The sequence below is a fragment of the Lissotriton vulgaris genome, chromosome 8, assembly GCF_964263255.1.
Source record: "Lissotriton vulgaris chromosome 8, aLisVul1.2, whole genome shotgun sequence".
Lineage (NCBI taxonomy): Eukaryota > Metazoa > Chordata > Amphibia > Caudata > Salamandridae > Lissotriton > Lissotriton vulgaris.
The window spans coordinates 1,344,920,160-1,344,992,248 of record NC_141696.1 but is presented as its reverse complement, the minus strand read 5'-3'; positions in this window follow the sequence as shown (position 1 = coordinate 1,344,992,248).

The following is a 72,089-nucleotide window of genomic DNA, read 5'->3' as shown; positions in this document are numbered from 1 at the left end:
TTAGGATGTACAATTTGAATTTTGAGAAATGCATTTACAGGATGTTTTAGAATCGGCTAGGAGAACCTTTGTATTAGAGATGTGTTAAGGTTAGCCCAGAAACATCATAATGTGTAAATGAAATCGTACATGATATGAAACTGTTATTTTAATGTTTTAATTTTGTTTCATATTTTAATAAATACGGCCGGGAGGGTAACTCCCTCCCGCCTTCCAAAAGTTCAAGAACCGTTTCCGTCTTCCCATTCTTGGGGAGTGTGTTGGGAGGGGGTGACGGGTATCCCAACCATATTACCATATCATGCAGATTTTGGTGCTTTAAACTCCCAAATACACATTATTCCCCAGAAACTCATAATAGGTGCTATATATAAGACTTCATACATAAGGTAGCCCATGGTAACATTATTTAACACATGCAGTAGGTAGCGCAAATCCTCGTAAACAGGCCCTAAATGTTAACAATTTGCTCTAATCTCAAAATATTCCCTGTTGTAATCAACTCCTGGCTTTGGTATTACAGAATCCAAATGTTGGTTGGATGCTGCAATGCAGTGGATCAGTCTTTCTTCAGCTAACGGTTCATACTCCCACACCAGATCGAGTATCAGGTATCATAAGGAGACTGCCTTTCAGTTTATTGCAATATTCGAGAAAAACTTACACATATATGGCACACTGAAATAAAACACAATAGTTGGTCCTCGTGAGTAAACGTTGTCTCTGGGATTTTAGTGAAGGAATTTATACAGACCTTTCAGCGACTTTTGTTAAGCCCAAAGCAAAAACATTCAGCTCCTCTCTCTTGTTTTTTTTTTTTACATAGTTTTATATAGTGCAAACTTGACCTGAGGGTATCGGGTATCAGAGCGCATTACACAAGCACAAGTTGCATTACATGAGGACACAATCATTTTTGTTAGGCACGGGGAGATTAAGTGATGTGCCCAGAATCACAGGATGTTGCGCATCCTTGCCGAGACTTGAACCCGGTTCACCAGATTTGAGGTCTACCGTCCTAGCCGTTAAGTCAACTCCTCTACCCTTGATTGTAAGCCAAGGATCATCCCCACACAGAAGGACACAATATTTATTGCGGAAAGAGAAGAAACAATATTTCCTGTCACCTAATGGTGCCACTGTGTTAGCTGCATCCCGAAGAAACATATTCTACCAGTTGATTTATATTATTTAAGTGTGTTATGTAATAAAAGCCTGAAGGCTCAAAAAGTGTATGTCCCTTATGACGGTCGTCAATTGACATATCACCACTTGTAAAGTTAAACAGATCCACTTGGTAACAGCAAGTCTAGAGTGAGCACAATTTGCTCTAATCTCAAAATGTCCCCTGGTGCAAAAATATATTTTAAAAAATAACTTTTTGCACCCATTTATACCCTATGCATGGGTCTAAATAATAACATGAATGTACTGCCAAGGGGTAATAAAACGTTTATGAATGATGTATCAGGAAAATAATATACAACCCTGTGCCATAGTCTAAATGTATCAACCAAAACTTGATAGAGAGCAAAATAGTGAAATGATTCACGCCATTAACGTTCATGAAAAGCAATCAGTAAACACATGGTGGCAACAGCTTTGCCTTCACAAATGCCAGGTAAGTGAAAATTCAGCTAGACCTAATTTCAGGGTTACGTATTTTGCATTCAAGCAAACGCAGCTAAAAATATTTATATTCTTTGCATCTATGACATTTCTTTTCTCTGTGAGAATGCTGGAATCATTAATCTTTCAATGGTCGCGTGATACCACACATTAAAACCCGTACTGTAGAAATACGTCAATTACAACAGGTGAAAAGAATGGGATTTCAGTATATGCATGCTTAATGGGGTGCATTGTGGAATCCTTCTATGTGAAGTGCTAAATAAACATCTGACAGAATTTAAAGCATGTTCCGGAGAAGCTGCTGGGCTTCTCGAATTTACATATTTATTGTAATGAACAGGCACCCAGCCTTTTTCAATTTAAAGGGAATTGTTGTTTTATGCAGTTTGAGGCTGCGTAAGTGCCGCAGTATGAACTGAAAATAAACGTTGCTTTAGTGCTTACCAGGGCTGTCAGATGCTGAAAGCCTCCTCTGCTACTCTCTGCCCTGCATAATTCCTTCACTATCCTTGCAGCATCCAATTATCTATTAGAGGTAAAGTAAACTAATCTACAAATATGTCTACTCTCAATTTACGTAGAAGTAAAATTGCATTGCAGGACAAAAAGGGATTCTTAACACTTTTCTTATGATAAACATTGTCTCATTTGGGACAACTTTTTTAAAATGATGCTCTTTTTATGGTTATATTTAATTGGCATCTGGGATATTCGTATATATTTTTAATTTGCAGACAGTTAAGCTACTGTATACATTAGAGTATTCATATTTTGGAATCAATTGTTAGTCCTTGGAGGAGGTCTGTTCTCAGTTTGGGGTGCGTTCGTCATCTCGCTGTCTGTTAATGTCCTGGAGTGCACGTAGGAAACCCTGGGATCACGCCTTATATGACTAATTATCTCATTTTAGACCATGTATCAAAATATAAAAATCTGGAGAAAAAATGCGCAAACGTTGCATTTAAGCAAAGGAGGAACAATATTTTTACTCACACAAATCAGCATTGATTATAATTAGCAAAATAGCACAACCTTATGATATATTATGATGTTAATTAGCACAAGCATGGAAGTTAGTGTAATCCAAAACCAAACTGACCTTATTACAAGTATAAGGCTAAATTGAGATAGATGGGAGATGTAAAGTGGATTATTAGCAGGAATAAGTAGTGACCTACAACTAATAATAAGGCCACAAACACAATAAATGGTTTGGTTAGAGTCTCAATATGATATTCCCTTGCTCAACTCTAAAGCAGCTGGCATCGAGCAGGTAGGCTTAACTCAGGTGACAAGTGTGTAAGTAAGACAGAACACACATTAAACATCCAACTCCACATTATAAAAATGGACCCCAAAACAACATAAATCCAATGTAAGGAACCAGAGATATGAAAATTTAAAGAATAAACAGTTTCTAGTGCTTAAAAATCCAAAGCACAACTTTTGAACATCTGGTTGCTCTTGACCTGGACAAAATCAAAGTTTGAGGCTGACCGCAATGGAGCCCTGGTCAGCTACACACAAGGCAGATGATAAGCAGGACTTTATGAGGTCGTTTAAAATCTACCATAAAGCAATCCGCGCTGCTAGGAAACAACATATAGCAGTTCAATTATCAGCTGCGGGTTCTAACGCAAAAACCCTGTGTAACATTCTACAGACATTCACTAAACCCACTGCCTGTGACACTGAGGGGATCGAATCCCAAGAACTCTGTGACAATATTTCACAGTTTTTTGTCAGGAAAATCGACGCCATATATAATAAAATACTTGCGTCCAATTCCATCTCCAACTATCCAGTTGCAACTGACTGTGGAGTCCGGCTGCATACTATGACCACAGATAATGAGGCCAAAAAGCTTGCCGCTTTCCCACCCATCTCCATTGAAGAGCTGATTGCTCTTGTCATGCAAACAAAGAGTGGGTGCCCGACAGATATCATCCCAGCACGTATTATGCCACTTCTGCTTGATGATCTGGGGGCTGGAATGCGACATATAGTCAATTTATCTTTGTGTACGGGGGAAGTCCCTTCAGCCTGGAAACAGGCTCAGGTCAGACCTCTTCGTAAAAACAATTCAATCCCCTGGTCGGATTTGTCAAATCTGAGACCGATCTCTCTTCTCCCTTTTATAGGGAAGCTTGCTGAGAGATAGGTGAATCAGTATTTGTCAAAATTTATTGAACAAACGGGTGGACTCGACCCCTCTCAGTCGGGTTTCAGGCCCAGGCACAGTACGGAGACCGCCTTGCTGTCCGTCGCTGACAATCTCCAGATGCTACAGGACAAGGGTTACTCCGTCGTCCTGGTACTTCTGGATTTGTCAGCGGCGTTTGACACTGTGTCACATGAAATCATGACCTCAAGACTAGTTGACATCGGTCTGGAAGGCAAGGCTCTGGCCTGGCTAAGGAGTTTCTTCAGTGAACGCACCCAGAGAGTCATTTTGGGACCATACCAATCAGAGGAGGTGGTGATCTCAAAGGGGGTGCCACAGGGCTCGTGTTTGAGCCCTACGTTATTTAATATCTACGTGGCACCCCTAGCTAACATCATGAGATCCCACGGGTTCATTCCAGTATCATACGCAGATGATACACAACTCCTCTTCCCTTTTAAAATCATGACTCCCGAGGTGCGTGACTCCTTTGCCCGGGGGATGAAGTTGGTGGCACGCTGGATGGCAGCCAACTTTTTGCAGTGCAACGTCTCCAAGACCGAGGTGATGCTCTTCGGAGAGGCCAAACGTCTATGGACTCCTGACTGGTGGCCTCAAGATCTTGGCCCCGTCCCTGAGCCCAAAACAGTGGTTAAAGATCTGGGAGTGAAACTGGATCATGAGCTCACCCTAACACAACAAACCAATCAAGTGGTGGGTTCATGTTTTCATGTAATTGGTCTTCTCAGGAAAGTATTCCCTCTGCTACCGGATTTCACCAGGAGAACGTTGGTCCAGTCACTAGTGTTAAGTAGGCTGGACTACTGCAATGGTCTGTTGCTGGGTGCCAATGAGGGTATCTTGGATAGATTACAAGTTGTGCAAAACACTGCTGCACGACTAGTTTTAAACGCCCCGCCTCGTACTCCCTCAAAACCATTGTTGGCCAAACTGCACTGGCTTCCGGTAAGGCAGAGGGTGATGTTTAAGATCTGCTGTGTCATCCATAAATGCCTTATAGGTAAGGGTCCTGGCTACCTCACTGAAAAATTCATCCCTTATGTCCCATCTAGATCCTTGAGATCAGGAGATCAGGAATTGTTATGTGTTCCTAGGGCCATGAAAGCTAGAAAGGGGGGTAGGGCCCTTTCTGTAGCCGGCCCTAAGTTGTGGAACCAACTCCCTAAGGAAATCAGAGTATGCAGGGAACATCTCCCTTTTAGAAAGAAACTCAAAACTTTCCTTTTTAATCATTAGCTGGTTTAGGGCTTTGAATTAGATCATGACGAGTTGCTGTTCTTTAGTTGCTGCCAAAGGCGCGGAGATACTCCTTCGGGAGTCGATTCGCAGTGCCATAAAAACATGCAAATAAATAAATAAATACACTTTAAGGGAGACCTCAGTCAAAATGTTACCTTCAGACTTAGAAACGTTTGGAAGGATTCTTTTCTCAACGTTGAGCGGTCCCCCCCAGCAGACTGATTTTGATGCAATGTAATCAGACTACTTCCTTGATACTGGTGGCAACTCCCCACCTGCCACACAGCTCCACCTGTGTGCCTGTGCCTTTCCCCCTGTGCTGCCGCTCCGCCAGGAGTTTGATCCTGCTGTTGCGCAGGTGTAAAAGTGTCTTCTTTTTGTGCCTTGTAACCTTTGCTTCTGGGAATTTCTGTACTGTTCTGTTTCTGCTCTTTCCTCATTTTTATCTCGTATCCCCCCTTTTTTCCTCTGTTCCCCCTTCCGGTTTCCCGCCGTTGCTCCCATTGCATCCCGCCCCCCTCACCGTCCATTCGCCGCCCCACTCCCACCTCCCAGCTGCTCCCCCTCTCTTCCCGCCTTAAAGGGCAGCCGACACGCGCAGCAGGCGTGCCACAGGAAAGCCTTGTGCACCAGTCTGTGCCTGGACCGCACCCGGCGCCAGAACCCCTGGACCTCGCAAACGCCACAACGCCATACTCCGATACAATGCCAGCACACACCAAGCACTCAACCCCGGCAGAGACCACACCTGCTTCCAAGCTGCCCGAAACGAACCCACTGACCTTTCTCCTGCCGCACCTGCAGCTTCACCTGCGATTGAGCCATCAAACCCCCAAGGACCGGACCCAACCACCTCTGCTGCATACTCCTGAACACCCGCTCCGCACGCAAACACGGCGTCGCCCTTCTTCCACCGCAAGATCGTGGACATTCACGACAGCTTCAACACACCGACCACCCCAATAATGACAGGCCACACCCACCCGACACACACCACCCGCATCAAAGGCCTGACCTCCTGGACCAACATTACCAACGACAAGACACGCAAGGTCATGAACTCCATCCACTCAGGATCACCATCAGACCCCTGCCCACACCACGTTTTCACGAACGGGAGTGAGATACAGACGGTTGCTGTTATACTCCGCAAGTGATCGCGGCTGCGGCACTTCAAACCAAATTCTTCACCGGATGGTGATAAATTCTTTTACAAAGATACCACGCTTCAATATAGGAGAGGTTAATCACTACCCTTTGGAGTCTACGAGTAAGACGCCTCGATTTCTAACTATCAGGTTGTCCCCCCTTCTTGTCCTGATGAAGACCCGAAACGGTTGCTAATAAGTCAGCACCATACCACAGGGTCGAAACGTCGATGTTAATCCACCAATTGGTCCTCACTGCATCTCAACAGAAAAATATGATTAACTATACTGCTTGAGAGAATTGAAGTTATTGCTGGACCTGTGTTTTTAATTATATTCCATGAAACTGTATCACTATAACAGTCACCGTTAATCACTGATCACGTTTATTCACTTCTGCACTTTTATATGCTATTACATTTTTCAAACTGTATGGACAACCGAACTTTTTATGCTTGAAAAAAATGAAAAAAAGATTTGCAAAGGGATTGAATAATTACAACTTTGCTTACAGTAAAAACGTGTGGTGTGTTTTTCATGAAAGTATTTCCATGATTATCAGTGAAAAAGGTATAAATACTGAGCAATGAAATTGTGTTTAATCCGACAGAACCAATATTTACATAACACACCACGTATTCAACAAAGCAGACGCAGCCATCGCACCCCAACTATGGAAAGTCATCAACATCTCCTTTGAGACATCTACATTCCCGGAAAGCTGGAAGCACGCCTAGATCAATGCCCTTCATAAGAAGCCCAAGGCGGACCCCAAGGACCTCAAGAACTTCCGGCCCGTCTACCTGCTCCCGTTGCCGGCGAAAGACATCAAGAAAATCGTCAAGATACAACTGACCTGCCACCTCAAGGATCCATCTCAGTCTGGATTCAGAAGAAACCACAGCACTGAGACAGCCCTCATACCGCCACAAACGACATCAGGCGCCAAGTAGACAATGGCAAAACATCAGCACTAATCCTCCTGGACCTGTCAGCCACCTTCGACACGGTCTGCCACCCCACACTAAAGACACACCTCCAAGAAGCCGGAATCCAAGAGAAGGCACTCAACTGGACCACGTCCTTCCTCAACGGCAGAACCCAGAGCGTCCGCCTCCCACCTTTCGGCTCTGCAGCATTCCCCAGGGCTCGTCCCTCAGCCTGACACTATTAAATGTCTACATGGCATCCCTTGCACAAGTGGCCCTCCAGCACAATCTCAACATCATCTCCTATGCCAACAACGCCCAGCTCATCCTCTCCCTCACCAAGGGCCCGCACACTGCCAAAACAAACCTCCACAAGGGTATGAAGGCTGTCGTCAAATGGATGAGGAGCAGCCGACTGCAGCTAAACTCAGACAAGATGGAGAGCCTCATCCTCAGACCAAGCCCATCAGCCTGGGACAACTCCTGGTGGCCAACCACGCTGGGAGCAGCACCAACAGCCACTGACCATGAACGCAACCTAGGAATCATCCTCGACTCCTCCCTCTCCTTGTCAAAGCAGGTCAGCGCCATCTCCTCCTCCTGCTACAACACCCTCAGCATGCTCCACAGGATCTACAAGTGGATCCCTACCAAAACAAGAAGAACAGTGACACAGGCCCTTGCCAGCAGCAGACTAGACTACGACAACACACGCTATGAAGGAATCTCAGCCAAACACCTACGACTACAACGCATCCAAAACGCCTCCGCCAATCTGATCCTCAACATCCCTCGCCGCAGCTACATCACCCCCACAACACCGGACCAGCCTACCTCAACAGCAGACTCAGCTTCTACACCCCCGCCCGACAACTCCGCTCTGCCAGCCTCACCCTCGCCGCTGTTCCTTGCATCCTACGAGCGACCTCTGGCGGCAGATACTTCTCCTTCCTCGCCGCCAAGACCTGGAACACCTTGCCCACCCTCCTGCGGCAGACCCAAGACCTGCTCACCTTCACAAGACTCCTCAAGACCTGGTTCTTCGAGAAGTAGCAGCACCTCCACCCCCTCCCCCCCCCCCCCCCTCAGTGCCTTGAGACCCTCACGGGAGAGTAGCAAGCATTACAAGTAGATTGATTGATTGATTGATTGATCAAAGGGAGGGTGGTCGGCTGGGGTCAGAAGACCACCATGTCTGAGATTGCTTTTAAATAAAGCAATCATTTTTATAAAAATCAACTCTTCTATATAGAAAAATGGCATGCATTTGAAAAGCAAAAATGAAACGTTTAAGTTTCATTTTTTAGGAGCAGGCAGTATTTCCTTGGACCACTGCCTGCCCCCTACCTGCTCCTAAAAAATATTTTTTCAAAGATTCTCATAGCGGATGGGGGTCCCTTGGGGACGTCATGCCATTTCTGTTTAGGATTACCACCAATTTGGAGTTGGTGGTAAAGTGCAAATGTTTTGCAATCGCATTTCGGCCGTAAAACATTTATACATACCAATGTGAATCGGTAATTGGAAGGGATGCCCTAAACACGCCCCTTCCAACTACCAAAACTGTGATTCGAAAATAGGATACCAAATTGCAATTAGGGCTTTCTACATTTGAAAATGTGTTTTTGCATTTTCAAAAGGTCAGATTTTGCGAATCAGGTCGATTGCAACCACAAAAAGGCTGTGCACATTTAGCCCATAGTCACTTTGCAAAAGTTTTAGGCTCTCTTCCTAAAGTCACTAAGGGGCAGATGTATCATCTGTTTTTTTAGTCGCAAGCGCTGCGATTCGCAAAAAAACGCCTTTGCGACTTAAAAAAACGGAAAATGCGATGTATGATGAAAATCCCATCGCATAATTAAGGAAACTCAAAATTTACACAAGCATTTAAGGAATCGCAAAAAGCGATTCCTTAAATTCTATGTAAGAAGCAATCAACTTTTGCGTTTTCACCTTAAGAAATCGCAAATTACCACCAACTTCAAGTTGGTGGTAATTTGCGATTTCTTTCACAAATGCATTTTTGGGCATTTGTGAAGGTGCCATATGGCGCACATACATGCCCTTAGGGCATGTATGTGTGCCATATGCGCACACATGTTCATTTCAGGGGTGCATCAGGGTGTCCTTATGACACCCTTGCACCCTTGAAATTATTCTCAATTTGCTATTCTCAAATTGCGAGTCGCAAATTGAGAATAACTTCCCACTCATTTCTATGGGCCTCCCCGCCCATAGAAATGAATGGGAAAGAATTCCTTCATTGCGATTCGAAATTTGCAAATCGCAATTAAGGAATATTAAGAAATCGCTAAAAAATTGCGATTTTCTACATACATCCCATTTAGCAATTCTCAAATAGCAATTTCTCAAAAATCGCTATTTGAGAATCGCAAATGAGGGTGTTGATACATCTGCCTCATAGCTCTCTCAAGCTCCTTTCAAATCGGACTGCACACTTCTTTTGGCTTAATTATTGTAGGTAATGTCAAAGTCTCTTTTCAGCATATTTAACAGTGCTCTGTGTCTCTCTAGATATAGACTCTAAGGATTAGTTGGAAACCATTTTATTGAAATTATTGATTGTGCAAGCAAAATACATTGTCATAAATGTCACATCCTGGATTGATGGAGCAAGGATTCGCACGTAAAGCGACTTGCTCGCACTCATGAACCTCCTTTAAATTATAATCATATTAATCCAACTGTCCGTCTTTGTATTTAGCATTTTCCCAACACACTGGTGTCCCCAAGAGGCTTGCCTATGTGTTTTTTCATTCTCACAAAGCTTGCACTACAGAAAATGGCCGCTTCGCAAAAATTCAGTCTGCGCATGCGTCGGTCATACCCATGTGATGTGACGCACTCGCATTCTGGAGGGAATCTGTGCTCATGCGCACTGTCGCAAACATGGCCGCTTGTCTCTCACCACGCTCTTCGCTTGCAACTGCTGCTTTAGCCTATCCGTCTTTTCGCACTAAACTTTAATACTATTGCTGTTATAAAATAAGGGGTGTGTAGAATTTTATCACGGTATACAGTGTGATCATTTTATGTGTGTTTTTAATTTGTTCTCGCTTACTTTTCATGTATCACGTCTCTGGGGGCTGGAAAATTCATAACCGGCGCCATGATGAGGCTCCTCTGAGTACTTCCATGTGACCTGGGAGAAACTCTACTGCGCAGAAGCTGAAATCAGCCAGCTGGCTCCTGAAGCCCAATGCGCCTGAGAACCCAGCACAAGATGATGAAACTCACCTTGAAACCAAGTGACTTTGTTACTATGCCTTGTACACTCGTATTTTCTATTGTATTCTATGGATGGGAACGTGAACCCAGGGGGGGGATAAGGAAAATTCAAATTCATGATGGGAACGTTGAATTCTAGGAGGTGACAATGTCCGAGCCACCTCTCCTGACCAATCATAATGTGAGAAACTGTCATTTGCAACATTGATGGGTGGTCTAAGGGTCCCCAAACTGTATAATTACCCTCGTATAGCTTAGGAAAATTGTCCGACTTGTCCGAGTAGCAGACCTGTCACTGACCCTACGAACTCTATAGGTGCTCAATCTAGAGTGCTGCGGAGCACTCTGTCAATATTTTCCACAATCTCCTATGGGTGGAAATAGTCTTAAGTGTTGGCGAAGCACTTTGCTATGGGGAATTCGAAAACCCAATCGGGGTTACTGGCGGATTACTTGCAGAGAGGGGCAACGCAGGCGTTGCATCTGAAGCTGTGGGTGTTGGTCGTACCTTGGTGAGCCCAGTCCTGTCCCAAAATCCTGAGGGGTATCCTGTCCTGACTGTCCGTGAGCTGTACCTGCTCACATTCCGGCATTCCTTTTCTGAGGGTCCTTGTCCCCGTCCTTCCAAACTGACCCGTGGCCAGGGTTAGTCCTCACTCCTAATTAGGTAAATATTATATAGTGGGTTTGCGATTCTCTCTTTCTTTCTTTCTCCTTCTCCTTATTAAAGTGCTCTTGCCGGTATATTGCTCTATCATCTTGAAGTGCAAGTTATATGAAATTGATTATTAGACTTGTTCCTTTTTCTCTCCCCTCCCTGTAGGAAAATACTGACTGTTATATTTTAGTATGTTCCTGTTTTTCCCTTCCCTTTAGCATGGTTGCAGTGAATCTAATAAGTATATCTTGAGAAGCCTAGCTTAAATTTATTCATTCTAGATTCTAGTTATGTCCTTCGCCCTAGTTTAAACTTGTGTTGAATAACGTGCTCCTTAGATGCTCAGATCCTATAGTGTTCCCATAGGCTCAAATGATCCTTGCTCTAATTCACAGTTATATTTTGATCGTGATTCTAATGCTTGATGTGTTGTTTTGTATTTTGCTTATTCTGACATATTCACTTTGAAATCACTAGATAAAACCTTTAACCCCATCAGGTGTCTGTGGTTATTTTAAAGTTACAGGGTGGAGAAATGTGTTTTGGTTTATAAAGTGTATTCTTTGCTAGAGGACCTGTCACTTGTCCACTGCTAGCTCCTGATCCGTCGGGAGTAATGTGCCTGTGGTAAGTCAGGTACATGAATAGTAAGTGGTGTAAGAGTCACCCCCCGAATTACTCATAGTGGTGTGCAAGAAATCACCCGGTTCACTGAAAACTTAGTCTTGATCACTCGCGTCAGGGCCCAGTGCGCGGGGTGAGAATTGGTCAACTTGTGTCTCTGGTGACCTGCGCGCTCTATCAGTAATTTTCTGGTAGCAGAGGTAATGGTTAGGACTAGTTAAGATAGGTAGACAGGATAGTTTATAGACAAACCGTGGAAATAAAATGTGCTGCTGATTTTCTACTGTATTGGTTCAAATTTTGCAATGTTTTAAGGATTTATGAGTAAATGTATATGATTTTGCATTGCTTCTATAAGTGTTACATGTTGCATTAACCAGAAACTGTTTGTAAGCGTTCAGTGTAGTCCGAATCCCCGGGGAAGTATATAGCTAACGGTGAGTAGAATCCGTTTGGCTGGAAAAAGTCACTTGTTTAGAGTCATTAGTGTAGGGTTAAGAATACCTGGAAGCACTAATTAGGATCTTTTGGGTTGCATCTGTGTAAATGATAGCTACGAGTCTTTTGTAAAACTTCCATTGTGATATCACCTAGTAAGGGTCACATACGGAAGGAGTAATAGGGTCTCCGAGGCTTGACTGGTAAGTAAAATAGTACGCTGGTGAAATCCCGGCTCAGTACATATCCCTGACAAAAGTGGATGAGTCGGAAGAATAACGGGTTCTATATTACTTGTGTGTGAGGTTAGGCAGAGAAGTCTAACTGGAGTGAATGAAAAGTAGACAGAAGTGGTTTACTTGCAGTGAGAGGAAGTTTTTCTGTCTTTTTAGAACACTCAGACATAGTGGCAAACGTTGCGTGTTAGTAACTAAGTTTTATATTCGCACTTTAGGAAAAGTTAAAAGTTTCCGTTACCTTGTGAAGGAGGGAGTTGGTCGGAAAGCTGTTCTGACGTCATTCCGCGCCGCGCTGGCATTGGTCAGAACAGCGGGTGTGTAGTGAAGCCGAATTTGTAAGGGAGGGGTGAGTGCCGGAGCGTGAGACTTGGTCTCGCGAAAGGCCACGCACCCATTGGATAAGGATTTTTGTGCTCACAGTGTAGATTGGTCTCTACAAAATAAGAGTCGCGCTAGCATTGGAAGTACTAAAGTAAACAAAATTAATCAGGCTGAGTTAGAAGCGAGCCTGGAAAGGCATATGTGGTATCCTGAGTTCCTACCTAACCCTCAAAACTCAGGCTTCTATAGGGAACAGATTATACGAGGTAGACCGCACATGATGTATAGAATAAAGAGAAAAATGTCCTTTGTCGACAAGGTAAAGAATTTCTTTAAAACAGATAAGCCCATTAGAACTAGAGAGGGTGTGATCATTCCTCCCCCGAATACTCCTGCTTCTTTCATGATGTTTGAAAAAGGGTATCATACCTGTGTATGGCTAGAGAATTGGGCAAAGTATACTGCAGATGACGGGGTCCTAGCATTTCCAATTGATGGTACCTTTAATGGTAGGATCCTGTTTAACTTAAGGACCCACATGAATGAATTGCATCCCAGACCCAGATTGACCCAGTACGAAGCCTTAGAAGAGTGGGAAATTGAGGCTTTGGAGAGAGACAGACCCCGGATGGACAAGGGAGTGAGCAAATGGTATCCGAGGGTCCATAGGGAGACCAAAGAGCAGAAAATGAAACATTGGAGACAAAGCATGATGGTGGAGGGGTTGTTTCCAATGATGGGGGTATTAGACCAAGCGAAAGGGAAAAGTAAAGAGAAAACCCATCACTTAATGCCTGTAAGAGACTCAGAAGATGAGCACCTGGAAGATTAATTGATGAAAAACCCACCTCCCTATGTAGCAGAGTCCGAGCCTTTAAGTTCACTGAACCCGTTTGCCAAATATCCCAGATGTCGGAGGGATAGTGAGACAGATGGGACAGGTACAGATAGTAAGACCAGTGAAGGGGATGGGTTTTGCAGACCTAAGACCACGGTCCCGAACTATCAGCCGTTTGGGGAAGGCCCTCCTCGATTGTTTACTCCGACTGCCCCAAGTATTTACCCTCCTTTAGTTCCACAAGTATTGCATGACAAATCAGCAGAAAAGGCTTTGCGAGAACAAGAGAAGGAAGCCCTGACTAAGCAGCGAGACGATTTAGTCCGGACCATAGCCCAAATACATCCCCATCCAGATTCTCTGACTATTCCAGTGACCATTGGACCCGCTATTCCCCTTTATAGGGATAACCTGGCTAGTCCTCGTCCTCCTGTTATCTCCCCAATAATGCCCACTCCTAGCATACCCCCACCCCGAGAAAGGAAGTAGTCATAGATGACGATCAAGAGAGTGAATGTGAATCAGTGGTTCTGATGGATTTGCCAATTAGAGAACCTAGGACTAGCATGTCGGGGACAAGAAGTCAGAGTAGGCCAAAAGAGGTTTTGATTGAAGGTGCATCTGGGGTTAGGAGTGCCACAGTAGTAACTCCAGAAGAATTAGACAGATGGACCAAAGAGTTGGAGAAAGAAACCACTTCCCAACCCAGACCGTTAGAGATCTATAAACTAAGGATAGAAATAGAAGAAATGATGGCTGGAAACGTAGGTTTAGAACGCTTAAGCTCATACAGCGAAGAGGAATTACTGTTCATCAGTAAAAATCTTACCCGAAATGCTAGATTGCTCCATTAAAGATTAATGGACACCGCCACAGAAATGGGAATCGATGTTAGTCGCTCCAAAATCCTTCAGAAACCCTACAGAGTAGACTTTTCGGACAAAGACTTAGAAAGCTTGAATGTGGGAGGAAAGCAGATCCAGATAAGAGAATTATTAAAACTCTTGCAGAAATGGGGAGATGTGGGGAAATGGAGAACCCGGTGGGCAAAGAAAAAGGAAGACAGCAGGGCAAAGTCTCAGGCTTCAGAATACGTGTTAAAAGAAGTAACCCCGACAGAAAAATTGTGTCCCATGAGAGACCGGGAGGAAAATATGTCCATGTCCCTTGGTCCCGACAAGATATTGTGTCTTTTACAAATGACTTCCCGAAATTACGGGAAAAACCTGTTGATTGGTACAGGCAGGTTGAACGTTTTATAAAAGTTCAGAAATGTCTTCTGAAAGACCTGGATGGGTTTTTCGACATTGTGGTCCCTGTAGATTTGTGGACCGACTGCAAAATTGAAATTGATTGGCCCAGTGAAGAATATCCAAGAGATGAGACAACAGGGGCTCCCGCACCTGAAGTAATGAGGAAGTATGAGCAAGTCATACAATACCTCAAGAAAAAGGTGCCCGCAAAGGAGACAGATTGGACCAGAATAGATAGAACCACCCAAGAACGTGATGAAACTGTCCATTCCTTTTATGAAAGGTTACTGCAAGTATTCAAAACTTACAGTGGTATCGATAATGTGGACATGAAAGACATGACCCATTTCAGTTATAGATTCGTACTAGGATTAAGGCCTGAAATATCACAATGGATTCGAGATAATAAAATAAGTTGGCAGGGAAAACCAATAGATGATGTCCTGAAATACGCCAAATACTGCGAAGATGAAATCGAAAATAAAAAGAAAGCCCTCAAAGAAAAGGTGATGTGGGCACAAGTGAAATTAGCTGAACAGCAAGAAAAGTAAATTGAATTCCAGTAATAATGCTCAGAATGCCACCGCTGGGGGAGGGGGGAAGCCCCGGGCAAAGATGAGTCGGGAGGAAGCTATGAAGAAGTTCCCATGCCACGGGTGCGGCCAGTTAGGGCATTGGAGAGACGAGTGTCCACACCTGCAGGCCGGTAATGCCCCTATAAATGGTTTAAATCCACAGGTGTAGAAAGAGGGGACGAAAAAGAACCAGCAACAGGTAAAGCTACCTCCAGTACCTCGCGCTCCTAGACAGAATTACAAGAACCAGGGTCAGCAGAATGAAAGGGCGGAAATATGGGAGGGAGAGAATGGAAGCAATGCAGCAATTTCACAGTACCTGTTAAATGATTCTTTCCTCTGTGATGAACAAGATTGACGGGGCCTGAGGGGGGAGGACAAGGAGTGCGTACTTGGCGCCTCCTTACCGGTAGACCAGACTGGACCATACATTGAAGGGAAGGTTGAGGGAAAAGACATCACCTTTCTGTTGGACACTGGTGCTACCCGGTCCACTGTGAGAACAGTGGATGTTCCTAACCTACCCCTCTCGGGAGAAGCTATCCAAGTAGTGGGTGTCTCAAATAAGATAATAAGTTCTCCAGTAACCAAGCCTATGGAAATCTCCATAGGAAACTTTAAAGAAATGCACAGATTTGTGGTCTGTGATTCCAGTCCTGTGAACCTGTTAGGACGCGATTTGTTGTGCAAAATGAACTGCACCATCTTTTGCTCACCAAAAGGCGTCGAAGTCCAGACCCCCGATGAAGATGGTTTGTACAAACTAATGTTAGTAAGACCTGATGCTGACATTAAAACATTGTCAATTGAAGACTTACCTGAAGAGCTTCAGTTGAGAGTAGTACCAGAAGTGTGGGATTTCTCAGGAAAAGATGTAGGCTTGATGGCAAACGTGGACCCAGTTAAAATAGCAATAAAAACAAATGCAGTATATCCCAAAACAAGACAGTACAAAATGAGTGCAGAAGTAAAGGCAGGAGTCGCAACTGAAATTACCCGACTGCTTGAAGCAGAAATCATAGAAGAAGTAATGAGCAGTCCCTGCAATTCGCCCATCATTGGAATTAAAAAGCCTAGTGGAAAGTACCGAGTAGTGCAGGACCTGCGCAAGGTAAACCAAATTGTTGTACCTTGCTGTCCCATTGTGCCCAACCCTGCCGTAATCTTGTATCAGATTCCTTGGAATGCGGAATGGTTCACTGTCATTGACCTGTGCCATGCATTCTTTTCCATCCCATTGCATCCAGAAAGCAAGTTCCTTTTTAGTTTTGAATTTGACAGCCATATCTATGTCTGGAATCGCGTCCCTCAGGGGTACACTGAAAGTCCTCCGATTTTCAACCAGATATTAAAGAAATGTCTTGAAACCCTGATACTGCCCGGAGAGTCTGTTTTGGTACAGTACCTAGATGACCTTCTAGTGGCATCTAAAACTCAAAATGACTGTGTCACTGATACCATTGCCTTGCTGAACCACTTGGGAAAGGGAGGACATAAAGTATCCCCTGACAAATTGCAGTTTTGTAAAAACTCAATAAAATATCTGGGGCACCAGATAGAGAAAGGGATCCGAAAGGTCACCACAGAAAGGATCAAGATAATTAAAGCAATGGACCTACCCCGAACTCAGAAAGAGGTGAGGATGTTTCTGGGAGTTGTGGGGTACTGCAGACAGTGGATTGTGGGATTTGCTAATCTAGCCAAACCTTTGATAAAAATGACCAAGAAAGGAGTGGAAGACCCAGTCAGTTGGGACAGCGAAAGCATGTCCGCATGGGTAACCTTGCGAAATTGTCTGTGTACCGCACCTGCATTAGGAATGTCAGACTATTCCAAGCGTTTTGAACTATTCTGTGACACCAGAGAAAATTGTGCGCTCTCAGTCCTGACCCAGGAGCATGGGCTGGTCAGGCGTCCTGTAGCCTATTTCTCAGCCACTCTAGATCCAGTGGCTGCTGGATTGCCCGGATGCCTGAAAGCAGTAGCTGCTACTTGCGTCAGTCTGGAGCAGAGTGAGAATATTGTCATGGGACATCCTGTCACCGTATATGTTCCACATTCTGTTGTAATTCTACTGACAAGAACCAAGACCCAGTATCTCACACCTAGTCGGCTGACTAAGTATGAGAGAATTTTGATTGGTGCTGAGAATGTAACTATTTCTCGGTGCAATGTCCTAAACCCAGCCACTCTGTTACCTGTTCCTCTGGATGTAGACGACGAGGGTGAAATGGAGCATAATTGCATTGATCTAACAGAATTCAGCACTAAGCCTCGTCCAGACATCAGAGAAGTAGCATTGCGTGATGGGGAACATACTATGTTCGTGGACGGCTCATGTTTAAGACATGAGAGTGGTGGTCTGTGTGCTGCCTATGCTGTGGTCACATTGACAAACACCATAGAAGCCTCTTACCCAAGTGAAGTGAAATCTGCCCAGGTAGCCGAGCTCATAGCCATGACAAGAGCCTGTAGGAGGGGTAAGAACAAAAGAATAACTGTTTATACCGACAGTCAGTATTGTTACGGGGTTGTTCATGACTTCGGCCAACTTTGGTTACAAAGAGAATTCATGACTTCCTCAGGTACCCCTATCAGAAACGGAAAAGTGGTACAAGAATTATTGGAAGCTATTCAATTGCCCAAAGAATTGGCTGTGGTCAAATGTGCGGCTCACAGATCAGGAGATGATGATGTGACCGCCGGGAACCGATACGCTGACCAAATCGCACAATTTTGTGCCCGATACCAAATGTCCCTCCAAATTGGGTTATGGGGTGGACACAGCTGCCAACTGATGTTGTTTCATAATGTGTCAACGTGGGATGAGTTGAAAGACTTACAACAGTCAACAGGCAGGGAAGAAAAAGCTAGATGGAGTGAAAATGAATGCAGAATGAGGAATGACGGTGTGGTGGTAGACAAAAATGGAGTGCCCGTGCTGCCCGACAGTCTGATAGATCCCATGGTTCGAATGATACATGAACCAACACATATGGGAAGGGATGCCATGTGCCGTGTGTTTGACAAGGTGTTCTGTAATTCAAAATTCAGGAACCAGGCGGAGAGGCTTTTCCAGAGGTGCCTAGTGTGTCAGCAATTCAATGCAGGAAAGAGGACTGTAGTGGAGCAGAGTACCATTGGAAAGGCAGTAGGTCCCTTTGTCAGAATGCAGGCAGACTTTATAACAATGCCCAAATGCAAGGGATATAGATATATCCTGGTCATAGTTTGTCTGTTCTCCCGGTGGGTGGAGGCCTACCCAGCTAAGAAAAATGATGCCCTAACTACAGCCAAGCTATTGCTTAGGGAGTTGATACCTAGGTTTGGGATCCCAGAGACGATTGAAATGGACCAAGGTGGGCATTTTGCCAACGACGTCCTAGAAGAGCTCTGTAAGGCCTTTAAAATGAAGCAAAGACTGCACTGTGCCTACCATCCCGAGGCATCTGGGGTGGTTGAGCAGATAAATGGCACGATAAAGTCCAGGCTGGCGAAGATGTGTGATTCCACCAAAATGAACTGGACAGACGCTTTGCCCCTTGTGCTGATGAGTCTGAGAAGTATACCAAATCGAAAAACAGGCCTGAGCCTCCATGAGGTACTAATGGGGAGAGTGATGCGACAAGCATGGGTACCTGGACACAAACTGCTAAGCATTACTGATGATTTGGTACTAGAATACTGCAAGCAGCTGGGTGACCAAGTGCGTTCTATCTCCCACCAGATTGGAGAGACAGAAGACGAATGGCCCAAGACTCCAGCACATAAGCTATGACCAGGCGATTGGGTGGTGTTGAAGAAACACACCCGGAAGAGTTGCCTCGGACCAAAGTGGGGAAAGCCGAGACAAGTGATTCTTGTCACCACTACTGCTGTAAAGTGTGCTGGTGTGCCGAAGTGGATCCATGCCAGCCACACCAAGCGGGTAACCGGAGAAAACGCGACTGAAGCTGAAGGCAGCCCTGCTGAGGTGACTCCCGAAGAGAGTCCGGACCTCGTTGACATCGAACTGCCGAGCACAAGTCGAGACGTTGAGTGGTACCCTGCTGATGACCCGGTTCATGATCCAATACGAACCAGGAAATATTCCTACCTAGACAGTGAGTGGGATAGTCCAGGTGAGCTAGAAATAGAAGAAGAAGGTCAGGGCGGTGAGACTCACCTCACACCTGATCAGGAAATAGGCCAAGTAGGGACAGATCAAGACATCGACACTCCACCTGAAACTCCGGAGTCTGGGAAGGGACAGATAGTGGTAAGAGCCGAAGTTCATGCGGAAGACAGTGAAGAGAACGAAGTGCATGAACCAGAGCAGATAGAAATAGATGAACGTGTTCAGGAATCAGAATCCAGTCCACCTAGAATTACAGAAACCCTACAAAGTGAACCTGAACAGGACCAGCTTGAGGACCAGGCAGAAGAAATAGATGAAAGACCTGGAACTAGTCAGACAGGGAGGGAAATAGACTCTGTCAAGCACAAGGAAAAGATTAAAAGAGTGCACGAAGAAGGTCAAGTGTCCTCGACCACTGAAAGTCACAGAAGCAAAAGTACACCCAGGTACGTCAAAAGGCTAAGACTCCGAATAAAAACAGTTGAGGAGAAACTGAAAGACCGTGAGAGGGCGGAAAGTGAAAGAAAATCAGCCCGAGGCAAGTTTCTGAGAAAGAGCGACAGGATAAAGAAACAGAATAAACTGTATCGGAGCCCTGAATGGACATACCTGGTGCTGGAAGAAATTGATGAGCCCAATCACAGTGGCAAAAGTGACGAAGAGTCTATCACTGATCGGAGTTCGGACGAAGACCCTCCTTGAGACAAATCGGAGCAAAGCCTTGGTATAAGGGAAAAAGAAGAGGGGTTGCAAAAGCCACCTGTAAGCTAAAATGTCTGATTCAAGCGTAGCTGGGAGATCCAGATTTGGGTGTTGTAAAACTTGCTGTAAAATATGCTTATGTAGTGTAGCTATGCTAATAGTGATGTGGATAGGATTAACAGTCTTTTTACCTTTTATGATAAGTAAAAATCCTAACCTGTCCCCTACCGAACCTGAAGTATTAGACACAGACATTGCACGAACTGCTGAAACACCACGAAGCTTAGAACGACATGACAATTCAGTTAGGCAAAAACAGACACGACAAAATCTAGAAGCATCAGATGAGGGTGAACTGCACTTTCACAAAATGAAAAACAGGACGCATTTAAATGTTTTCGCTAACTTGCTAGTGCATTATGTAGAGGCTATGGAAATAGAAGACTGCTATGTCTGCATGAAGCTACCCACGTCTGTGGCTGAAGGTGTGACATATCACCACTTGCCCCTAACCTATGGAATTTCCTGCAGTATATTAGCTAGCTTATTTTATAGAAGCACTTTGCAGTATTACTATTCAAATGCTGACGTAGTGTTTTCTGAACTTCCTATCAGAGGACATCTGAACCTCGTGCATGTTAAAAGCGAGGTGACCCGTTATATGGGAGAATATTTCTTGACTATAGGTGACATAGACTTAGATGAAGCACGACAAGAAAATCTGACCTGTTCCTTGCAGGAGCAGGAAAAGATGTTTATAAAAATGGCAGACAGAAGGAGGGAAAAGTTTCAGAAGAAGGCAAATGATGAAAAGGATAGAGTCCCCAGGTGGGGTGAGCACATGGATAACACCTCACAAGGCGAAGCTAATCCTGCTTTGTTGCTGGATTTTGAACGAAAAGGAAAACTTTGTCTCCATAGAGAAAGGACAGAATATTATAACAATGTATTCATTGGTTCCAGCGAGTGTGAGCATAATTATAAGGTAATTGGTGGTTGGGGTTTCAAAAATGGGTCAGAACCTGTGTTTCCTGGAATATATTATATATGTGGGAACAAGGCTTATTTCAAATTGCCGGATCACTGGTATGGAAGCTGCTACTTTGGCATTGTTTTCCCGAAAATATACCATGTGAATAATGCTGCTGGAAGCAATGATGACAATACTAATGGCTTAGTGCGTAGTAAACGTGAAAGTGTAGGAGAAATCATAGGGGATATTTTTAGTGCACTGATACCTGGAATGGGGGCAGTTCTGAACACTCATAGAATCTGCAAATTATCTACAGTAGTGGATCGGTTATCAACTGACACTGCTGCTGGATTCCTGCTGGTCAATACTGAAATGGTTGCGATCAGATCAATGGTTTTGCAAAATCGCCTTGCTCTTGACACCTTATTGGCAAAAGAGGGCGGAGTCTGTAGAATGCTGAAGGCGCAACATTGTTGCACCTACATTCCTGACAAAAGTATCGAATTAAAACAATATGTGAAGAACATAACTAATTTGGAAAAGGAGCTAAAACCATTAGAGGTTGACAGTGCCTGGACGAGACTGACTGGAGGTCTCTCCTCTATAGGTAGTTGGTTTTCTAACTTAGGTAGAAACATTCTGTGGAAAATACTGATGCCAATAATTGGAATAGGTTTGATTGTGCTGATAATTTTCATCTGCTGTAAATGTCAAAAGTGCAAAAGAAAAACTGTAAACAAAAGAGGGGTAAAGAGAAACATTGATGAATTAGAATTAGAAGAATTAAGGAATGAAATCTACAAAAAGGTGAAGAATCACCACTCTCATAGAGAAGCTGAAAGAAAAATCAACAACAAGTTTGTTGAAATTGAAATGAATGATATGGAAGAATGAGAGTTGGCATCTGTTTCCGTTATTTAGTGATGATAGTAAATATCATCAAAGAGGGGATTGATGGAGCAAGGATTCGCACGTAAAGCGACTTGCTCGCACTCATGAACCTCCTTTAAATTATAATCATATTAATCCAACTGTCCGTCTTTGTATTTAGCATTTTCCCAACACACGGGTGTCCCCAAGAGGCTTGCCTATGTGTTTTTTCATTCTCACAAAGCTTGCACTAAAGAAAATGGCCGCTTCGCAAAAATTCAGTCTGCGCATGCGTCGGTCATACCCATGTGATGTGACGCACTCGCATTCTGGAGGGAATCTGTGCTCATGCGCACTGTCGCAAACATGGCCGCTTGTCTCTCACCACGCTCTTCGCTTGCAACTGCTGCTTTAGCCTATCCGTCTTTTCGCACTAAACTTTAATACTATTGCTGTTATAAAATAAGGGGTGTGTAGAATTTTATCACGGTATACAGTGTGATCATTTTATGTGTGTTTTTAATTTGTTCTCGCTTACTTTTCATGTATCACGTCTCTGGGGGCTGGAAAATTCATAACCGGCGCCATGATGAGGCTCCTCTGAGTACTTCCATGTGACCTGGGAGAAACTCTACTGCGCAGAAGCTGAAATCAGCCAGCTGGCTCCTGAAGCCCAATGCGCCTGAGAACCCAGCACAAGATGATGAAACTCACCTTGAAACCAAGAGACTTTGTTACTATGCCTTGTACACTCGTATTTTCTATTGTATTCTATGGATGGGAACGTGAACCCAGGGGGCGGATAAGGAAAATTCAAATTCATGATGGGAACATTGAATTCTAGGAGGTGACAATGTCCGAGCCACCTCTCCTGACCAATCATAATGTGAGAAACTGTCATTTGCAACATTGATGGGTGGTCTAAGGGTCCCCAAACTGTATAATTACCCTCGTATAGCTTAGGAAAAATGTCCGACTTGTCCGAGTAGCAGACCTGTCACTGACCCTACGAACTCTATAGGTGCTCAATCTAGAGTGCTGCGGAGCACTCTGTCAATATTTTCCACAATCTCCTAGGGGTGGAAATAGTCTTAAGTGTTGGCGAAGCACTTTGCTAGGGGAAATTCGAAAACCCAATCGGGGTTACTGGCGGATTACTTGCAGAGAGGGGCAACGCAGGCGTTGCATCTGAAGCTGTGGGTGTTGGTCGTACCTTGGTGAGCCCAGTCCTGTCCCAAAATCCTGAGGGGTATCCTGTCCTGACTGTCCGTGAGCTGTACCTGCTCACATTCCGGCATTCCTTTTCTGAGGGTCCTTGTCCCCGTCCTTCCAAACTGACCCGTGGCCAGGGTTAGTCCTCACTCCTAATTAGGTAAATATTATATAGTGGGTTTGCGATTCTCTCTTTCTTTCTTTCTCCTTCTCCTTATTAAAGTGCTCTTGCCGGTATATTGCTCTATCATCTTGAAGTGCAAGTTATATGAAATTGATTATTAGACTTGTTCCTTTTTCTCTCCCCTCCCTGTAGGAAAATACTGACTGTTATATTTTAGTATGTTCCTGTTTTTCCCTTCCCTTTAGCATGGTTGCAGTGAATCTAATAAGTATATCTTGAGAAGCCTAGCTTAAATTTATTAATTCTAGATTCTAGTTATGTCCTTCGCCCTAGTTTAAACTTGTGTTGAATAACGTGCTCCTTAGATGCTCAGATCCCATAGTGTTCCCATAGGCTCAAATGATCCTTGCTCTAATTCACAGTTATATTTTGATCGTGATTCTAATGCTTGATGTGCTGTTTTGTATTTTGCTTATTCTGACATATTCACTTTGAAATCACTAGATAAAACCTTTAACCCCATCAGGTGTCTGTGGTTATTTTAAAGTTACAGGGTGGAGAAATGTGTTTTGGTTTATAAAGTGTATTCTTTGCTAGAGGACCTGTCACTTGTCCACTGCTAGCTCCTGATCCGTCGGGAGTAATGTGCCTGTGGTAAGTCAGGTACATGAATAGTAAGTGGTGTAAGAGTCACCCCACGAATTACTCATAGTGGTGTGCAAGAAATCACCCGGTTCACTGAAAACTTAGTCTTGATCACTCGCGTCAGGGCCCAGTGCGCGGGGTGAGAATTGGTAAACTTGTGTCTCGGGTGACCTGCGCGCTCTATCACTGGACCAGGAATTGACAATGATCAAAATAGAAGATCAGATCAGAAATTACTCATTTTATCTAGATTTTATCTGAATCCAAATGCTACACCATTCATACTTACCAACAATTTAGAGGGGTATAATATTTTGCCTAGTTGACATTCTAGGATTGTATTTTGTTTTTATAGGTATATTCTTGAAATTTTACTGTATCCTCGTCTATTCAATTATGGATGTTGTGCAGACCTGAAAATGGAATGCTTGCACGTGTTTTACTTAATCACTTTCTTGAGTTAGCACACAAGTTACAAGGGCTTACTGACAGGGGAATGCTAACTGAGATGGGTCTGCTGTTGCTAGCTTTATTGATGTACTTTGATAACATTGAGGGCTTTACTTGTAGCTGGATTCTGCCTACAAGCAGTTTGCTGAAAACAGTTCTACGGTTCAGAACACTTAACTTTCCTTGCTCAAAGCGTAAATACGTAATTTTTCGAAAGTTGATTAAGATTGTGAACTTGTTAGGGTAAAAACAGTTGCAATCATTTAAACCTGGGCTCAACTTTCTGGTATCTTTCCTGCAGAGAAGATAGAACAGTAAAATGTCAAAAGACAGCACAATAAAAGTCTCATGTAAGAAATGACCATCTTTATGTGACCATCATATTTGTCCTATCTGCTTTACTGGATTTAGAACTCTGGGGGAGATTTACAAGGAAGTGCTGCAGCGCTGCAACGCAAGCCCTTTGGTTGCCCCACGCTGCGGCACTTCCAAAGCACAGGAATGTGACATATTTACAATAATATGTTGCATTTCCGTGCTCTCCCCTGCGTTGGCGCACAAACTGCTGCCATGCGCCGGCACAGGCAGCCTTGCCCCATGGTGCAAGGATGCCTGCATCATGGGGAGATTGTTTTTGTGCAGGAAAGGGCCCCTTCCTGCACAAAAACAAACACTACAGGCATTTTCCTCTTTCAATGCGTGCTGTAGAATGCAGCACGCATTGAAAGAGGAAAAAATAGGAGAAATTAAAAAATGTCTCCTCATTGCGCCCGCTATGCCACCCTAGCATTCAGACGCATTTCCAGATTTATGATTCCTCGTAAATCTGGAAATGTGTCTTGTTTCATGGGTGTTGTTTGGGAACACCCACAGCAACACTCATGGAACGCCCCTTTCACGCAAAGAGCTGCGTGTAAAGGGGCCATATTTACAAGGACAGGAAAAGCTACGCAGGGTGGCTTTTTCGGTCCTTGTCTATATGGAGCAGTAACATGCGCCATCAGTATGTCACAAAAAGTGATGTACTGGTGGTGCAGGGGGCTTGTAAATCTGCTCCTCTGTGTTTAAATTGCTGATTCACTAATGCTTTTTTTTTTTAGAGAAGACAGGCATGAAAACACGTCTTCAGAAAAGCTCTGCACATAGGTGGTCAAAAGTAAATGACAGACCCTGCATCACACTTGCACATTTTTTGTGTGATTGACAATGCAGCAGCTGTAGCACAGACAAACAGCATTTGGCTCATATGTGGCAGGACTAAATGTAAGAAATAATCTATGTTGCCCACACGTTTGTTTCATATTGTATGGAACAATTAAACATCGTATTTTCTGCCATTATTTTCACTGTTCTAACACGGATCTCAGAATTATCCTTCTCGAACTGAATATATTTTCGAAGATGTGTGCCGCTTTAGATTTTATTGCACACCACGAATTAAGCTAGGCGAACTCGATGCTCGTTGTATATCTTTTTAGCGAATATTTATACGTCTTCACTAGTTTGTGACGTGATGTTGCTTTTTGGTCTATATTTAGTAATACCGATTCCAGCACCTATATATCACTGTTAAGTAAATATCACAGCATTTATTTTAATTTATATTATTTACTCCCATTTGTAACATCTGATGAGAAAAGTTTGCACTCAAAGAGCTATTTTTTATATAAAATCTATATGTGTCCATTACTAATTTGGTGGTCTAATTTTTTGTTTTCTCTAGAATTCAATTATAACCACCAAGGACATTATTGGTGCTGTCTTTACATCGTCTGTTCTCACAGACTGTGTTATAGATGGTTAAGTATAAATAACAATCGTCTACTTACACACTCAGCGCCTTGTAGTTCGAAAGTCTTATGGCTTACAATCAAAAAGCTCTTATGTTTATCCAGATTGCTCTTTGGTATCAAACTTGGGGTCTCTAAGTTATTATCAAACTTAATAATCCCTGATCTAGTGTTTTTTTTGAAACGGTGTTTTCAACTTCAACAGGTTTATACGATCCTTTCCCAGTCCTCTCTGGTATTTAGTAATTCTCTTACTGAATTGAATCTGGACATAAAAAATTGTTCGCGTTTTTTTACGTTTGGTGTCGGTGTTACCTCCTCTGCTGTTTTGGACGGTTAGTTCTAGACCACACCACCGTAAATCATCTATACTATGTCCTGCAGTTTTCCAGTGATCTGTTAGGGGAGCACCTATTTTGTTGCTGCGGATGGCAGATTTGTGCTCATTTATTCTTAACCGGATTTCACGTGATGTTTCTCCTATGTATATCTGATCACAGGGGCATTTAATCAAATACACCATATTTTTGCATCTACAATTCATGAATGATTTTATTCTATGTTTTGGTTTTTTATGTTCCACGCAGTCGCCTTTGATTATATTTGTACAGTTTGAGCAATTACTACATGGAAATGTGCCTAGAGGGAGTGGGTTCTTATCTATAGTCAATTGAGTCTTCTTATTATCTTCCCTGTAGGTGTGGACTAAACTGTTTCTAATAGTCCGGTTGCGTCTAAACGCAAACATTGGTTTCGGGACTTTATCTTTATGATTTTTGGTTACTAAATTCCAATTGCGATTGATTATATTTTTTATCTTGTTACTGACTCCACTTCCCAGCCATCTTATCATAATTTGACTTGCAGTCATACCACTTGAGGATCGGCCTTTTTAGTGCTTTCCACAGCATTTTCTGGTTTTCCAGACAGATTATTGTGAAATTTACATTCATTGCATTATAATGTCACTGCTGGTTTTGCCGCGGAACATGCAGCTTTTTTTTCCCCCGCAATCATGGCTGTCGTCTCTTTTCCGTCCGCCATCATAGTGACCCCCTATTTTCTAAAAGTTGCTTAACTTTAAGAGTGCTTGCTGGGTGGATTCCAGTAAAGCAATATTTCTCTTACTGCTGGGAGTGCTGTTCCTGTTTTCCGTTGTTCTCCGGCCACTCCGGCCACTTCGCCACGCCTCGCGGCCCCCGCTTCGCGGGGGCCGCTCGCAGGCCAAGACTTTTGTTGTGGATTCAGCCTCTTGTTTCCTCCACCTGCATTTGAGCACCAACGCGCTTCCTGTAATCCAACAGCTGGACACCAAGGTTAGAGGCGGGACTGCGAGGACCAGCGTGCCCAGCGGCGCGGATCGGCCGCAGCTGGTCCTCTTCCCGCCCCCTCCACCCGTTAAAACCTGCGCGGAGTGAGTGTGCCTTGGGTCCCTTACTGCTGGGAGTGCTGTTCCTGTTTTCCGCTGTTCTCCGGCCACTTCGCCACGCCTCGCGGCCCCCGCTTCGCGGGAGCCGCTCGCAGGCCAAGACTTTTGTTGTGGATTTAGCCTCTTGTTTCCTCCACGTGCATTTGAGCACCAACGCGCTTCCTGTAATCCAACAGTTGGACACCAAGGTTAGAGGCGGGACTGCGAGGACCAGCGTGCCCAGCGGCGCGGATCGGCCGCAGCTGGTCCTCTTCCTGCCCCCTCCACCCGTTAAAACCTGCGCGGAGTGAGTGTGCCTTGGGTCCCTTACTGCTGGGAGTGCTGTTCCTGTTTTCCGTTGTTCTCCGGCCACTTCGCCACGCCTCGCGGCCCCCGCTTCGCGGGAGCCGCTCGCAGGCCAAGACTTTTGTTGTGGATTCAGCCTCTTGTTTCCTCCACGTGCATTTGAGCACCAACGCGCTTCCTGTAATCCAACAGCTGGACACCAAGGTTAGAGGCGGGACTGCGAGGACCAGCGTGCCCAGCGGCGCGGAACGGCTGCAGCTGGTCCTCTTCCCGCCCCCTTCTCTTGACCTCTTCTTTGATAACTGGTGTGGGTAACGCGCACGCGGGACGCGCGCGGGGCAAAGGCCGGGGCGAAAACCGGGCAAAGAGCGGGCCGTTTGAGGCCGTTCGAGTACGGGAGAGTCCGGTCCGGGCCCCCCCCCCTTTGCCTGCCTCACCAAGGCCACTGACACTCTTGTGAAATGTGTACTAGGGAAACTAGAAGTAAAACATCCTCCCTCGCCGCGGCTGGAGCGGTCAAAGGTCCCATTGACACCTACTTCGCCAAAGCTGGTTCACTCTTGATTGAGGAAATTCAGGTCTTGGAGCGAAGAATATCACAAGAAATAGACTGGGTCAGGAGATCTTCCATTGGTCCTATGGCACAAGCTAGAACCCCAGAAAATAGTACGGGTAGACCAATCATACATAACATTGAACAGGTACCATGCCCTCCTGCAGATACTATAATAACCAGTCTAGAACTCACCATTGATGCTCCGAGTGATCTAGAGGACATGAGCCTCATGGTTCTTCCTACTATTCAAACGAATCAGCCTACATCATTGCAGAACACAGAGACAGCTCCAACAGTAGAACCAAATATTGATTGCAACAAGGGATCTAGAGAGGGGGCCATTCCAAAAAAGAAGTATGGGCCACAAAACTTAGAAGAATCTAGGTCCAAAACTCCCAAATCTAAACAAGTTAGAGGTAAAGGGAGGAAAGTAGCCGCTCTTGGCCCCGTGGCGGAGAGATCGGGAACACTAACCACCTCTAGACCCCCAATTTAACCCCATTCTCACAATCTACTGATAACGCGCAAGCAGACACCTCCTCAGATGATATCACACTAGGGGATATAGGCACGCTGCTTAGGTCCCCACTAAGTCCCCTGGAGGCGAGACTGATTAAGATAGAAGCAAGATTAGTCAGTATTGAAAAAGCAACTGTGCAACTCGCCGATGCCAGGAAAACTGACACTAGCGGGACCAAAACAGCAAAGGAGGGTCTAGGCTCCAAACCTACTAAAGGTAATAGTCTTCAGGCAGTAACTAACAATAAAACCGCAGACTCAAAACCTAAACCCACACAACCTCCAAAAATCAATGCAGTTGCAAACAAGGCCCCGACACCCATACAGCAACCAAATACCGCCACCCCTAAACCAGCTCCCCCACCTAAATCAAATCCCACGCCATTGACAAAAGCCAAGCATGATCCCCCACTTGATGGAGAGAAACCATACACTAAACGCAAATTACAGTTTGTAAACCTCCCACCAGAAGCCGCTCCTTACACCGTAGTTCTGGTTGGGGTTCCCGAACTCGACCCCCCCACATTTGAATCATATACTTCACTCAAGAATAAAGTGATAAATTGGCTCTCGGTTAATAGACCACTCCCGAGAGGAACAGCGAGTGATATTTCTACGACCAAGAGAGTAGCATGGGTGGGGCACACTAGGAAATCCATAAGAGGAGATTGCATCCTGGTCTCCTTTAGAGACCCCAACACAGCCGCATATATTTGCTCTAGTGCTTCAGACGAGGATTTTGGTAATACCATCCAAACACTTCCCCTTTCCTTTTTTTACCCCTCCAATTTATATAACTCAGAGGATTATAGATAGGGCCACCATCAAGAGCTATTGGAGGGTTGGGAAACTTGCCCCAGGGAGACCAATAATTACCCGTCACACAGGGGAAGAGCAATCGACTACTTCCCCGGTTATGGGGATGAGGCAGGCTGGGAAACCTTCACTAGGAGGAGGAGGGGGGGTGGTGGCTACAAGAGGGGAATTCCCGGTCCATATAGAACTCACTATCCTGCTTATCTATCCACACAGAATCGATATAGTAGCCTAGAAACGGTAGATTGACAGGTGGCTGAAATGGGGAATGATGCTCGTGCAACTTCCCCAATTGACACCGACATATTTACACCTGATATTAATACATCTAGACCGTCCGATTCATGTTCTTTGGCAGTCAGCCCAGTCGAATCGAGTCAGGCTCTAAGCATGTCATACCCCCCTTCACCCCTTGCTATCAGTCCATTGGGTATAATCCACCCCGCCCCAAATCAAAGGTCCCACCCCGAGTCTACCGATACCAATGTGAGTCTACCTCACAATCGATTATTAGACATTACAGTAATCTTTTGGAATGTGGCAGGCCTCTCTAGTAAAATAGATTGTTTAGAGTGGGGCGTCTATGTTAGATCTAAAAATTTAATACTTCTACAAGAAACCTGGGCGCGAGAAGAAATAGAATTACCTGGCTTTGCGTCTTTCTCCAAACCAGCCAAATGGGGCGGAAGGGGGAGGCCATCGGGGGGATTAATGATAGGGGTAGCGACGGATTTAGGTTGCCAAGCCACCCACTTGGATACCGCTTCCGACGATTTGCTGGCTGTCTTACTTGAATGGCCAGACTCTTCAAAGCTACTAGTCATTAGCATCTACTCTAGGCTGACCCAAATGCACAGAATCGACCACTGTAGATGAGTTAGCTAGGTTCTTAGAGGGCACCCCTTGTGAACTCGCCTGTTTGGTTGGGGGCGATTTTAATTCTCACTATGAACCCCTGCCTGGATTACGTGATGGTCCTTCCCTAGACGAAGATTCTTGCTGGTTTATACCTGAGACGGCGGCACCACCCCCAAGGGCCTGGACTCCTCTAGCCCTGCAGATAAATGCTCTCACTCTTAATCTGGGCCTCAGGGCATGCAACGGCAGTTGTAAATCGGACATACCTAGCCATCCCACTTACAACAAACCTGGCAGTGAATCCAGACTTGATTACATTATGGTTAAAACCTTTATGTGGCCAGCAATAGTCGACTTTAAAGTTTGCCCAAGAACAGATAGCGATCATAATTCCCTGGAATTGACTTATTCCCTCCCTGGGGGTGAAGATACACCGCAGGGACATGGCAAAGATAAGACGGGCCTCCTACTTGAAAACAATCGTAGGAAGGTCAAGTGGGAGAAGTTGGCTATTAATAAGGACAGAATACCCCGCCTATATGGAAGGTTAATTCCACTATTGGAGAATGCCTTTCATCTAGGCACTAAAGACCAAGATGAGGATATTAGAGGAGAGTTAGCACAAATCCATAAAAACATCATTGGCTCTTTGGAACAAGATTTGTTCACTACTGCAGGGAAAAAGAGTGGCTACAAGCCGAAGACATCTTGGTATAATGCCACGTGTAGGGAGGCTAAGGCTCATTTGTTAGCTGCCATTAAGGGACACCTTAGCAAGGATGATATCCGTGCTAGGAGAAAAACGTATAAATCCCTCTTAGTGAACGCTAGGGCGGAATGGGACCACGACTATTGGGAGAATCTCGTCAAAGCACTGTCAACTAGAGACTCACGCAAATTCTGGCGTGTAGTAGCGAATGGTACAGACGAGTTATCCTCCGCAATAGAGCCCAACATAGCCCCTCTAGTATGGCAGGCCCATTTTGAAGCGTTGTACGCGGAGGAAGGTGGGGATCCTAATAGTGATGGACCTCCAAACACATCTAGCCTCCCTGGGGTCCCCTTCACTGAAAAGGAGGTGAGGGAAGCCATCAAAGGCCTAGCTGTGGGAAAAGCCCCGGGTTTGGATGGGGTCCCGGGGGACCTGTTCAAACAGGAACCAGGGATATGGGCACCGTACCTCACACTAATATTTAACGCCATTTTGGGGGGAATGACTGTGCCCGATACTTGGATGGGAGCAGAGGTAGTCCCAATTTATAAAAAGGGATCCCCCCTGCTCCCTTCCAACTATCGACCCATCAGTCTAATAGACATATCCCAAAAACTTTTTGGCAGACTGATCTTAAATCGTTTGCAAGCGTGGACTGAAGAAATGGATATCCTGTCCCAATACCAGGCAGGATTTCGGGAGGGTGTATCCACCACAGATCAAATATTCAGGCCACACCTGCTCTACTGGAGAACAGCAGTAATCGAGGGCGGCAGTCTATATACCATCTTTGTAGACCTACGTGCCGCCTTCGATTTGGTTCCTAGGGCAAGGTTGTGGAGAATCATGGAAGAGCTGAATGTCCCTGCAGATATTTTGGCAATCCTGATGAGGCTTCATTCCAACAACTATGCCCGCGTTAGGTGCGGCAAAGGTGGCAAACTAACCGAAAGGTTCCCCGTTCGCAGAGGTGTGAGGCAGGGTTGTAAGCTCGCACCCACCCTGTTTTGCATCTTTGTGAACAGGGTTGTCGCCCACCTAAACAGGATTCCCAATTCCGATGCCCCAAAGTTGACTGGCAACAGGGTGCCAGCAATCATGTTTGCAGATGACACCCTGTTGCTGTCTAAATCCCCGATGGGGATCCAACGTATTTTGGATGGGTTCCTAGACTTCTGCTCTGACCGGGGACTGGAAGTCAATCCCCAAAAAACTAAATTCATGATTCTAAATCCCAACCCTCGAAATCGAGCCCCTCCCAAGCTTGGCACAGTCCAATTAGAACGGGTGCATAACATTGAATACTTGGGGATTACCATAAACGAACATCTAACTTGGACGTCACACCAGGCCAAAGTGACCATCAAACTGGCTCAGTTGGCGGGTGGCACTTTGCGCCTGGCAAACAAATCACGCTACCGACCACTTACCCCAATTATTCACATATACAAAACACAAGCCAGGGCAGGGGTTACATATGGGGGCGAACTGTGGGGTCACACTCAGTATTCTAAGCTTCAGTCTACTGAAAATAAATTCCTAAGACAGGTAGCTGCCCTCCCCCAGAATACTCCATTATTACCCCTCAGACTAGACCTGGGAATCAAACCAATAACAGAGGAGCTAGGTCTTAAACCTCTAACATTCTGAAGGCGTCTGTGGTCTAGCCCAGACCTCGTATCCTATAGAGAGGAACTACAGGAATTCCTGGAACTAGGGAATATAAAGAGGATTCCTTGGCTGACTTACGTCAAGGGAAGGTTCGAGGAAATGGGCTTCCCGGAACTATGGACAGACCCGTCTAACTCATGTACCAAGATTTCAAAAAAGTCACTCGCGAGTGCATACTACGCTTTGATGCTCACCAGAGCCACCAATGAAATTCGAGAGGGGTCCCTGACAAGCTTATTCCTGAAAGTGAAGGATACCTACTGCCTCGAAAAAACTTTAGACGAGATCTCCCCCCCACTAACGAGGAAATTGTTTCTACAATGGCGCTATGGATGCCTTCCTCTAGCTTCGTTTACAGCGTCCTGGACATCGTGCTCCACCGTACCATCTTGCCCAATGTGTGCACACCCGAAGGAGGATGACCTGCACGTGGTTTTCTTCTGCAAGGGCTACGAGCGGAGCAGGAAATACTGGCTAGTCCCGCTACTCAGGAACTTGGGATTTAGATCTCATCAAACCGCCTACAGAGTTTTAAAATCAGACCTCTCTCCCCTAGTAGTTTTTGCACTTTTCAAAATTTCTAACTTCACTGTGGTTTATCCGCAGCCGAGTGATGAAAAGACTGGCATAACGGACCCTACCAAAATGATTTCCCTTTATTATTTTTCTTGATATTTAAACTGAAATATTTTAATATCGGATCACACTATGTTTAATAAGTTTTTAACTGTATATATTGTTTTGTATCTTTTATGATCTGTGATCGAAATAAAGATTTTTTGAATGAATGAATATTTCAAACCAGTTTAGATAATAGCATTGACTGTGTAAAAATGACTGCTAAGAGATTTCCTTAAACTTTTTTTAAGTCAAGCAGAATGAAGTGTTAATATGATAACCCTTCTGCCTAAAACAACTTCTAATAATGTGTGCATTGGGCAATGCAAAAAGCAGATCCATAAGGTTAACTAGTAATCGTTGACTGTGAAGAATGGATGGAGGCAGTAAATGCATGTCAGAGTGCACGGTAATCAGTCTTTACACCTCAAGATTAGATGAGCTAACACAATTTTATTGAGCTTGTTTAAACCCATCAGATTGCTAGCTGATTTATTAGGAGGCACCATAAGCACTATCGTCTAAATTCAAAGGTAAACTTTGATGAGTGGCATCCACAGGGATCAGTCCATCTGCATATTTTATGTTTAAATATGTCACTTTATACAACAGGCAGTGTGCACGACCTGTGTTGCCCGTATGTAATGAGCGGGCCTGCCTTGGAGCTAGGTTGGTGCACTAGCTGTTCTTGCCAGCAGACCTTAAAACTGTATGCTGGCACGACCACGCAGCGGGCACGGCACGCCAAAGGCAAGCCTGTCTGCACCCAGCAGCGCTCAGATTTTCCCTCTAAAACTTGCACCAGGGAGCAGCTACTTATGCACAACAACGTTGAGTGCTGTTACCCCCTTTTATGGAAAGAGAAAGGGTATGCAGATAGTCACCTATTTAAATGTAACACACACAATACTTCATCATAACCCCACCACCCGCAAAACAGGGATAAATACTCTATAGGTAAAGATATTGGAGTCACTTTGAAATCACCAAATTCCACAGATCCCCTAAAAAGGGACTTCACAGCAGGAGGAAATAACTCCCTGGACATTGCTGAAGACACCTTACAGTGTATTCTGCTGAATGCCAGATCCCTGATAAAGCATACATTTAAGTTTGAATGCATGATGAAGTTTTCAAACCAATATTTGGTCTTTCTTGGCTAATGATACTTCTGAGCCAGACTGGAACATTGCTCTACCGGCAGGAAATCAAGTGGCCTGTGTGGACAGGACAGGAAAGGGAAAAGGCGGGGCATTACCATATGATATCAATCCTGCTTCTGAATAAGCACAGAGCCTACCCAACAACTCAAAGTCGATTCCATGAATTTTAATATTAAAATTAACAATACCTGGACCTTTATGGGCCTACTTCTTTACCGGGGTCAAGGTCTACATTTATTTAGTCACTCTGGACTCTCTTAGAATCATGTCTAGAGTTCCCTACTTTCACAAATGTAGGTAATTTTATCTCCTCTGTGGCCATAATCAGGGCAGATTCTGCAGAGTGGCGTGGCCTAAAGCCATGTCGGATGGAGTCTAGGAGGTCATTAGAAAGTAGATAGTGAGTTAGTTCAATACTGACTGATTTTTCAAACATTTTAGCCACTATCAGAAGACATGATATTGGACAGTAGGTTTTTCACCTCAGTGAGGTCTAAGAAGGGTTTCTTCAAAATGGACCTTATACACGCTTTTTTCCAAGACAAGGGAAAAGTCCAAGAACTAATCATCTCATTTAGGAGAGGGGTTAGATGATTACTGATCTTTTCTGTGCCGAAATGTAATATGGCAGGGGGATACGGGTCAGAGGGAGAACCTAAGAGTAGTGCTGCTGCCAATTTGTAATTCTGCTGCTTTTGAACTGTGCTACATGTATTGCTGAGTTTGAATAGAGTTTTTAAAAAAGACAGAAGTTTTGCCCTCACCTGCTGTGCTCAGACACTGCCGCCGCAAGGTCGAGTCTTCATTTCCTGGTTCACTCCCATTAGGGGTGTTTACTCACGGGGGCGGGAGGAGGAGTTAGGTAGCCCCAGCAATTTAATGGTGGATGCAGTGAGGGAGCAGCTGACATGGGCATCAGACGCGCCGCTGTACACCAAAGGCTAGCCCATCTGCGCCCATCTGCAGCATAACGGGGCCAGGGCCATTCAGGGTGTTTGTTAACCTACACATCACCTGAGGTAAAATCCCTTTACTCCAGAGACCAGCCTTTGAACTCTTCTATTAGCTCGAGATCGACCAGGCTAAGAATTATGGAAACTAGGGCCTCCTACCCAGAAATTACGAACTCACAATACGAGGCAGGACCTAATCTGCCAGGACCCAACAAGATTTTGGACAAAGGCAGTCCTTCCAAGCTAACCATCCTCCATTTAAATACTCACTCCTTGCCTAAACATAAGTTGGACATATTCCATCACCTGGATTCCCCACGCCCAGATACTATTTTTTTAATAAAAACATGGCTATCACAGAAATCTGATCCTGATATCTTGGCAGCACTCCCAAATAACTACTATATCCTACAAGCAAATCATTCATTAGGAAGGGCTGGATGGGGAGTGGCCGCCATCATATGCCAGGAATTAAAATATACTTCATTAACTCCCTTAGCACTAACCTCAGTAAATAACTTAGTTATTAAACTGGAGATAGTATTGGCTCCTCTAGTCTGTGTACTACTGTATATACCGCCACAGAATATGCCTTTGTTCCCCCATTCACAGGGTGAACAGATGGCCCACTTGATTGTGAACCACGCAAAGATACTATTGATAGGCGATTTTAACTTCTGGGCAAATGACACACTAGGTGGCCCTCACGCTGGAGAACTAACAGACCTACTTAATGGGTTAAATATTTTACCCAGATGATAACCTCTGCACCTCACATCAAGGGATGTACTTCAAGGTGTTTGCTTTGACAGAGTCCCGCTGTATATGGTCTGACCACTATTTAATCAACAATATAACCAAGGTCAACCCTGTAGTAGTTAAAGGGACCATGGCCAGGAACTGGAAGTGTCTAGAAAGAACCCATTTCCTGAATACATTAGCAAAAACCGCCCCTGTCCTCCAGTCATCCATCACTGACAGTGAGGAAACTCACACTGCATGATTAACAGCAGCTAGCAACAAACATGCCCTGCAGAGGATACTGAGATCTGCTAGGCGCCACAAAGCCCAGAAATGGTTCTCTGCAGATCTAAAAATACAACAATTTGTCCTTCGTCAATTCGAAAGGAGGAGGAGATGCAGCTACTCTCCTGATAAAAGAGAGATCTACTTAGCCCAACTCAAGCTATACAAAAAATATATTCTCACAGATCAAAAGAAATATTCTATTATTTATGAATGATCAAATCCCAATAGAGTCCAAGCAAAACCTATTCCATCTCAAGAACTGTGTAACTCCCTTAACACCTTTTTATAGACAAAATTGCTTGCATTAAAGCCAGCATTCCAATCAGCAACACCCCTACAACCTCCCCATCTATGCTGAAAAACGCCCACTCCATGGAACAGTTTGGGAAAATAGATTGCCTGGTGACTCTGGACGTATTGTCCAAAGTAAAATCGGGGTACCCAACTGACAGTTGTCCACACCATGTTCTAAAATAAATTTTCTCCTTCCTTCCCCGGCCAGCTCTCTCCTTCCTAAATGAGTCACCGGCTAAAGGCATCATCTTTAGAGCCTTTAAAGAAGCAATTGTTGTTCCCCTTTTAAAGAAATCAGGTGCTGACCCACAGACGCCAACTAACTATCGCCCAAACTCACTGCTGCTCTACTTGGCCAAAGTATTAGACTCCTATGTGGCAAAATGCCTATGTACTTTTATTGAGCATTTGGAATATCTGGACCCTCATCAAGCAGGATTTCGTCCTGCCCACTCAACAGAGTCAGTTATATTGACCGTACTGGATAGACTGCGAAAAGAAATGGATAAAGGCTCCCATCAGGCATTGGTATTGTTGGACCTGTCTGCGGCATTTGACATGGTCGATCATGACATTTTGATCAATCGTGTCCGAGATGCTGGCCCCCAGGGATCATCTCTTTGCCTGATACGATTATTCTTGGATGACCGCTCGCAGTCAACCCATATATCCTAGTTCACTGCATCTAAAATGAGCATAAAATGCGGAGTACCCCAGGGTACCTCTCTCTCTCCACATTTATTCAACCTATATCTTCGGCCACTGATCTAGTCTTCAAAAGAAAGGAAGGTGTGGATGTTCAATTATGTGGACAATTTACAACTTATATTCACCATTAAGAATACTGCTGAATCTGCACTTGCAATCCAAACCAACACATCAGTGGTTGGATGAACAGCAACCAGATAAAACTAAATCCGGACAAGACCAAGCTTATCCTGATTGGAGGTATTCAGAACAAATGGAACTCTCAGTTTTGGCCAACAGAGTTGGGTACTCCCCCCACTCCATCTTCCTCAGCTAAAGGTTTGAGGATAATAATTAACAGCGACCTTACCATGAAAGCTCACATTACATCGGTTCCATCGACTTGCTTCCGTCAGCTAAGAAAGATAAGGCAGATCAGTAGATTCCATTTCTAGGAAAGCACTGATTCAAGCTGTCCTTTCCATGGTGATTTCCCATTGAGATTATGTCAATTCTCTTTATTTTGGCATCCCATTGTACCTCACTAAGGGCCAGATGTAGATAGGCTATTATCGGTCGGTAACGTTACTGACCGGTGATAGACGTTTCCTATGTAAGAGGCTTTTTTACCGATTCGGTAAATAATGAATCGGTATTTACCGATTTGGTATTTACCGAATCATCATTTACCGATTCGGTATTTACCGAATCGGTAAATGAGATGTAGGAAGCACTATAAACAGTGCTTCTTGGCTTTAAGGATTCATTATTTACCACCAACTATTAGTTGGTGGTAAATAACTAATTCGTATGTAAATGCAAATATGTGAATTTACACCTGTGCCATGTGACAGACATACATGCCCTTAGGGCAGGTATGTGTGCCACATGTGCACACAAGCACTAATCAGGGGTGCAGCAGGGTGTCAAAATGACACCCTTCCACCCTTGACTTTTTTCCATTCCATTGACATTCATTCCTATTGGCCTCCAGGCCCATAGGAATGAATGGCAAATACCGAATCGGTAATTACCGATTCGGTAAATACCGAATCTTAACGATTCGGTATTTTTAACCTACATTGCAGTTACCGATTCAAAAATACAGAATCGGTAAAATTCAGTATTTTCGAATTGGTAAATCTAAATTACCTACATCTAGCCCTAAGAAACTACAATTAGCACAGAACCAGGCAGCCAGACTGATTTTCCAGCAACCCAGATGGGAACATGTTTCCCCTCTTATGAGACAGTTACAATGGCTCCCCATCCCACAACGATCAGCTTTTAAAGTGGGATGCCTGATTTTAAGTCCTTGTACCGCCTTAGCCAAAAAATGTATCTCCAGCCTTATTTACAGTCATTTACCTTCTCGCAACTTGCGAACAGCTCACATGAACCTCTTAGCGACACATACTTATAAACTAAAGCAACAAGGTGGCTACAGGTTTGCAGTGCTGGCACCCGGATTTTGGAATTCTCTTGTATCTAACCTCAGAGCATGTATGGACTTTGTGAAATTTAGAAAACTCCTCAAGACTTGGTTATTCACCCAAGCCTATAACTAAACCTAAGCACATGATACATCAATAGGGCTCTAGTTTAGCATAGAATTAGCTCCAAGAAACAATCGGTGTATGTGCGATTTATAAGAGATTATAACACAACATAACATAATCCTTTCAAAAATAGACTTCAGTAACTCATTGTTTTTGGGTATTGACAAGTACCAGGTGGCTAAACTACAGTCATTGCAGAATGCCTTAGCATGACTGCTACTTAACATCTCTAAATCTCACTCCTTCTCTGGTAGCATTAGGCAGCTTCATTGGCATCCGAATAAACAACGTGTTGAATTTAAAGCCCTCTGTCTGGTACATAAGGCACGGTACGTTGAGGGAGCTCTGGACATGCAGACACTATTTCTCTTGAATCTTAGATTAGCCAACACAAGGCTAGTTCAGGCCTCTAAGATCCAAAAAGCCAGAAGGGAGGGCAAAGCCTATCATACCAGGCAGCCAAACTCTGGAACAGCTGCCAATCACTATTAGGCGCCAAGAAACCGTTTGGTGGAAGTTGCGCTTTACAAATACTTTTACATAACATTTACATAACATAGGCTACAGGCTAATAGGCTTCAGTTTAGGAAAATAGTTAATACTTGGCTTTTTCCCCCCAAATAATTTTGTTACTGTGTCTGGACAGCATACAACACGTCATTTTCAGCACCAAGATGCCTGGGCATTCGTGCGTTCTACAAATACGATACTTGCTTAGTTACTTCATGTACACACTGAATACCATCCATTGTTCAGTGCCAAACAGCCTTCCTCTTGACCTCCTTTGGTTTTGTCATTATTGGTTAACATTTCGAGTTTTGCATTCCAGGAACATTTTCCATAATAACATCAAGTCTCCTGGGACCCTTCTATGACTGTTACTTTCCTACAAATCTCTGAGATCCTAATGTAATTAGGGGCAAATTTACAAGCCCTGTGCACACCTTTTTGCGCCACCATTGCGTCACTTCTGCGACGCAGCGGTGGTGTAACTCTAGCGCCATGCTGCAACTGATTTACAACGTGATGCATCTAGGGAGATGCGTCATGTTGTAAAGCCCTGCGCCATATGAAACCTGCATCAGTTTTCATGTGGGCGTTTTGGCCACATGGCGCAGGGTGGGCACCACGGAAAAGTGCCTTGGTGAAATCTACAAGATTTCACTCAATCACTTTTCCAACGCCGCTGCGTCAAAACCTTGCACCTGCTTGAAGCAGGCGTAAGGCTTGATGCACCATGTTGTGTATGGGCAGGCCACGAGCATTGCTGGAGTTGTGTTGCGCTTGCGACACGACTCCAGCAATGCGCCACCCTTCCGACGGGAGATGCGTAACGCATCTGTTTATCCTTGTGCCATAGTGCGCCGCATTATAAATACGGCACATTTGTGATGGCGCAAGCGTAAATTTGCGTGACGCATCTTATCTGGCGCATATCTGCTGATTATCAGGGATGCGCCAGTCATCACAAATCTGCCTCCATGTATCTTCATGACAGAGAAAACTCTCTTAAAATGAGTATAATATAATAGCAATAGTATTAATAATAATATTATTATTATTATTATTATTGTTATTATTATTATTATTATAATTATTATTATTAGTGGTAGTGGTATAATTTTTGTTATTTTGCTACTACTAATAAATTCATCATATAACTGCAATAGACACTTTTATGACATAAGTATTATTGACAGTCAAATGTTACATGACATATTATGGGCCTGCAAAGGACTATGTAAAAATGCAATCCTAGTTCTTGTGGAAATTAGATATTTACTTTCTTTTAAAAATGCAACTGCTTTTTTGGAGATTAAACTTTCATGATTACCCACAGTCCCATGCCCTTGCATTTATCTTCCTTGTGAAACTTTGATATTTATTTATTTTTTATAGATGCCCGTACTTTCAAAGAAGTTTAACATTCTTACTAAATAACTCATGCCGTTGAGGTATAAGTCATGAGTAAGTGTAAGTCTTTCGAAATCTGTCCTTTGATTGCAAAATTATGTTGTGGTAGGAATGTTCCTGCAGAATAGTCACAACTATAGGCATGGTAGATTTTGTCAAGTAAAGATTTGCATATGTTGTACAGACAATATACATACAGGATTTGAAAGGGTGTTGGTGTGACAGTCAGCAAGCAAGTAGTCGCTGTATATCTCAGTCCATTTACTGAATTTTGAATAGATGCCACCAATGTATGGGATGCACATCCTGTTGTGACAATATATAATACTTAGGCAGGTAAATTGTTTTGATACCTAAAATTAACAGTGAATAAAACTGGTCTAAAAATGTATTAAATTGTTTCACTTTGGAGAAATATGCTTATCATGGGAGTTGTGGCTACCTGAATAACCTGTACTAGAATTTCCAGTTCTACAAAACCCACAGAGAATCTTGTATGATGGGGCGTTGTCTGTGTGGAAACTTGTAAATTATTGATGCTTTTGAGAATGTTCTAATTTTTTTGGGGGTATACATTCAAATCATGAAAGTTGAGGCTACCATTAGAATTGATTTGTTTGGAGAAATTGATCACAACATTGTTGACCTATGTCAAGACGTTTTAGATTTCCTCTTTGAATACGATTGGTTTAAATATATATTATTGGTACTTCAGTTTGCTATTGTAGCAATTCACCTATATTCAATAGGAAAACCTTTTCATATTAAGATCCCATTATTAAAGGTTTCTCACATCTGCATTGACAGAAGAATACATCTGGATGCAAACCTCATTTGATATTGGTGGTTGTGAACTATCTGGAACATGCATTTCCAATTGGTATTAAGCCACTGTAAAGGCGGAAGTTGGATTTCACAAATGTAATTTCTGGCTGAGGATGCAATCACTGAAACCATTGATTTCAGTAATTTTAAAAACTGAAATGATTTTATGATCATCCACATATGATAAGGTTGGTTTTGTATCAAAGAGCTTGAGGGACTTCGATCTCATGGTTATACAATCACCTCTGCAAGTTCTCTGTTCTTGTTTTTTTATTTAAATGAGTATATGTTTATGGGTTTCTTGTATAACTCTGTTATACACCTGACACAATTTGTGTTACCCAGGAATTCTAGGTCAAATCTTTTCCTTGGGAATTTAAACCGTCTATCCTGTCCCAACCTTAGTTTAAGAAAACATCAGACATACCCAGAGGCTTGCATATTAGTGTTACTACAATCCAGTGTTTCCCTCTTGAGGTCTTTGCAGTCTTGCCTTCATTGGAAGAGGAGTTTTGATGACTGAGGAAAATTCAAGCATGTGCATTGACAATGCCCATGAAAGAAGTGTGACAGTCGAATGGTTTCTTTGAACAGCTGGAGAAATAGGATTTCTGGATTTGGCATTATCATTAACACATACCATGATTTTTTGCATATTCTTTTGCTGTTAGTGTAGTTATATTATCTGTGATTTGGCCAGTGTGGTCTATCTTTACAATTTTATTGAATGCAGCTGCAGTGGTGGTAAACAGGCAAGCACTTGACTTTTAGGAGCAGCTGCATATGCACACACTGCTTCTTCAGGTAAACCACATTGCACTCTGTCATCATCACATGCTTTTGGGTTTTGCATAGGTTTGACAAATCACAATCCAATGTAGTGAAATTATAGGATGGTGATGACTAGGGTATGCAAATCACAAACTCATAATTAACAAATCACAATCCAATGTAGTGAAATTATAGGATGGTGATGACTAGGGTATGCAAATCACAAACTCATAATTAACAAACAAGTGAGATCTAAGAGAGACTAAACATCAAGTCCTACGCAGACGCTACTCCGCTTACCCTATCACTCTCAGAAGATTCCCCGAACACAAGAACTAACTTCCAAAAGTGCATGAAGAGCACTGCCAACTGGATGAAGGACAACTGCCTGAAGCTCTACATGGACAAAACAGAAGTGCTGATAAACAACAGCAACAACACCACCCCTTTGAACGACTCCTGGTGGCCCTATGAACTAGCACTATCACCGAAACCAATTGGCCATACCCGAAACCTCAGCACAGTCTAGGACAGCAAACTAACCATGAAGTCTCAGATCTCTGCCTGCTTTCTCATACTTCGCATGTTACAAAAAAGTCTTGAAATGCCCCCTTCCTGAACATGTACAGCCACTCAGACCTGATCACCAGAGATTAGACTATGGCAACAAACTCTAAGTTGGGATCACCACCCACCTTCTGCAGAGATTCGAGACCATTCATACCTCCACCGCCTTTTTCACTTTCCCAGATGGACCAACATCACCCACCACCTCAGAAAACTGGCTCCCTACACAAAAGAGATGCAAATTCAAAATGATGATCCATGCCTACAAAGCACTGCACAACCAAGGACCAGCCTACATAAACCACTGCCTGAACTTTCACCATACTACAAGACAACTACACTCTGCCTTCCTCTCACTCACCCACACCCCTCGCATCTGTCAAATCCACAGCAGAGGATGCACCTTCTCCTACCTCACAGTAAAACCTGAAATAACCTTCTTTCTGCAGCTATCGACCTCCACCTCTCTACTGGAATTCGAGCGAGCACTTAAGATCTGGATGTGCGATTGAGTCACCTGAAACATCATGACCCTCAACTGCCTAGATACCCTCTCAGGTGATTAGTCTCGCTATATAAATTCACTGATTTATCCATTTAGTCAGTATTTTAGCATACGTACTCAGTTCTACTGTTTATATTTATGGTTTCTCACTACAATGTAGCTGTTCAACTCCCCTACCTCAAAAGTAGAACAGAAATTCACCCAGGTGTATACTCTAAACTCACAGTACATTAGGTAGTTTTCAAAGTCATCTGATGCTACCATCATTTGACAGTACACTCTGAACCATGCAGACCTTTGATTATGTGTGTGACTATTCCACTGCCACTGCTTCAAGAAAGCCGCACAGATGTCAAGGATACACTGCTATTTGCAACCATCTCAGCTTACATGTGCATGTCCTCTCCTCTTTACCGCACATATTCATGTTTTTTTTTGTGAAGAAGAGAATGGTTTATCTCTGAATGTACTTACTTGAGCATGCATTGCCATTGTACCCTAGCCATGGAGCCTGGAGAGATAATGCATTTGTTAAAATAAATCTTGTCAGAAAGAAACGCTGGGGTGAAATTGGCTACTGCTTTCAGATAATGAATTTGGGGTGTTTGGCCTTTGAAATGTAGGGGGAGATTGCATCAGTAAAGAAGCCAAAAGGACTGTAGAAGTGACTGGTGATATGGCATATATACCATATGTGTCTCTCTCTTTCAACAACCCTTTTTTTCTTGATGAAAAGACACATAAGGATTATTCTTTAGTAATGTTTTGTTACATTCTATTAAGCCATTTCATATAGTCATCCTTAACATATACTATGTACTCAATAAATCATCCAATTATAGGCAGCACAGTGGCAGTATAGTTTGTGAATGTTTATACAAAATAAATGTAATTAAGGTCTTACATTTACATAGCTTTAAGGTAGGTGGAAGGTAACACATTCCTGTACACAGTAGTAACAGGTTTAAGATGTGCACAGATGTGGGGAAGTGGACAGGGTCCGCAGTTGAAGAAAACGAGAAAGGCAATTCGTGATCATAGGTGGATGAGGTGCTGCTTGAAGATATATTTGAATGCCTTTCCAAATTAAAAGAGTGAAGTAGCAAGTAAGATCTGTGCTTATGTTGCGCCAGATATCATGTGGATGTCTTGATAATGTGGTTCTTTTTGTCCTCAATTTCTTGAATAGCTTGATTGCAAGTTTAGTGATGTTATGGAGTGTGCTGCGTTGCCATCAGGTAACATTTCATACAACTCTCATTGACCAGTACATCAGGCCTTCAAAAGATTTACATGGTATGTGAGCGTAGTACATTGTAGTAGTAGTGATGTGGTGCTGCTTACCCTTTGTTAAGTGAAAGGCCAGCACACAGAACACGCTGTAGTGCAGCCAATATAAAGTTGTGGATCCTAAGTAGTACAGTGATGCCACCATTCAGGTGGGCAAAGTAAAAGACTTTTGAAAGATATGGCCATTTTCTTTACATGATCTATTATCCTGTCATTCAGCTTTGTAGAAGGGAACCCGAGTCATTTGGCCCAATTCACAGAACTAACTTAAGACAAAAAACTAACTCTTCTACCATTTTGGTATGCACAGAAGGCATTTACTCATTGTGGTATTCACAGAAGGCACTTACTCATTTCGGTATTCACAGAAGTTATGAGTCCTAACTTTAGGATTCCTAAATGCCTTCTGTGAATACCGAAAGTCTTAAAATTAGGATTTTTCTCAGTTTAGTAGTAGTAAAGTTAGGACTCCTAACTTTACGACCCCTAAACTGAGGAAAATCCTAATTTTAAGACTTTCGGTATTCACAGAAGGTATTTAGGATTCTTAAAGTTAGGAGTCCTAACTTTACTACTAATAAACTGAGAAAAATCCTAATTTTAAGACTTCCGGTATTCACAGAAGGCATTTATGAGACCTAGTTAGGAGTTCTAACTTCTGTGAATACCAAAATGAGTAAGTGCCTTCTGTGAATACCAACATGAGTAAGTGCTTTCTGTGAATACCAAAATGGTAGTAAGTGTAAGATTTTATCTTAAGTTAGTTCTGTGAATCAGGCCCTTTGAGCTCACCAATGCCTTCATTGTAGAAAGCCCTATAAATAGTTTATTACAATGGTTGTATGGATACTAATACTTTCACATTCCTCACTCAAAATGAAACATAATGTAAAGATCAATATATTAAATTTAACTTTTGCTGCTGTATGGTTAAAAGGCTTCTCTTTCCTTAGTGGAAACTTTCAGCCTAAAATCCAATCCTGCTTACTTTCAAATACACTGTCTGGCCTGCTTGAAGAAGAATATACTAAATGGCAGTCCAACCTAAATTATTAGTTTTTGCATATTCCGCTCATTGCGGTTGATCTAGCTTCTCCACCATACTTGATGTTGATTATCTAGTTTGTGTAGGCTTCTCTTCTTTGGTGGCAGTGTTCCTGGGAACAAAATAAGCACAAACAATTTTTACACATGTGTAATGTAATGAGAAACATTCATTAAAGATAGAAAATTCAGGATATTTCACTGCTACAAAATCCCAATAAATGTTGGCATCAAGGAGACTACTTTAAGAAGTAAATGACCTATAGGGTATGCCTTCACATGCAATTTTACATAAGATCATAAGATACTAGCAAATCAGTTTATCTAAATTGAACAAATCTTTGCAAAATTTGATGTAACTTATGTGAAAGAGAATCCGATTTCACCGACACTTAGAAAAGAGGTTTTAGAGAAGAATTCTCTAGTGGGAAATCCACAAGTGTCCATTTTGGAGGATGACGTTTCCTCTAATAACTGTGGCTAGTGGAAATACAGACGATGAACAACTGCATTTTGTCACAATCACATACCTGCTCTCAACGAATATGCTGAGGGGTTCTGCCTCTTAGTATGGGACACCATAGCTACATTTATTAAAAAAGACAGAGGGGCATATTATCAAGAAACGGCGTTAACATTAGCGTCGCTTTAGCAGAAGAAAACTGCAGTTAATGCGGCGAAAATGGGCTTGATAATACGCCCTTGTGAATTACCATAGAAGCCCATGTTCTGGTGTGAACATGGGCTTCTAAGGGAATTCTCCGGTGTATTATCAAGCCCATTATCACCGCGTTAGCAGCAGTTTTCTGCCGCTAAAGCAGCGATAATGTTAACACCGTCTTGATAATAAGTCCCTCTGTTTGTTTAATAAATGTAGCTATGGTGGTACATAAACCTCTTTGATTGAGTGGCGGATCCAGTTGTATGATGGTGCCACACATGTCTTTACATTACAATGAATGCTGCTTTACCACAAATGTCTTCACCATGAAAATGTAAGTATTTTTCTGGTGAAGTATGATGATCTTTTTATATATATGAACATGTCCTCTTAGTCAATAAAGAGATTTCGGTACTTCTTTGAGGGTATGTTTATTTTATTTCTAAACGGGATAAGGCTGCAGTAATAGTCTGTTTCATTTAGACACATTTTATCCTTAGCCTTTGTCAATATATATATATAGCGTGATCAAGGGTATAACTTGCCAGAAACGCGTAGCTGCTTTTTGTGTACCGAATAAATCGTTATGCTGAAGTTCTGTGGTCCATCTCCCTTCTGTTTGCTGGTGTCTGGTGTGCTAAGCTGGAGCTGGTGCTGGAAACACCGAGAGATTCAGAGGAGTCATGTGGTATATATATATATATATATATATATATATATATATATATATATATATATATATATATATATATATATATATATATATATATATATATATATATATATATATATATATATATATATATATATATATATATATATATATATATATATATATATATATATATATCTGGCTCCTGCTTGTTCTGGTAAGTGAGAGGCAATCGAACACACGCCAGGCTTCAAGCATGAGCCTTTATTAAATGGCACGGGAACGTCTAGCTGCCACTGAAGAAGAAGTTATTTGAAACACATCAGGCAGTTGGAATCTGACTGTGAAAGGTTTGGCAGCTAGACGTTCCCGTACCACTTAATAAAGACTTATGCTTGAAGCCTGGTGTGTGTTCGAGTGCATTTATATATATTTTGCACATCTTTCCCAAATGTTTGAGATAAGATCTATAAAACATGTCAGGGGACTAAGAACTACATGTATTTTGCAAGGAGCAATACAGATGCAATATTAAATTAGTAGTGGTTATGCAGACGTTGCCCCAATATTGCTTAAAACAAAATGTGATTTTAACATAGCATACTTTGCACAAAAGAGATTGTTATGTTTCCCATTCGCGCTATTTGCACATTTGTTATCGGGATTGAGCCCACGATAACTACGGTACCAAGGAACTTATATCTCAATTAAGCACAGGCTCATGACACGGGACAAATTCAGTAAGTCATGCAATTCAAATATAATGATCAATACATGAAGAATATATGCATTGTTTGCACACTTGCCATGTTTGCACATATTTATTATGAAATCCAGGTACAACGATGAAATGTAAATAGTATAAACTTTGTTTGCACATTTACCATTTACCATTTTGCACATTTTCATTAGGAATATCACAGTATTTGGACAAATATTGAAATGGGCAAAGCATCCTAAATTACATGATGGTCTGATCTGACGACAAAACAAAACAAATCAAGCAATTTTTAACTTGTAGTACCAATTATGTCGTGTATATCTTGGAATGTCCATGCAGGATAAGATATGTGGGTAGTACGTCCTGCATAGCAAAGAAAAGGGTCCAAGAACACCTACGGGCAATTACCAACAAAGACCCTAAATATCCTATTGCCAGACATTTCCAAGAAGTTCATCAGTCCAACAATGAACTTCTAAGATATTATGCAATTGAACAGGTGAACATTGGAAAACGGGGTGGAAATCGAGAGCTTGCCCTGAGGAAAAAAGAGTCCAAATGGATATTAGAACTGGAGACAAGATTCCCGGGGGGGCATAATTTGGACGAAGAACTTGCAACCCACCTCCATACGGACTAAGGGTACCATGGCCAATTGCATTTGATCTGAAGAATCAATACTGCTGGGTACTTATGTCCATATGTACTATTGCATAATTCCTGCAATGTTTTGTTACAAACAACTGTAATTCATTGTTTTTTTAAACCAATTTTAATTGTTTGTATGTTGTCTTCTAGGACCACAGATGTGGGACACTACTTCATTAATTTTGAGCACTGCACCGACCCCCACACGGCCTCTTAGGATTGAAGACTAACACTTCACTGCTTTAAGCTAAGAATCTCACCTTCACTTTTATTGATCTTTTTCTTTGGTCCGTTGGATCTTTTTGCACTCTGATTCAGGTAGATGGGACTCTGTTTTGACTAGCCAATTTTCCATCAATATCCGTAGAGACTGGTTTCCATTTTATACGATCACTTTTGTACATACATGGTGATCACGCTCTCAGTTGATTAATCTCATATTTTCCCTGATTTGACAATTTTTTGATACGATTTATATTCGGGCACTAGACCGAGTGAATTAATTACAGACATTTGAGAGACTTATACGTTAAATCATGTGCCGTGAATTGTAATTGTCATTATATGTGCCAATATAACTAAGTGACAAATCAGGCGGTCTTTTGATTTAGCCTCTTGATAGAGAGCACATCTATCTCATCTATTGAATGCTCAATGAGTGTTACCCGTTCTAAAATGGCAGATACGCGGGTGAGCAATAAGAGGACGATTTTCTTTTCATTTCATACTAGTTTTGAATGAGGCGAAATTATGTGCTTTGTTTTAATTTTAATTTTGTTATCAAAAGTATTGAATAATGTATTGCCTGAATAATTGTCAAGTATGATCAATGATACAGTAATGTCTGAGAGTCTATGTCACCATGGTGAACTTCTGAGAACAAACCTCTTTACAAATGGCCGCACCAGATTCTAGATATACATCGTACCTCTTTTATGATTACATAAATTTGAAATCAACAGGCGTGTACTTAAGATGTCCCTCACTTGTTGTTGGTTAAACGTGTGAGCAAGGCACTTTTGTCCTGAAACGCATAGCGTTACTTGGGAAATAAACGCTAACTAGCTGTACTTCTCCAAGTGCGTGTGGTGCTTATTGTGGCAGAACTTTTGAAACTATTGAAAAATCGGCGGCGGGGTTTGCCAAACGAACACGCCACCTGACAATGGGAAATGGATCCGGGAGAATTACCCTCTTGCTGTGTATTATGGATTAATGTAGGGATCCACACCGGCCGCGAGAAGAAACGACTGACGTTTGTAAACCCGAAGCGGAAAAGCGACCGCCAGCAGCCCCAATGGTAGGAACTGCTCTCAGCTTACCGCCTCGGTTGGGCGAGGCATCGGTGCGACGCGACGCTGCAGCAGCTCATCTGGGGTGGCGTACAGGAGAGGGTGCATGCCTAGGGCAGGCGGGAGAAAAGACGGGGGTAATAACTGATTTCACAAGTATATTGACTAAAGAAATAAACTGCTTCAGATACCCGTACATCTCTGGCCAATTCCACGGGAGAAACGCTAACTGAGCGGCATCAGGAACTACTCATTCTGAGTGGAGAGAAAGTACAGCACTACTAATGAAATCAACACGGTGGGGTACACCGTTATTTTCCCAAGTGTAACCTACGAGTGCAACATCTATTACTGAACACACTGAATTCTTTGCAGGAAAACTATTAAATTCATTGTAGTAGAATGGAGGAAGAGGACGAACGCAGGAGAGAGGCAGCTACGTTGTTCGCTAGAGGACCAGGAAAAGGGGAAACAGGTCCAGCTGTATTTGAAAAAACTGACAGCAGTTCCTTAACATCCCAATTAAGAAAATATGAAAAATTGAAGAAGCAAGAAACCTCAAAATGGTGGGAGGCTACCTCACTTCAAGATTATGTGGATAAGGGGATGGTACCACAGGGGCTGAGAATTTATATAACCCCTTCTTCACAGGAATCCCCCAATGCCAATATGTTGGAGGAATGGTCACAGAATTCCGCTGCAAGCAGTAAAAACATGCTCTGCATTCTGATCAAGTATGCATGGGAAGACCGCGACCTAATATTGAAACAATTAAAAGAACTCGAAGAAGAATTTCTCAAACACCCCAACCAAGACATGATCAATAACTTAAAGGATGATTTAAGAGGGTGCCTTAAGAAAAATGAGGAAGACATAAAGTATCGCAAACAACGAAAACTGCATAGAGACTGTGCGGACTATGACAGTGGTTGAATATTAACCTATAGTCCAAAATATGACTACCTGTATAAACAAACCAAACATGCCGACTGAGACACTGGAACCTTCGGAAAACAGGGGAGAAAGTTCACCAACAATCATCGCGAGTGAGCCTGACTCAGATGCGTCACGGCAATCGACCAGCACAGCATCAGACACAGAGATCACTAAGAAACCGGCAACTTTTTTAGAGGAGTTCAGGGTCCTCCTAACAAGACGCAAAAAGGAGGCCGAATTACAACAGAAACAGTCATTCCAGAAAACACCAACCCATGGGAGACCAAGAGGACAAGCAAGAGGAAGAGCCGATCACAAAAGAGACGACTCAAGTTCCAGCGGAGACGACGGAAAGATAGCAAAGCCGGTGGGATCCAAAAGGGGCGGCTACAGAAGAAGACGATAACTATGGATGACGAAATGGTAAATAAAACCATAATTAATTTGTCTTCTAGAACATTAACTCTAAAAGAGAAACGTACTCTCTGCTTAGGACTAACTTTTTGTCCCAGTGAACTGTTTAGCTACTCAGATACCAGGCTAGACATTTTCAAATTCGTAAGAAAACTTAAACTACAAAAATGGCACCTGTTACGACCTAAAAAGTGCATTGATGTGTCTAGTGTGGAAACGGGTTTACCTGAACTCACTATAAATGATCAAGATGTACTACGGGACGTATATTCTTTGGGGGAGGTCACATTTGATAGTCAACAGAATGACCAGATTGTAGGGGTAAGAGAAACTGATATGAATAGGGCAGCAGTCACTAGTTTCAAAACGAAATCAGTCTTCTGTCCTATAATGCCACATGACCCCATAGATACCTTCCAGGAAGTAGTCAGCAAAGAAGTAGTTAAACTGAAACATAAACTACATAACAGTGATCTATGGAACAGGAATCTATCCAAACAAGAGCGAGCATTTATTCTTTCTCTGGCTGATGATAACACCATTGTGCTGAGACCCTCTGATAAAGGAGGGAACATTGTTCTATGGGGAAGGGATCTGTACATAAAGGAAGCCCTCAGACAATTGGAGGGCAATAACTTTTACAGCAGATCTAATGCAAATGAGTACAACAATAGAATTGAGGAGACATGGAATAAATTGCAGGAATGGCAAACAGAGGGGCTCCTCTCATGGCATGAATTCTGTTTTCTTAAACGGGATTATCCTAAACTGCCAATCTTTTACCTTCTCCCGAAGGTCCATAAGAATTCTATTAGAACCCCAGGCAGACCCATCATATCCTCCATGTACACTGAAAACCTTTCAGTGTACATTGATCACTTCCTAAGGGAATATGTCATCAAACTCCCTTCCTACATAAAAGATACCACAGATGTTTTGACTAAAATAGACAATATCGTATGGACTGAAGGTTCCATACTGATAACCATGGACGTTAGTGCCTTATACACTATCATTGACCACACTCAAGGCATGGAGGCAAACTACCATTTCTTAAAAAATAGAGAACTAGGATTCAGGGGTCATACTGTGATGCTCATCGAGATGATGAAACTGTGCCTGCGGAATAATATATTTATGTTTGATGGTGTATTATTGAAACAAACTCGCGGCGCAGCAATGGGCTCAGCCTTTTCTGCTAATTTTGCTAATTTGTTTCTTGGCAAGTGGGAAGAAGAAATCAGGGTAGAGGAAAGATTGAGTGAGGACTTTAAGAAAATACACACGTGGGTCAGATATATAGATGACCTTTTTGTCATCTGGCAAGCTCAGAAAAAGAAGCTGAAAATGTCATCGCTAAGTTAAATCAAAACAGCTACAATATTCAATTTACATATAGCATCAACAAAAATCGGATTGAATTCTTGGACACGAGTATTGAAGTCCAGGAGGGCAAACTGATTTCTAAGTTGCATAGGAAGGAAACTGCAGGCAACAGCTTACTGCATGCCCTCAGTACCATCACCCTCAAATGGAGCATACCCTACGAGGAACTTTTGAGGGCCAAAAGAAATTGTACCAGAGAGGAAGATTACAAGCAAGAAACAACTAACATACTTAGACGCTTCAGGGAAAGGGGCTACCCAAAGTGGGTTCTCAAAAAAGCAGTTGAAAAAGCCTCTTCAATCTTGAGATCCGAAACTCTTACCCCTAAACCCAAATCTGATGAAATGGTTGACACTCCCAGAATTATTACAACATTTAATCAGGAGTCTAAAAAGGTACAAAAAATAATGGCTCATAATTGGAAGATCTTGAAAGCAGACAATATCATAGGCCCCAAACTTACAAAGAGACCCCAAATAACATATAGGAGAGGTCGTAACTTGAGGGATATGTTGGTGAAAGGTGATATAACAGATAAAAAGGGCCAACATTTCCAAGGATTAAGTGGATTCTATCCTTATGGCCATTGTAGGGCCTGCCAGGCTAGTGTTATGGTCAAGGATTTTACAGTACCAGGCACACAGATCAGACGACAAATCAAGCAATTTTTTACTTGTAGTACCAATTATGTTGTGTATATCTTGGAATGTCCATGCAGGATAAGATATGTGGGTAGTACGTCCTGCATGGCAAAGAAAGGGTCCAAGAACACCTACGGGCAATTACCAACAAAGACCCAAAATATCCTATTGCTAGACATTTCCAGGAAGTTCATCAGTCCAAAAATGAACTTCTAAGATATTATGCAATTGAACAGGTGAACATTGGAAAACGGGGTGGAAATTGAGAGCTTGCCCTGAGGAAAAAAGAGTCCAAATGGATATTAGAACTGGAGACAAGATTCCCGGGGGGGGCATAATTTGGACGAAGAACTTGCAACGCACCTCCATACGGACTAAGCGTACCATGGCCAATTGCATTTGATCTGAAGAACCAATACTGCTGGGTACTTATGTCCATATGTACTATTGCATAATTCCTGCCATGTTTTGTAACAAACAACTGTAATTCATTGTTTTTTTAAACCAATTTTAATTGTTTGTATGTTGTCTTCTAGGAGCACAGATGTGGGACACTACTTCATTAATTTTGAGCACTGCACTGACCCCCACACGGCCTCCTAGGATTGAAGACTGACACTTCACTGCTTTAAGCTAAGAATCTCACCTTCACTTTTATTGACCTTTTTCTTTGGTCCATTGGATCTTTTTGCACTCTGATTCAGGTATATGGGACTCTGTTTTGACAAACCAATTTTCCATCAATATCCATAGAGACTGGTTTTCTTTTTAAACGATCACTTTTGTACATACATGGTGATCACGCTCTCAGTTGATTAATCTCATATTTTCCCTGATTTGACAATTTTTTGATACGATTTATATTCAGGCACTAGACCGAGTGAATTAATTACAGACATTTGAGAGACTTATACGTTAAATCATGTGCCGTGAATTGCAATTGTCATTATATGTGCCAATATAACTAAGTGACAAATCAGGCGGTCTTTTGATTTAGCCTCTTGATAGAGAGCATATCTATCTCATCTATTGAATGCTCAATAAGTGTTACCCGTTCTAAAATGGCGGATACACGGGTGAGCAATAAGAGGACGATTTTCTTTTCATTTCATACTAGTTTTGGAAGAGGCGAAATTATGTGCTTTCTTTCAATTTTAATTTTGTTATCAAAAGTATTGAATAATGTATTGCCTGAATAATTGTCAAGTATGATCAATGATACAGTAATGTCTGAGAGTCTATGTCACCATGGTGAACTTCTGAGAACAAACCTCTTTACAAATGGCCGCACCAGTTTCTAGATATATATCGTACCTCTTTTATGTTTACATAAATTTGAAATCAACAGACTTGTGCTTAAGATGTCCCTCACTTGTTGTTGGTTAAACGTGTGAGCAAGGCACTTTTGTGCTGAGACGCGTAGCGTTACTTGGGAAATAAACGCTAACCAGCTGTACTTCTCCGAGTGCGTGTGGCGCTTATTGTGGCAGAACTTTTGAAACTATTGAAAAATCGGCGGCGGGGTTTGCCGAACGAACACGCCACCTGAAAATGGGAAATGGATCCCGGAGAATAACCCTCTTGCTGTGTATTATGGATTAATGGAGGGATCCACACCGGCCGCGAGAAGAAACGACTGACGTTTGTAAACCCGAAGCGGAAAAGCGACCGCCAGCAGCCCCAATGGTAGGATCTGCTGTCAGCTTACCGCCTCGGTTGGGCGAGGCACCGGCGCGACGCTGCATCAGCTCATCTGGGGTGGCGTACAGGAGCGGGTGCATGTCTAGGGCAGGCGGGAGAAGAGACGGGGGTAATAACTGATTTCACAAGTATATTGGAAAGGGGCGACCACTCGGTCCCCCCGAACGTATGATTGGGTGCCCCGATCCTCCCGGGAAACCATTTTGGGCGGGGGGCATGTCTAGGCTGGTATGCCCGAAGCGGCGTAGCCGGGGCGCGCCTTTTCCCGCCCAAGAGGGGTTGTCCTAGACACCTACACCGATGACCACGCCCAGTAGGCGTCCCGGAGGAGGGTACACGCCCTCCCGCAGAAGAATAAATAGAGCGGGAATCCGAAGAAGCGTCCTCTTGTTCCTGTGCTCTGAAGGCTGCACCCACTCGTTGCTCGTGAGCCCTCGACGGAACTATCAGCAATTTTGAGAACTTGTAATTCTTGTGTTTCTCTTTCAGGGAATTTAAAGCGAAGGATCCAGGACCGTGTTGATCGACTCGGAGCGGATAATCGAAACCATGTCTGGCAAGAAGGCAGGAAAGGGTTCCGAGACAGACAAGGTGCTACGCATGTTGGTGAACAGAATAGCGGGCATGGAACGAAAAGTCGGACAGGTCCCAGCTCTTGGTCGAGATTTGGCGGTCGTCAAGAAGCAACTGGCCGCAATGAACAAGCCTGGTAACTCGAAGAAGGTAATAGGCCAGGCCTTGCCGGGAGTCGTCCCCGAGGTTAGAGGCAAATGGGTCAAGAGAAGGGCGGTTGCAGGGGAGGTTCCGGTCCCTGAGGTGCCACCAGTTACCCCTGCCATACCAGCTAATAACCCGGTACCAACCCCAGACGCGGGTCAACCGATTCCGGTTGTGATTACGCCCGCTAACGATGAGGATATGCCTCCTGAATTGGCCACCCAGTTGGCCGCATGGCTCAATAAGAAGGCAGGGGGTGCTACAGCGCCCGGAGACATGGCCGAAGAGGCCAAATTACTAATCCAGCAGTTGCGGCAGTCGCGAGATGCCGCAAAGGCGAATCTCCCTCTTGTTTCCCCACAGGTGATACCGGAAGGACCGGCGGCTGGTCGCGAGAAAACGTCGGGAACAACGACCGAACCGGGTAAGCTCGTTTTGCCGCTGGCAGGGGAGGGCTCATTACCCTCAAGACGGGAGAGGGTGGTACAACATATCCCGATTGCCACAAAAGAATTGATATGGGCGGACAAGTATGTCAATATGTTTTCGTTATTAACTGACCATCGCGAGATGGAATATGCTAAAACAAAGAAGGATTTGTGGCACCCGAGCGTCTGGCGCGCCAAGATGGCGGAGTTCAGGGTGGAGGAGACAATAACGAATTGGGCAAAGGCCTTTGCAATGTTTACTGCGATTATTGGTGAACGTAAGCCCGAGGTATTGACTGAACTGTCTTGTTATCAAGCCCGTATAATGGATTTTTATGAAATGTATGAGGGGGACGAATGGAAAGGTTACGACATGAAATTCTGTAAAGCAAAAGAATATGATTCCTCTCTAACATGGGACTGCCTCGACTCAATTTCTTGGCATAAGCAGCTCCTGCCTGGGACGGCAGGGACACCCTCGCCAGGTGGGAATGGGTCGGGGGTTTCCCGCTAAAAGCCCGCGGTGCCCTTTCGAGCAGGCGCCGGTGGTGATCACCAGCCGAAAACCGGCGGGAATGGTGGAAAGTGGGGGGTCTGTTGGGGCTTCAATCGAGGCAACTGTAACAGACCGCAGGGTACATGTAGGTTCAAGCATGTGTGTGCGGGCTGTGGGAATTCCTCACACCCGGAGAGTTCATGTAGATCGAAGAATAGCGGGTCGGGAGGTAAAGGAAGGTCTAAGCAAGACTGAGGTGGATCATTGTGAACAATTGCCTACTCCCGTTGATCTCATGGCTATGACTCCTTGGTTAAACAAATACCCTGATCATGTCTCTGCTGGGGTGTTGCGGAAGGGATTCTTATATGGCTTCCACATCCCGGCGGGGGATTTTCGGGGTAACCGTTTTGTAAAAACCAGCTATCAGCACAGCATAATCCAGGTGTGGTGGCGAGAAAAATTGCAAAAGAAGTGAGCCTAGGCCAAGTGGCAGGGCCTTTTCAGCGCCCGCCAGTGGCGGGTTTCATCTGTTCCCCATTAGGGGTGGTCCCGAAGAAGGACCCGGGGGAGTTTAGGCTGATCCATAATCTGTCTGCTCCAAGGGGTCTCTCGGTGAACGATGCGATTGACCCAGAAGTTTGTTCGGTGCGATACGCATCATTCGATGATGCCGTCACCATGTTAAATCGCCTGGGCCCCGGGGCACTGATGGCAAAATCAGATATCGAATCAGCGTTCCGGTTGCTCCCGGTACATCCAATAGATCAGCGTTTGCTAGGTTTTGCATTCCAAGGGAGTTATTACATGGATAAATGCATGCCGATGGGTTGCTCCATTTCCTGTGCCTATTTCAAAAAATTCAGCTGTTTTTTAGAGTGGGCATTCACCGAGGCCACAGGGCATAGGCATGTGATGCATTATCTAGATGACTTTCTGTTCTTGGGAGCAGCCGGCGACACGAAATGTGCGCAGGCGCTACAGGACTTTTGCATCCTCATGAGGGATTTTGGAGTGCCATTGGCATCAGGTAAGACGGTTGGACCATCTACTTCACTGGAGTTTCTGGGAATTGAGCTCGATTCTCTGGAGGGATGTTTCCGTTTGCCAGTGGGAAAAGTAGCTAAATTTAGGGCTTCCCTGGAACTTTGCCTTAGTAAGGAGAAAGTGACCCTGCACCAGCTACAGCAAACAGTGGGTCAGCTTAACTTTGCCTTAAGGGTAATACCAATGGCCCGCCCCTTTTCACGCTCTATTGCACAAGCTATGGTTGGTCTCAAAGAAGGACACCACCGCACGAGACTGTCTGCAGAGGTTCGCCAGGATATGCGCATTTGGTTGGCATTTCTGGCAGACTTCAACGGTCGAGTAGTGTGGAACAAGCCGCCAGCGTCTTCGGACGAGCTGGGTTTGTGGACTGACTCGGCGGGAAGCGTGGGATTTGGTGCCATCTTTGGTAACCGATGGTCGGCGCAAACATGGCCGGCGTGGTGGCACTCCTGCGATCTCACAAGTAACATTGGGTTCCTGGAGCTATTCCCTATTTTTGTTGCTCTGATGGCATGGCCGGATGATTTCAGAGACCGCTCTGTGGTATTTTGGTCTGATAATATGACTGTTGTCGAATGCATTAACAATCAGGCAGCACGCTGCAAATGGATCTTATGATTGTTGAAGGAAGTTGTGCTGCTTTGCATGAGACTGAATGTACAGTTCAGGGCGAAACATGTGCCGGGTGTACTGAATCATGCGGCTGATGCACTCTCTCGTTCACATATGCAGGCGTTCAGGGGTTATCTACCTACAGCGGACCTAGCGGCGGCACCATTCCCCGAAGCACTCTGGCTAATCGGTGCCCCGGATTACAAGACCTTGTGGCAGCAAGCTTAAGCCCCCAGGACGAGAAAGGCATACGAAGGAGAGTTTCGTTCCTATTGTGCATTTTTGGGTCCGACAGGGAATCAGAACTGGGGTGAGGAGGATTCCTTCCTAGTGTTCCTGGTAGCACTGCACAGAGAAGGCCGATCAGCGGCAACGGCCAATAGACACAGGGCGGCCATTTCATTTATGGCGCAGGTGCATGGCATCAAAGACCCAACAGGTTCCTTTTTGGCGAAAAAAGCTGTTCGTGGCTGGCAGTGCCTCGAGGGTCGCAAGCAAGATGAGAGGCGCCCGATTGGCTTAGAAAGGTTGTCCCTACTCATGGCGAAACTAGTTGTGACATGCTCCTCCCAATTCGAAGCAGTTCTGTTCCAGGCAGCTTTCGCATTAGCGTTCCATTGGGCTATGCGGGTGAGCGAACTGGTCGCAAGGAATAAGAAAGATGTGGAGGGAGGCTTGTGCAGGGATCACATCCTAATTAGGGGTGATTTGATGGTAGTCACGATAGCTAGGTCCAAGACTGACCAGGGAGCTATGGGAAACAGTGTTGTTGTGCAGCGCGTGCGAGGGTCCCCCTCGTGCCCGATAATGTGTATAGAGGAATACTTGGCACTGAGGGCGGATACATGGGGGGGAAGTTTGCTGAGGCACAACGATGGCACCCCACTGATGAGATTTCAGTTCCAGAGGGTGCTAGCACTGGCAATCGCTGCGGCGGGCATGGTGCAGTGGAAGTGAAACAATTGGGACGATGGTCCTCGAATTGCTTCAAAAGGTATGTGCGATTGCACATGTTGTGAAGTCAAGTGACATGCACTCACGCTTCTTGTCTTTTGTTTGAATTACAGTTTCGCGAGCATGTCATGCGGGCGGAATTTGCAGTCGACCCAGTACCAGGAGACCAGCGGTCATGGATCACCGTCTGAGGAGAGAGTGGTTTGGGTCATGACCCACTCATACGTGAGGTGGGCCGGGGACGTATTCAAAGCAGGTGACGCGACTCGCGCAGCTGGGGAATACGGGTACAGAGTGGCCTTCCACGGAAGGGGCGGGCTCTGTATTGACCAATTCGAATCTTTTGTTGAGGGTCTCTTAGGGCGGCAGAGGTCACCGCCATCTATAGACATAGTACACCTAGGGGGCAATGACTTGGTGACTCTGGGTAGATAAGTATTGTTCGAGCAAGTTTTGTCTGCCGTTAGCTGGTTGGCCAAAAGAATCCCGGGGTGCACGATTGCCTGGTCCCACATGATTCCCAGGAAAGTATGGCGGGGGGCCTTTCGGTGTCAGCACTGAACCATTCGGTGAAGAAGGTTAACAATAAAATTGGTAGATTGTTTCGCTCTGCACAGTTGCATAGTATTCCTCATGGGTGTATTCGGGGTGATCACATGTATCTACATGATGGGGTACACCTGACCCGGGAGGGGAATGTTTTACTCATAGGAGACTTCATAGCATGGCTAAGGGGTTTGAGGAAGCATGACCTTTAGGAGGAGTCTGGGGGGGGCTGGATAGCCGGTCAACTATCCGGCCTGTGGCGGTAAGGTCATGATCGGTGAGCAGTAATTTCAAGGTCCCTAGAGTGGGGCGCCACCCAATATGGATGGGAGCGCCCGGGGGGAGGCGGCCATTGGCCCCTCCCACTGGGAGGCGGAACCCACTAAGGATGGGTCGCCTAAGGGGAGACGGCCATAGGCCCCTTCCAGGAGAGGAGGCGGCTATATGCCCCTCCTACGAATTTCCCGGGGCCCGGATATCCGCGATGGTGGATCGAGAGTGTGGGGATGGGGGGGGAGTCCACGCTGTCCTTCCTACAGATACCTCACACGGGACCTTGGACGACCTTTAAGATGGCGTCGAGCGGAAAGAAGGGGCCCCCAACAAGACAAGGGAAATTAGAGTTGGCAATGAGGGTACAGTCCTCTGCGCATGCGCCATTCACACCGTGAGGGCGACAGTTTTAGTAGTAGGGATCTGACACCGGTTAAGACCTTGCCGTTGGCCCTTAATGCTAGGATGTACAATTTTAATTTAGAATGTATGTATTTGCAGGATGTTAGACTCGGCTAGGAAACCGTTGTATTAGAGAGTTGTTAAGGTTAGCCAAAGAACATGTCTTCATCGAAATGTAATAAATGTAAAATTGTACATGATTATGAAACTTTTATTTAATGTTTTAATTTTGTTTCATATTTTAATAAATACGGCCGGGAGGGTGACTCCCTCCCGCCTTTCAAAAGTTCAGAACTGCGTCCGACTTCCCATCCTTGGGGATTGTGTTGGGAGGGGGTGACGGGCATCCCGGCCATATGGAAAGGGGCGACCACTCGGTCCCCCCGAACGTATGGTTGGGTGCCCCGATCCTCCCGGGAAACCATTTTGGGCGGGGGGGCGTGCCTCGGCTGGTATGCCCGAAGCGGCGTAGCCGGGGCGCGCCTTTCACGCCCAAGAGGGGTTGTCCTAGACACCTACACCGATGACCACGCCCAGTAGGCGTCCCGGAGGAGGGTACACGCCCTCCCGCAGAAGAATAAATAGAGCGGGAATCAGAAGAAGCGTCCTCTTGTTCCTGTGCTCTGAAGGCTGCACCCACTCGTTGCTCGTGAGCCCTCGACGGAACAAGCAGCAATTTTGACCCACCCACCAGCCCCTTATGGCAATGTTTGTTTTGTAATAAAGATTTGCTGAGTTAACCCCCTTTTTTCCTTTGTAGAAAAGTAAAGGAATGTTTTAGTTGAGGATATGACTTCTGTCTGTAGAATACTGTTTTTTATTTTAGGAGTAAACAGTCTCGATACAATTGAGTATGCGGAATGTCTTCCTTCCTTAGTAGGTAAACAACTGTCGTATTTATTTTTTGGTCGGGCGGTAAGGTCATGATCGGTGAGCAGTAATTTCAAGGTCCCTAGAGTGGGGCGCCACCCAATATGGAAGGAAGCGCCCGGGGAGAGGCGGCCATTGGCCCCTCCCACTGGGAGGCGGAACCCACTAAGGATGGGTCGCCTAAGGGGAGACGGCCATAGGCCCCTTCCAGGGCAGGAGGCGGCTATATGCCCCTCCTACGAATTTCCCGGGGCCCGGATATCCGCGAATGCGGATAGAGAGTAAGCATGAGCGGATTTTGCGGATTGGCAATCCGCGAATTTTGCGGATTTGCGGATTCGCAATCCGCAAAATCCGCGAATTCCCACGAATTTGCGGATTTTTTTTTTTTGTGTTCGCCCGTGTTTCTGCCAGTTCGCGAGGGTTTTTACAATTTCACAATTTGCGAACTTACCTGTCGGGTCGCAAGTTTTGCGAACTTGTTGTTTCTACGTGTCCAGCCTGTTTGGGACACTCTTCTTCATCACTGCCACTCTCTGTCACCACTGCCACTCTCTGACTACTCATGCCACCCTCTGGCCCACCCATGCCACCCTCTGTTTCATCACCACACCCTCTGGTTGTCCAGTGTACATTATTTTCGGCAAAGCAAAGCACACCTTCCCTGCCTCAAGTGACCTGAATTAATTTGGGGCTGATTAATGTGTCACAGAATATTTTTTTAGCTGGCACCTGCTTCCTTAGTGCGCCCTGATTAGTGATCTTTTGCACTTGCTAAGTGCTTTCATTGTTGCAAAATTAGTTACAACACCTGCCCTGCCCCAACTGACAATAATGAATTAGGGGCTGATTAATGGATTTTAACTTCCAGCCTGGCTCCTGCTTGTCTCCCTTAGCTGTAATTCAGGACCTTTGTGGCATATGTGTAACTATTCTGAGGTTCAGAGCAGGGTCACATAATAGTTTCAACTGGCAACTGAACTCTGGAGGGGCCCCTCAGGAAGCACTACAGGAAATGGCTACTAATGATGTGCCTGAACTTTTGAACCTGGTAAGTAGTTACTTTCAGTTTTGCTAAGATCGTATTTCTGCAATTTTGCACTTATTCGCGGGGCGCGAACTCACGCGAACAGTGCGAGCAGCGCGAGCAAAATCCGCTGCTCGCGGATTTGCGGATTTTGCGGGAAATTCGCAAATCTCGTGGATTGCGGATTTCCCGAAAAATCCGCAAAATCCGCGAGCGTAACGGATTTTCCGCCCATGCTTAATAGAGAGTGTGGGGATGGGGGGGGAGTCCACACTGTCCTTCCTACAGATACCTCACACGGGAGCTCGGACGACCTTTAAGATGGCGTCGAGCGGAAAGAGGGGGCCCCCAACAAGACAAGGGAAATTAGAGTCGGCAATGAGTGTACAGTCCTCTGCGCATGCGCCATTCACACCGTGAGGGCGACAGTTTTGGTAGTAGGGATCTGACACCGGTTAAGACCTTGCCGTTGGCCCTTAATGCTAGGATGTACAATTTTAATTTAGAATGTATGCATTTGCAGGATGTTAGACTCGGCTAGGAAACCTTTGTATTAGAGAGTTGTTAAGGTTAGCCAAAGAACATGTCTTCATCGAAATGTAATAAATGTAAAATTGTACATGATTATGAAACTTTTATTTAATGTTTTAATTTTGTTTCATATTTGAATAAATACGGCCGGGAGGGTGACTCCCTCCCGCCTTCCAAAAGTTCAGAACTGCGCCGTCTTCCCATCCTTGGGGATTGTGTTGGGAGGGGGTGACGGGCATCCCGGCCATATGACTGAAGAATACCCATACATCTCTGGCCAATTCCCCGGGAGAAACGCTAACTGAGCGGCATCAGGAACTACTCATTCTGAGTGGGGAGAAAGTACAGCACTACTAATTAAATCAACACAGTGGGGTACACCGTTATTTTCCCAAGTGTAACCTACGAGTGCAACATCCATTACTGAACTCACTGAATTCTTTGCAGGAAAACTATTAAATTCATTGTAGTAGAATGGAGGAAGAGGACGAACGCAGGAGAGAGGCAGCTACGTTGTTTGCTAGAGGACCAGGAAAAGGGGAAACGGGTCCCGCTGTATTTGAAAAAACTGACAGCAGTTCCTTAACATCCCAATTAAGAAAATATGAAAAATTGAAGAAGCAGGAAACCTCAAAATGGTGGGAGGCTACCTCTCTTCAAGATTATGTGGATAAGGGGATGGTACCACGGGGGCTGAGAATTTATATAACCCCTTCACATGAATTCCCCAATGCCAATATGTTGGAGGTATGGTCACAGAATTCCGCCGCAAGCAGTAAAAACATGCTCTGCATTCTGATCAAGTATGCATGGGAAGACAGCGACCTAATATTGAAACAATTAAAAGAACTTGAAGAAGAATTTCTCAAACACCCCAACCAAGACATGATCAATAAATTTAAGGATGATTTAAGAGGACGCCTTAAGAAAAATGAGGAAGACATAAAGTATCGCAAACAACGAAAACTGCATAGAGACTATGGGGACTATGACAGTGTCGAATATTAACCTATAGTCGAAAATATGACTACCTGTATAAACAAACCAACATACCGACTGAGACACCGGAACCTTCGGAAAACAGGGGAGAAAGTTCACCAACAATCATCGCGAGTGAGCCTGACTCAGATGCATCATGACAATCGACCAGCACGGCATCAGACACAGAGATCACTAAGAAACCGGCAACTTTTTAGAGGAGTTCCGGGTCCTCCTAACAAGACGCAAAAAAGAGGCGGAATTACAACAGAAACAGTCATTCCAGAAAACACCAACCCATGGGAGACCAAGAGGACAAGCAAGAGGAAGAGCCGATCACGAAAGAGACAACTCAAGTTCCAGCAGAGACGACGGAAAGAATACAAAGCCGATGGGATCCAAAAGGGGCGGCTACAGAAGAAGACGATAACTATGGATGACGAAATGGTAAATAAAACCATAATTTATTTGTCTTCCAGAACATTAACTCTAAAAGAGAAACGTACTATCTGCTTAGGACTAACTTTTTGTCCCAGTGAACTGTTTAGCTACTCAGATACCAGGATAGACATTTTTAAATTCGTAAGGAAACTTAAACTACAAAAATGGCACCTGTTACGACCTAAAAAGTGCATTGATGGGTCTAGTGTGGAAACGGGTTTACCTGAACTCACTATAAATGATCAAGATGTACTACGGGACGTATATTCTTTGGGGGAGGTCCCATTTGATAGTCAACAGAATGACCAGATTGTAGGGGTAAGAGAAACTGATATGAATAGGGCAGCAGTCACTAGTTTCAAACTGAAATCAGTCTTCTGTCCTATAATGCCACATGACCCCATAGATACCTTCCAGGAAGTATTCAGCAAAGAAATAGTTAAACTGAAACATAAACAACATAATAGGAATCTATGGAACAGGAATCTATCCAAACAAGAGCGGGAATTTATTATTTCTCTGGCTGATGATAACACCATTGTGCTGAGACCCTCTGAGAAAGAAGGGAACATTGTTCTATGGGGAAGGGATCTGTACATAAAGGAAGCCCTCAGACAATTGGAGGGCAATAACTTTTACAGCAGATCTAATGCAAATGAGTACAACAATAGCATTGAGGAGACATGGAATAAATTGCAGGATTGGCAAACAGAGGGACTCCTCTCATGGCATGAATTCTGTTTCTTAAACAGGATTATCCTAAACTGCCAATCTTTTACCTTCTCCCGAAGGTCCATAAGAATCTATTAGAACCCCCAGGCAGACCCATCATATCCTCCATAGGAAGCATCAATAAAAACCTTTCAGTGTACATTGATCACTTCCTAGGGGAATATGTCATCAAACTCCCTTCCTACATAAAAGATACCACTGATTTTTTGACTAAAATAGACAATATCGTATGGACTGAAGGTTCCATACTGATAACCATGGACGTTAGTGCCTTATACACTATCATTGACCACACTCAAGGCATGGAGGCAAACTACCATTTCTTAAAAAATAGAGAACTAGGATTCAGGGGTCATACTTTGATGCTCATCGAGATGATAAAACTGTGCCTGCGGAATAATATATTTATGTTTGATGGTGTATTATTCAAACAAACTCGCGGCGCAGCAATGGGCTAAGCCTCTTCTACTAATTTTGCTAATTTATTTCCTGGCAAGTGGGAAGAAGAAATCAGGGTAGAGGAAAGATTGAGTGAGGACTTTAAGAAAGTACACACGTCGGTCAGATATATAGATGACCTTTTTGTCATCTGGCAAGCTCAGAAAAAGAAGCTGAAAATTTCATCGCCAAGTTAAACCAAAACAGCTACAATATTCAACTTCCATATAGCATCAACAAAAGTCGCTTTGCATTCTTGGACACGAGTATTGAAGTCCAGGAGGGCAAACTGATTTCTAAGTTGCATAGGAAGGAAACTGCAGGCAACAGCTTACTGCATGCCCTCAGTGCCCACCCTGATCCCCTCAAATGGAGCATACCCTACGAGGAACTTTTAAGGACTAAAAGAAATTGTACCAGAGAGGAAGATTACAAGCAAGAAACAACTAACATGCTTAGACGCTTCAGGGAAAGGGGCTACCCAGAGTGGGCTCTCAAAAAAGCAGTTGAAAAAGCCTCTTCATTCTTGAAATCCGAAACTCTTACCCCTAAACGCAAATCTGATGAAATGGTTGACACTCCCAGAATTATTACAACATTTAATCAGGAGTCTAAAAAGGTACAAAAAATAATGGCTGATAATTGGAAGATCTTGAAAGCAGACAATATCATAGGCCCCAAACTTACAAAGAGACCCCAAATAACATATAGGAGAGGTCGTAACTTGGAGGATATGTTGGTCAAAGGTGATATAACAGATAAAAAGGGCCAACATTTCCAAGGGTTAAGTGGATTCTATCCTTGTGGCCATTGTAGGGCTTGCCAAGCTAGTGTTATGGTCAAGGATTTTGCAGTACCAGGCACACAGATCAGACGACAAATCAAGCAATTTTTAACTTGTAGTACCAATTATGTTGTGTATATCTTGGAATGTCCATGCAGGATAAGATATGTGGGTAGTACATCCTGCATGGTAAAGAAAAGGGTCCAAAAATGTAGTGTAGTTCCTATTTTCCTTATAGGCCCTGCGCATTGGAATAACATAAACAGCAGTGTAGAGGTAGAAGTGCGGTCTTCCAGGTCTCTACTGACTATGTTAGACTTAATTGGGTTTGTACCAACGAGATCAGAGGTCACTGGAAACTTTCTTGACTGAATAGGAAGTGATCAGCTCCCCTGGCTCAGACAAGAAGGGATTCAGTTTTTCAACATCCGCATAAACATGACAACTTTGCTCCTTAGAATAAGAGTCAATCTCTAGAGTCGTGTGAAACAATAGACAGCTATTTCACTCAGTCAGTTGTGCAAGAATTACTTTCACTAGGATGCAGAGAATAGAGAGACGGGTGTTTTCAATAAAAGGTATTATTTATTGAACAGTCTTTCTTCTCATGCAAGAGAAATGAATTGCCACAATTGCAAGACTTGTTATTATAAAAAGTGAGTACAGTAAAAGGAGGATTGCGAAATAATACTGTAAAAGCATTGATATGGTTTCTTAGCCATACAATAGTTAAAATGAATAAAATATATACATTCATATATACATTTAGCTAACGTCCTCAACTGGTGCTTCTAACTACGCCTACCCCAGTGTACCTGACCTAAGCCTAATACTTGGGAGTGAGTAAGTAAGTAGCAGTTTAAGTTAAGATGGTTTGCCAAGGGTTTGCTACAAGAATTCTCTGTAAGGGTTTAGTCAACACTGTACCTCTGGAATAGAATGTTGGAGGTCTTGTATCTCCTCTCAGGACTCGATAGCCCAGTTACCCGCAAGGGTAGGCTGGAAACGCCGGAGCTGGATTTTCTCGGCAGGAGAAAAGACAGCGTCTTTCTCAGCGCGTCAGGGAGGAGGAGGGGCAGCGTCCGTGGGCTTCTCCCTTCTGCTGGGCTCTGCAAGGGACAGCTGTTCTGCTCCTGTATTCTCTACCACCATCGCTGTGTTTGCTTAAGGCAACATTGGTATTATTCATACCTGGAAGGTGCCTTGTTTGACGTAAGTTTTTGGACAGAAGACGTCAATAAAGATGTCACTCAGAACTGGTCGTTCTTACAGTGCTCATTAGAGTTCAATTACTAATGAAAACAAAGCAAGCGGGGCTTTCCCAGGTTGCTGGGGGTTTTATCTGTTGAAAGAACTCAGTGTGTAATCTAGGAATCTAAGATAGTGGCTTCTGCTGTGTCATATACTGTAATGAGCTGCAGAGGCGAGTTTCTGAAATATGGCTCTGATCGTTTATGCCATTATAGGAGTATGGATGGATTATAGCCGTGTAGGGGCATAAGGTCACAATATTGATCGGGGTCCTAGATAGAACACGACAAGAAGACCTACGGGCAATTACCAACAAAGACCCGAAATATCCTATTGCCAGACATTTCCAAGAAGTTCATCAGTCCAAAAATGAACTTCTAAGATATTATGCAATTGCACAGGTGAACATTGGAAAACGGGGTGGAAATTGAGAGCTTGCCCTGAGGAAAAAAGAGTCCAAATGGATATTAGAACTGGAAACAATATTCCCGGGGGGGCATAATTTGGATGAAGAACTTGCAACCCACCTCCATACGGACTAAGGGTACCATGGCCAATTGCATTTGATCTGAAGAACCAATACTGCTGGCTGCTTATGTCCATATGTACCATAATTCCTGCAATGTTTTCTAACAAACAACTGTAATTCATTGTTTTTTAAACCAATTTTAATTGTTTGTATGTTGTCTTCTAGGAGCACAGATGTGGGACACTACTTCATTAATTTTGAGCACTGCACTGACCCCCACACGGCCTCCTAGGATTGAAGACTGACACTTCACTGCTTTAAGCTAAGAATCTCACCTTCACTTTTATTGATCTTTTTCTTTGGTCCGTTGGATCTTTTTGCACTCTGATTCAGGTAGATGGGACTCTGTTTTGACAATCCAATTTTCCATCAATATCCATAGAGACTGGTTTTCTTTTTATACATTCACTTTTGTACATACATGGTGATCACGCTCTCAGTTGATTAATCTCATATTTTCCCTGATTTGACAATTTTTTGATACGATTTATATTCGGGCACTAGACCGAGTGAAATAATTACAGACATTTGAGAGACTTATACGTTAAATCATGTGCCGTGGATTGTAATTGTCATTATATGTGCCAATATAACTAAGTGACAAATCAGGCGGTCTTTTGATTTAGCCTCTTGATAGAGAGCATATCTATCTCATCTATTGAAGGCTCAATGAGTGTTACCCGTTCTAAAATGGCGGATACGCGGGTAAGCAATAAGAGGACGATTTTCTTTTCATTTCATACTAGTTTTGGAAGAGGCGAAATTATGTGCTTTGTTTCAATTTTAATTTTGTTATCAAAAGTATTGAATAATGTATTGCCTGAATAATTGTCAAGTATGATCAATGATACAGTAATGTCTGAGAGTCTATGTCACCATGGTGAACTTTAGAGAACAAACCTCTTTACAAATGGCCGCACCAGTTTCTAGATATACATCGTACCTCTTTTATGTTTACTTTAAATAAATTTGAAATCGACAGGCTTGTACTTAAGATGTCCCTCACTTGTTGTTGGTTAAACATGTGAGCAAGGCACTATTGTGCTGAACCGCGTAGCGTTACTTGGGAAATAAACGCTAACTAGCTGTACTTCTCAGAGTGCGTGTGGTGCTTATTGTGGCAGAACTTTTGAAACTATATATATATATATATATATATTTTTCCAAGAAAGTCTGCTCCAGAAAAAGAAGACTTAGGCGGCACTCGAGGTACGTGATGTCAACCATTCTTTATTTAAACCATGGGCATGACGCGTTTCGGGGTTTACTTCCTTTATCAAATGCCCCCCTGGTTCAGTTCGCCACTGTTGATCACAGTCCCCCTCATTTTAAAGTGTGTCCTTCCCACTTTCTCAAGTAGTGTGGGCAGCCTGGAAAACACGGCCTGGATCCGCCTCTATTCCCACAAGTGGACAACATTTCCCAGCATGCACTAGCACTTTAAATGTTCGGCATTGGCTCTCAGCAACTGGCCATGTGATCAAGCTGTAAGGCGAAACGCGTAATGGCGGCGGCAGGCTTGCTGGTAATAAAACACCTCAATTAAAGCACCAAGAATTGGGTCTGTTCCTTCGTCTTTGTTGGAGTGTTGGGCTGAGGCGGCTGCTTTGGCTATTGACAAATTTTTGTGCATTTGTGATACCGTAGAGGCTTCCACGGTACGAACAGAACCCCACCTTGTTTGGTTTGGGCTAAGCGGCAGGAAGCATTCCCTCGGCTGGTCACCCGGAAGAGGATTTACGAACTCCGGGAGGAGTAAGCCGCGTTGCCCCCGGGCGCCTTTGACTACCGGACTGTTTGGAGCTGACACCCGAAGGAAGGAAGCGCCGGCTGGCGCTTGTGGCGGTGAACCAGCGATAACAGTCTCCTTAAGGACGGCCCGGTAAGGAGTGTGCATGTGTTACGGTGCTTGTTCACTTGATTAGCACCGAGCATTCTGATCGAGGTGGAGCGATTGAAGCTCCCAGCCTAAAGTGCCAGAATGTCCGCGAATAAGTTGCGTGAGCGGGAGGAGGCGGCGGAGACGATGTTCTTAGATTCCCCGGCTGGGGGGTCTGGCCAAGTCCCACAGGCAGCGCATGCAGTCACAGGGAATCCCACCATTCGGGACTTGTTCAAAAAACTGGAGAAGTTAATGAGATCAGAACAATCGAAATGGTGGGAACACAGGTCCCTTTCACGGTATTTGCAAGTCAACAGAGTACCGAGGGGGCTTAGAATAACATTAGCCCCCAGCTATGAGAATCCTGACCCGTTAATGCTTAAGGAATGGGCTGAATCTAATCTGGAGTCATCTGCAAAATTGTTGAAAATTTTGGTGAAATATGCCTCAAGTGATCGTGAAAAGTTGCAGATTGAGATTGATAAATTGGAAGAGGAAATAACTGGATTGGGCATACACGATCAGACCAAGAAATTGCGTGAGGAGATGATGGTCCGCTTAAACAAGGAAGAGGAAATTATCAAAAAAAGGAAGGTCTATAAGTTTGAAAGAGATCGTTTAGACTATTTAAATGGCCAAATTTTTACTTTTGCCAGACGCTACGATGGGGTTAAAGCCAGAGTCAAGGGGGCGCAGAGTAGAGTGCCTGCCACGCGTGACAACTCCATTTCAAGTTCGGAATTAAGTTCCAACATTGAGAGTGAACCGGAAGGCGAGAGCAGAACGGACCAGGCGTTGGGGTTTACCAAGCTCACCATGGCGGAGGAAGTAGATTGCCTATGCCTGGATCGCAGGGACACGCTGCGATCGAGAACAAAACAAGCACCAGGCGCAACTACAGGCGGAACCAACGCCGTAAAAAGTGCAGGAGCCGCAAAGGGAAAAGCAAAGGGACCCCCGAAGGGGAGGTGGAATCGATCCCAGAAACGCAATCAAGCGCAATCGGCAACACCAACTCAGTGATCAATCTCACACAAGCGAAACTGACCAAGCAGGAGGAGGCAGTACTTGCTTTGGGTTTGTCATATTGTCCACCAAATAATTTTAATTATGCGGAAGCGCGAATGGAAACTTACAGGTTTATCCGTGAGCTTAAATTGAGCAAATTCCATTGCCTCCAATCCAAGAAACAAAATCCTGTTGAAACTAACAGCCCTACTTTCTTGACCGTGGGGGACCAGGAGGATGTCAATGCGATATGGTCTCTTCAAAATGGATCTTCTGGCAATGAAGGGGGCAATTGCAATATGGAGCGAGTAAATGCAGCAGCAGGTTTAACATCCTTCAAACCTAAATCGACATTTCAGCCCACCATGCTCCACGACAATATAGACGTTTACCCTGATCTAGTGACCAAAGAGTTAAAACAATTATATGTTGCAACTAACAGTAAGCGCAATGTCATTAACAAACGCAATTGGAGCTATATGCAGTTGGTGGAAAAAATAACTGCGGACAACAACATTCTGGTGCGCCAAGCAGATAAGGGAGGAAACGTTGTTTTGTGGCCTCGGGACCTTTACTTGCAGGAGGCGGAAAAACAGCTTAATGACTCTGCATGTTATAGAAAGAGTAATTGGCCCACATTGAAGGCAACATGGGGAGATCAAGCAGCCAAACTCCAAGCATGGAGGAGTGGAGGCATTATCACGGAGGATGAGTTCCGCTTTATGAGAAAAGAACATCCAGTGGTTCCTTCGTTTTATTTAATCCCCAAAGTCCACAAGGACTGTACCACACCCCCTGGGCGCCCAATAATT